The 72089-nt window shown below is 37.4% G+C and overlaps 3 protein-coding genes across 12 annotated transcripts; all 3 read right to left on the reverse strand.

Annotated features, from left to right (window-relative positions):
• Window positions 1-3854: 3854 nt before the first annotated feature.
• Window positions 3855-36776, reverse strand: LOC126716759 (zinc finger CCCH domain-containing protein 15). Of its 6 annotated transcripts, none has more exons than XM_050417758.1 (4): window positions 36613-36776; window positions 35691-36427; window positions 24738-24785; window positions 3869-4370 (listed from the first exon to the last, which is right to left on the reverse strand). In XM_050417758.1, the coding sequence occupies exons 2-4, from the start codon at window positions 36393-36395 to the stop codon at window positions 4098-4100; spliced, it is 1026 nt and encodes a 341-aa protein (XP_050273715.1). In that variant the 5' UTR covers window positions 36396-36427; window positions 36613-36776; the 3' UTR covers window positions 3869-4097. The 6 variants fall into 6 exon arrangements, with proteins under 6 accessions (XP_050273695.1, XP_050273715.1, XP_050273707.1 ...); XM_050417750.1 differs by having other exon boundaries at window positions 3871-4370; window positions 24738-24791; XM_050417773.1 differs by lacking the exon at window positions 3869-4370 and having other exon boundaries at window positions 24230-24785.
• Window positions 36777-52974: 16198 nt separating this feature from the next.
• Window positions 52975-60736, reverse strand: LOC126716794 (putative zinc finger protein At1g68190). Of its 3 annotated transcripts, none has more exons than XM_050417791.1 (6): window positions 60600-60736; window positions 58681-59332; window positions 56935-57270; window positions 55930-56154; window positions 54287-54597; window positions 52975-53338 (listed from the first exon to the last, which is right to left on the reverse strand). In XM_050417791.1, exons 2-6 carry the CDS (start codon window positions 59200-59202, stop codon window positions 53212-53214), a joined length of 1521 nt encoding a protein of 506 aa, XP_050273748.1. In that variant the 5' UTR covers window positions 59203-59332; window positions 60600-60736; the 3' UTR covers window positions 52975-53211. The 3 variants fall into 3 exon arrangements, with proteins under 3 accessions (XP_050273748.1, XP_050273742.1, XP_050273756.1); XM_050417785.1 differs by having other exon boundaries at window positions 58681-59371; window positions 60600-60724; XM_050417799.1 differs by having other exon boundaries at window positions 58681-59213; window positions 60600-60697.
• Window positions 60737-64046: 3310 nt separating this feature from the next.
• On the reverse strand, window positions 64047-67910 carry LOC126716810 (uncharacterized). Of its 3 annotated transcripts, none has more exons than XM_050417812.1 (7): window positions 67735-67910; window positions 67462-67537; window positions 67179-67249; window positions 66910-67058; window positions 66100-66310; window positions 65016-65188; window positions 64047-64324 (listed from the first exon to the last, which is right to left on the reverse strand). In XM_050417812.1, exons 1-6 carry the CDS (start codon window positions 67735-67737, stop codon window positions 65021-65023), a joined length of 678 nt encoding a protein of 225 aa, XP_050273769.1. In that variant the 5' UTR covers window positions 67738-67910; the 3' UTR covers window positions 64047-64324; window positions 65016-65020. The 3 variants fall into 3 exon arrangements, with proteins under 3 accessions (XP_050273769.1, XP_050273776.1, XP_050273763.1); XM_050417819.1 differs by having other exon boundaries at window positions 67179-67246; window positions 67735-67909; XM_050417806.1 differs by having other exon boundaries at window positions 67179-67252; window positions 67735-67909.
• Between the last annotated feature and the right edge of the window lie 4179 nt (window positions 67911-72089).

The following is a 72089-nucleotide window of genomic DNA, read 5'->3' on the forward strand; positions in this document are numbered from 1 at the left end:
GCCCACCTTCCCATTGGTTTTCCTTTTAAGGTGATGCAGAGTTTCAAAGGCCACAAGTACATTATCTGAGATAAGCCTCCCCGATAAAAAAGCACTTTGAGATTCCGGAATAGCACTAGCTAGGAACTTTTTCAACCGGTTCACCAAAACCTTAGAGATCAACTTATAGACCACATTACACAAACTAATGGGGCGAAAATCAGCAACACTTTTAGGGTGTTTAACTTTTGGAATTAGGGCAATAAAAGTGGAATTTAGTGACTCAGGGACCACACTAGTATTAAGAGCATTAAGCACCACAGACGTTACATCTCCACCCACAATATGCCAAAAGGACTTATAAAAAATTGGGGACATACCATCAGGTCCAGGAGCAGTAAGAGAAGCCATCTGATCAAGAGCCAACCTAACTTCATTGGCATGGAAGTCACGACCAATCAACCCTGCATCCTCCTCTGATATAGCCGGGTGAATGCCATTCAAGATCTCGTCAAAACCTGAAGGATTAGAGGTGGTGTAGATGTCTCTAAAATAATTCTCAATGATGCTACCCAATTGGCCTTCGTCTTCCCTCCACACTCCTTCACCATCCTCCAAACTAGCAATGAAATTACGGCGATTCCTTTGGTTTGCCCTACAATGGAAAAACCGAGAGTTGCTATCCCCTTCCTTTAGCCAAGTATTCCGGGACCGTTGCTTCCACATACATTCTTCCTTGTATTTCAACCTTTGGATCTCTTCCCTCAACGTATTGATTCGCCTCGGGTGAGTTCTATAGCTACCACCTTCTTCAGCTTCCTTCAATTCTTTAAGCTTCCTGTTTAAGGAATTACGGACATGCCCAAAACAGTTTTTATTCCACACCTTCAAGTTAAGCTGACAAGCCATAATCTTCTGCTGAAAACCCCACACCGATTCAGACATAGCTTGTTCACCCCAAGAATCTTTAATAATTGCTTCACAAGATTGGTCTTTTAGCCACATTGCTTCAAACCGGAATGGTTTGCCTCTCCTGTAGAACCGCTTGAATTCAGAATCTGAACAGAGCAGTAGCGGTTTATGATCTGAGTGAAAGGCCTCTAAATGATGAATACGGGAGGTAGGGAACCGCAATATCCAATCAACAGTGGCTACACCTCTGTCCAATCGAACCCAAGTATTTTGGTCCCCCGGTCTACGATTACACCAGGTAAAAGGATACCCATTAAACCCAAGATCTTTCAGTCTACAAAAATCCAAAGCATCCCTGAAACTCTGCATTTGTCGCTCTGGTCTATCCAACCATACCAATTTCTCCTCTGCAAACAAAATTTCATTAAAATCTCCCATGCAAATCCAAGGCAAAGTTGAACGTTGACTCGAATCCCTAAGTAAAGACCAGGAGTTTTCCCGGCTGACAGTATCAGGATCTCTATAGAAACCTGTGAACCGCCAGGCGTCATCCACTCCTTGGTTAATAAAAGCATCAATGTGGCGATTGGAAAAAGACTGAACATTAACATCAAAATCCGATTTCCAATACAAAGCAAGACCGCCACCTGTATTGACACAAGGAGCAAAGAATAGGTTAGCAAAGTGTATTCTTCTACCAACTCTTTCTAAAGTAGGTTTGTCAGCTTTTGTTTCCATTAAGAAAACCAGACTGGGATCTTTTGTAGTTACTAGGGCAACTACTTCGTTCTCTGTCTGTGGGTTCCCAAGCCCACGACAGTTCCAACTAAGGCAACTCATTGCGACTGGTGGTGCTGCAACCCAGCCACCACCTTTGAAATTTGGTCATCCCCCTGGCTACCAAAGCCCATGCATTGCTTCTTCCCCTCTATTTGTAAGTCTATCTCCATGCACGTACCCCGCTTATCAAAGTCATTTTTCTCACCCTCAGTATTAAGCCCACTATACCCTTTAGTTCCTTGATCACTCTTCCCCATCTCACGTGCAAATCTCTTCCACCCCCTAGTAGAATCTGGTGCGGGTTTTGAGATGGCTGAATCAACATCCAGCGACCTCAAATGTTCAGCATGCAGTCCATGTGAGCTCGTGGCAGCAAGCTTATTTGGAACTTGGTAACCCGTAGCCTCGTTAATAGATAGTTCAATGATATTCTTCTCCAACCTTGCTGCTTGAGGCTCCAAACACACTCTACAATCACTAGAAGCCATACTTTCACCATCTGAAGAACACCCACGGCCTGCCTCAACATTTGTGGATGCCATCGGTTTGGACTTTGCTACATGTTTCGCTCTAGTGCATTCCTCCGATTTGTCAAACCCCGAGCCTGTCTTGTAGTTTGATTGAGAAGACGTCCCAGCCGTTGTACCATGTTCATGAGATCTACGTTGCTTCTGTTTTAGCCAAGGAGCCTGATTTCGAGCCACACCTAGAATCACAGCCACTGTCTTTCTTGTTGGTCGAAAAGTGTCAGCCCTTAACCACTCACCATATTGTTGCTCCTCCCTTCTCAAACGACCCCTACTGTGCAACCAAACCTCACAATCTCTGTCCCCATGTCCAACTCTCCCACACCAATAACAAAAATTTGGGAGTCTCTCAAATTTCAAGCCCACCCATCCCACAAGTTTACCTGCATTCCAGAGCTTACAACAGCGAGCCAGAGGTCGAGAAATATCAAGCTTAATCCGCACTCTTAAGAATTCACCCCTCGTTCCGTCGTCTTCCGGGTCCGCCACTTGCACCACTGTACCCAACGTGCTTCCTATAGTCTCACCGGTTTCCTGAGTAACAAAGGCAGGTGATATATTGTGTATTTGCATCCAAAAGGTAGTGAAAGAAAAATCCAGCAAAGGCGTCGACTCAGCATCAATGGCCTTTTGGAAGACCACCAAGTGTTTGTCATATGACCAAGGTTCAAATTCAAGGACCCGTTCCAGATCAAGATTATCTTCAAACTCAAACAGCAGAATGTTGTTGCCAACGTCCCGAATCTTAAGCTCTCCAATTGGTTTCCACAGGGGTTTAAAAGTGCGGGCCATGGCATCGACGTTCAACACCCTCTTTGTAAGAAACTTACTTGCCAACCTATGGACATTCAACGCCCTCTGTTGTGATACTTCTGCCCCACGTTCTTCTTCCTCCGACAAAGTGAACCTCGCCCACATCTCGTCTAACCCAGCCATGAGTCCTTGTCCAACCACAAGAAAGAGCACAGCCACACCACGAACCAAACTCACAAAACCCACCGTCCTATCAGACTCTACAGAGGCTGAAGGGTAATAAAAAACCTAGACAAAGCTAGGTACAAAATTCTACAGGAGGCTTGGCAGAGAAAAACCCTAAACCCTAGCCGACCAGAGAAATACATTTAAACAAGGAAAAATAGTACTAACAAACAGCCTCATTCACAGTCATATGCTAAGTTATAGGAGTTCGTGTTTTGAAAACAAAATCACTACTGTACCATAATTTGCTGGCTTTACCGTTCCCCACAAAACTCAAATTTTCATTACTTGAACCCTGACCTCATCCCAAACAGCCCAACTCTCTCTCTCTCTCTCTCATATCTTCATTACTTGAACCCTGACCTCATCCCAAAACAGCCCAACAATGTTTGCAGTGAAGAAATGCATTAAGAAACTCGTTCATATAACTTAATAATGTATGTAACCACATGAGGCTATTTCCGATGAGAACTAGTAATGGACGATAACCTTGTAAAAAAACGCTCACCTCACCAGAATCAAATACCATCGGTACAAAGAGATTCCTTTTCTGCTTACTTTGGTGAAAAAATATATATGTATATATATATTTATATACACCACATATGTATGATGTTTCAGTATGTCATTTTTAATGGCACAGATATTGTAAGGAAAAAAAGCACATGAGAACCATCTTCGAATTAAAAATCCATCCTTTGGGCCAGAGAAGCCTCCAACAAATTGTACTTCACCACGCTAATGACGCTAAGTATTTCTTATCTTATTTATGTCCATATTTTTATTTATTCCGGTTATATCAATGAGTATTATGTACCATTGTCGTGATCCGATCGAGGCTTTACAAAAATCTGAATATACTCAAATATCAAGAATAGTTTCTCTCGTCAATCACCAATTGCTTTTGGGTGATAATACTATTTACCTTTCGAGCTTTATTGCCCTGGGCAAAAGAGGACCCATGGCTCTCTCTTGTTCAGTGAGTGAGTGGCGGAAGTGGCATCGATGACCATAGGGGCAGACAACACCAGTAAGGACCATCCTGCAGACTTCGGTCTTGTAGCGTGGGTGGCGGAGGACTGGGCGGAGCTCCTCTACACCGTGGGCAAACTGGCAGTTGTCTCCGTAAGGGCACTCTCCGGTCTCTTGCCATTTGTTGCATAGCTCCGTCTTGTACATGCCTTGGTTGTACACCTCTAGTTCAAGTGGCTCCTCCTCTTTCTTCACTCCAGGCACATACACCTTTTGCTGTATCATCATATTCATACAGAATAACTTTCTAAACATTATAATCAGCATAAAAGGAAATGATAGCATTAGCATGCTTGTAGTTTTCAGGTAAGAAAAGCACAAAAAAATTGATCTTGGGTCCTTGGAGACTTTCTGCATGGGTATATATGCTATTTAACTAATCTCACTCCTATTTATATCCGGTTTTTTCTCAACATATATTGGTGCTTTGAGTTGGTATCTTCTCACATAGGTTTCGATCATGCATGCCTATGTGAAATGGACGCAGTGTAAAATAGTAGTTACACAAAATAATAAATTCAATGTTTTGTAAGAGCTAGCCATGCATCATGTAAGATGGACATTGATTATTACGCAAAATAATAAATATTCCAGTACTGTACGTGTAGATGATCACATAATCTTGATCCTTTTGGCCTCTTCTAGTTTGTAAAGGCGAGAGTATCTATTACAAAAATATTTCTATACTGCACAAATGATGCCCAAGCGTTTTCAAGAAATGATTTTGGTTTTAAAAATCATCCCAGTTAGTATATATGCATCCCATTCCTATATATACATACAAGTGTCAAAACCTTAATACTACATTTCTAAGTGATCATTTGACTAGAAGATGGCAATTTTCTTATATGTTTCTAAAGTGAGTTTGTTTTATTTGTTGTGTTCATTTACTTACAGTTTCTTAAAATATACTACTTTTATCCAATTTCGCCAAATCTATAAAATGAATGGAAGTGGGGCCCTGCATTTGTTTGTGACTCACATCACATCTTGCCTTTTGTCTATAGACTAGACAATGGAGCTGGTGGCCTTTAAAGCCAAAAGCGTTTTTCCCCATTCGGACTCTCATCATTATAATCCCCTTCCATTTCTTGCATTACACTTTCCATACGAACAACTTCAATTATTCTGTAGATTTAACTATCATTACTACGATTATTATTATAAAGTCTAACTCATAATAAGTTCGCTACATGTCTACGTGGCATGAGCCTTACTTCACCAACAAGAAAGTGTACACACACACAAGTCGAACTGATAAAACCTCTGCTTGTGTACAAGTGTCACGCATTCAAGCCTATAAACCTAATCAATCCATGGTCCTCTCCGTACTCATGATCCTTCACCTATTTCTTTTCTTCTTCTTTTTTTCATTTTTTCCTGTTACATTAATTTCTAGTTTCAGAATTCTTCAGCTTTACTCAAAAACACAAAATAAAAATCAAGCAAGCAATGGCAATTTCGCAATAATAAGTAATTAAAAGGACGTATCAAAAAAAAAAAAAAAAAGTAATTAAAATGGGTACAAAGCAAAAACCGTTAAATTACGTAATTACCGTGGCGATGAGTGGACTCGCGGGTCGAGGCCGAGTCGCGGTCCGAGTCGCGCGAGTGGAACCAGCAGGTTGGTGATGAGCGGGATTGTTCTTCAAGTAACCATTGGACCTGACAGAGATACTCTTCGGTAACGAGAAGCGCTCCACGTCAGCGTTCTGGAGCCTTCCGCTCTCGATCACGCTCGTCGGACTCTCAATCAGATCTGGCACCGCCGCCACGTCATCCCAGGGGATCTGATCGTGATCGTGATCGCTTCCTTCTTTCATTCCTCCTCCTCCGATTCTCAACCTTCGGAATGCGGCGTCGAGAGCAGAAAAAGACGCGGCAGTGGTGAAGTCGTTGGAGGTGGCGGAGGAGCGGAGCAAAGCGTGGATGAGGAGGCTGAGTTGCTTGTTGAGCTCGCGGTTGACGACGTGGAGGTGGCTGTTCTCCTGGCGGAGAGCCTCGACTTCTCCGGTTGCCTCGCGAAGGCGAGTGAGGTACAGAGAATTCCGGTTCACGTTCTCCTGGTACTCCTCTACGGTCCGAGAGTGGTACAGGCGGTTGGAGTTGGAGACCGAGTCCGAATTCAGCGAGTCGGAGGAGTAGGTCGGAGGAGAGCAGAGAGAGCTGTAAACGACATCGTTTGGATGGAACAGTTGCGACTTGAACGGCGAGGTGGACATGGCGTTCGCAGTGACGGTGCTCGACGACGAGTCGGTTTGCATTTTTATCAGTTCTTGAACTGCTACTTTTCCTGCTGATAAGAATCACAGAGAAAATGATTTCCGTTTCATTATTTACAGCTTTTGTTATACAAAATTGAAAAAAATAACAGAATATTATGATTTCTTTGAAATCGAAACTTCAGATATAGATCAAATTAACGAAAACGATGAAGAAAAAGAGATTAAACTTGAATCTTAGAGAAAAAAAGCTTACCTGATAGAAGCAACGAAGAAAAACAGAGAGGTTCTTTCTCTTCTGGTTTTAGAGAGAGAGAGATTTATGAGAGAGAGGGTTTGGAGGGAAAGAGAGGGAACTAAATGGACAACAAAAACCGTTTTGAGACAAATGCTTATCACAGAACCAATAAAAGGTGCAGTTTTTACATTTTTTTTTTCACTTTCTACCCTCGTCTTGTTTATGACTTATATGTTTGGTTTACGTATAGTATCAGGGGCATATCAGTCATTTTACTGAGGTTAGGAGTTTAGCTATCAGCCAATTGATTATGTACACTTTGTATCACACGGTTGAAATTCGGTAACCGGAGAGGGATGTACTTGAGAGACAGAGTCTAATTAAGTTCAAGTTCACGTTGTTAGAGCGCCAGTTCATTTCACTCACATGCATCAGCAACATAAAAACACCGCACGTCCCGGGAGATCCAACTCAGAAAGTTCAAATTACATTGATACCCTCAGTTTTTTGAGTTTTTTTTATAGGAAATTTTTTAAGATACTAATCTATTTTTGATGTATATAGGAATTAAACTCCAGATTTTTTATTAAACCATAAAAAACTCAGTTAAGCTAACTACAACCCATAGCTATAGTCCACTTTGTTTGTGTACATACTTACATGGGTTCCAATTAACTCAATTGGTAAAATATTTTGTGGTCAAATAAAAAACTTGAGATTGGATTATGGCCTAATAAAAAACCAATTAGTATCTTGGTCCGATGATAAAGAGTAATCATTAGGAGTAGATGCTAATGATAGAAACTCTCACTTAAAATTTATACTATTTCTATTCTATTCTATTTATTTATTTTGAACAAACGAGAGTATCTAGACTTTTTCAAATATCTTACTATTAATATATTTCATTTTCAAACATAAGGTGACAAGTCATAAAATTAAATGGAGACACTAAGTCTTGGAAGTATTAAAGACTTGTAGGAATTAGAATATAATGATTAATCTTCAAAAAAAAAAAAAAAATGATCTCCATAGATTCTATGATATCCATGATAGTGAGTTATGAAAATTTTGTGTCCCTAATATTATTCAATTAAATATTTTTAACAACCCACACTTACAAAAAACATGTTACATTGATGGTGTTATTTTACATTTTTTTTTGCAAATGAGTTATAGTAGATGGCCAACTATGGCAGTCCACTGTAGTGCGCAAGTTATAACAAATAATAATTCTTTATTCTATTATCAAATAAGATCATTTCTCTCACTTTTTTCTTTTTTTTACTGGCTCTGTCTCTCTCTCTCTCTCTCTTCACATATTCCTCTCTTCCCTCTTTTCTCTCTTCTTTCTCCCTCTCTCTTATCTCTCCTCTTATCTCTATCTCTCATTCTCTATAATGGTGGTGGTGGTAGCCATGGTTGGTGGTGATGGGTTGTGGCTTTTATTTTCCTTTTTCTATAATGGGTTGTGGTTACTAGTGGTTGTGGCTATGGCTGTTTTTGTGGTGATTATTTTTATTATTTTAAATAAAGTGGTAAAAAATTAGAATATTAGGTATATTATAAAATGAATTGGTAAAATATATAAAATAGCTTGTTGAGGTGCTAAAAACTAAATTTGTAGCATCCTATGAATGCTCTTAGCTAGCTTTACAAACCTTAATTTAAATTGTAGACCCATTAATTAAATGGATGAACCATACACTATGCCATTGTTTTAGTCATGGACAATATTAAAATGAAAATACCAATGAAATTACACTTTTTCTCTTGAATAATTATTTGACACATATAAGGTATTTAAACACATTTTTATTCATTCCCCATCCCATTAACCAACTTGCAAATAATGCAAAGTTTTGAATATTATTGAATATGCCCAAAGTTATGGATCTTGGTTATATAGTTAAGAAAGTTGAGTGTTTCTTTTTTCATATAGAAACATAATGTAACTACAAGTCTACAACTCATTAACCAAAAAAAAAAAAGAAAAAAATTAGATAACAACACTTGCATGTGCCAATTAAATTACTCAATTTGGTTAGTGTTTGGGATCTGTTTATATTGTTGAAACTGAAATTTTTTTACTGAAAGTATGGTAGATAAAGATAAAGGTTAACTAAAATAGTACAGTGAGATTCATGAATAGTACCAAAAAATGCAGTGGAGCCCATGAATATTAACAAAAATAAGTTGAATAGTAAAATAAGCTGACTTTTTAAATTGGAGTCAAACGCATACCTATAATCTCTTAATAATAACACAAGCTGTAGCTTCTGCATTTTAGTTGATCCACGACTTGTAGTCTATACTCTACACTCATGCAAGCTTCGGCTGTATGATGCTAATTATTCTCATCTTATATATATATTGTGAGGACACGATTCGTAACGAACTGTAACAATGTTGGGTTCGCAAGTAAAAAGGCCCAAACAATATCATTTGTAGAGCGTGGGTTTGAAAGGCTAGGCCTCAGTCACCAGACGGTGGGTTTCTCGTGGTGTTCATACATGATCAAGTCATTTTCGCTCTAGGAGTCTTTCTCCTGGAGGCGGGCTAGGAGGCTCTGGTTTTTGGCCATTTCCCCCCCTCCTCTTCTTGGTGCACTAACTTTTACATTATATAGTCCTTCTTGATTGATCTTAGCCCTCCACTTGTTGGTCAGGTAGGTGCTTATTTCTGTACCCGTCCCATCAGCTGTCCCCTCTTACTTTCTGTTAGTTGCGATGATCGAAGTTACACCGTCCAAGCGTCTTTTCTCATTAACATGATCAGGACGCTGGCAGGTGCATTTAATGCGGAGGGGACGTATTTTCCTTGAACCAATTTTGCACCGTACCTCCACGTGGGCCCTACTCCACTCACATCCCCTTCAGGGGGCGGTTTGGGGATAGCCTTCAGTAAGACTTCGCTCTTCTCATCGAAGTCCTGGAGTGCCGAGAATAGAATCGTCCTTGGCTATTCCCCTTAACCCCTCGGCCTTTGATCAATCGTCCTCGGCACACTACCTCCTCGGCGCAGGCCCTGAGCCCGGATAGAGCGTGGGCTGGATCATAAGCTCCCCGGCCCTACAATAGCCCCTCAAAATCCTGCTATCCGACTCCTCGGATGGATAGGAGGGTTTTGATGACATCAGATATCTGCCAATGCCTGTCCATCCTTGTCACCTATCGGTTCCCGAGACTTTTTATCTGCCCGAGACACGTTCCTAGAACCCTTGGAAGGCGAAACGTGGCCTCATTAAATACGAGTGGCTTTGTGTTTCCCACGTTCTACGGCATGATGAAGATCAAACGGTGGTGATCCCTTGGTCTTTATGGGCGGGAAAATTTGTGCAGTTACCCTAGAAAGTATAAGAGATTTTTTGGAACGGATCTGTCTCTTCAGTTTTGCACTTAAGAGTTCTAGCGCGTATATTCTGGGTTCATCTGAACTTTCGTCCAAATTCAAGTCTATCTCCAGCACAAAAAGCCTATCCAAAGCGCCTTTCCTCTTTTATGTAAGTTCCCTACCTCCATTAACTCTTACTTTTTCTTTTTTGGGTTTATTTTTCTTTGGTTCCCTTTCTTCTCCCGTCGCGGGTTGGGTTTGTTTAGTAAATCATAGAGATGGCTAAATTGAGACTGAGGAAATTAGTCGATACTGAAGAGGCGATGAATAAATTCATCGTCGATTATAGGATTCCTCCCAGCGTAAGTTTGAGGCATTGTAAGATGGGGGAATGGCACTATAAGAGGGAAACGGGCGCCATAGTAATTCCCGTCCTCGCCTTTGTAGAGGGAGGTATGAGAATCCCTATGGGGTCGGTAACGAGGGATTACCTCAGGCATTTCCGATTAGCCCCCACCCAGTGCGCCGGCAACGTTTTTAGGATTCTGGGTTGCGTGGACGCGTTAAACGAGAAAATGGGGTTAAGACTGACCCACCATGATGTGAACTGGTGCTATAATCTCCAAAACTTGAAGGGGAAAACCTACTACATGAAGACGAGGGATGAAAGGGTTCGATTAATCCAGTGCCTCCCTGACTCCAACAAGGGATTAAACAATGATTTCCTCATCGTCTCTGGGGAATGGCACGATGGCGATCCGTGCCCCGTAGTAGAAGGAGAACCAGGTGGGGTACTGGGAATGGAAGGGCGATGAACCTTTACGCCATTCTAATCTGATGTTGTTCGGTAACTAACCATGCATACGTGTTTTTCTTTTTGTAGATCGACACGCCTACCAACGACATTTTCACTTAGTCAACCGGGCGGACTTGGAGACCGTCTTACAAGCGGCAATTTTCGTAAATGACGGAGATGGTTAAGTCCAAGCAGCTCACAAAATACTAGGTTACCCTCCTGTTCAGAAGTCATTTGCGGATGCAAGGCACGTGATTAGCGCCAGCCGTCGTTGGCTTCCAAAAATTACCGTGGTCGAGACGGGATTTTTAATCTCCCAGGAACCATCTGTCCCTGAGAACATCCCACCGGTGGGCCCCTCCTCGTCTCATCAAGTAGCAGAGGACGAAGGCGAGCTAGACCGGCCCGAGGAAGGTTTTGGGGTATTTGACCTAGCCCACCATTCCGAGGATCCCTCTGGTGATATAGGTGGCCCGTCCTTGTCCGAGGTGGAATTGTCGTCAGTAGGCACCTCTTCTCAGGCCGAGATGGGACTCAAGAGAAAGCCCCCGACCCCCCTACTCGAACTCCTCGAGGGTCAACCTAGGAAGGATACGCAGGGAACGCCACAACCCAAGGCTCCTTCCCCACCACCTCAGCCCCAGATTGTCCAGACTAGGTCATCTTCCACCAAGTCACAGCCACAATCCCCCCGCCCCAAACTTCCTGCTTCCTCCCAACCATCTCTACCTCCTCGGCCGGAAGGCACTGATTCAAAGAGAAAGAGGAGCCCCAAGGGCAAGGAAACCATGGACGGGGGAAAATCCCAACCTTCTAAGGGGAAGGAGGAGGCTTCGCGTACAAAACAACTGAAGATTGGGCACCAAAGTAAGGATAAAGAGACTGAAGTCCCATCCTCTCAAGGCAAGGGAAAGGGGATCGAGGCCCAGTCATTGCCAAGCACCTGGCTTCCTGCCCCAATGCTTCACGGGGGTCCACTGCTGGAAACTGCATCCATGAGGGACCTTGGAGATGGCGAGGGTGGCTACGTTGCAGACGCACTAGGGAGAACCATGCTACTTCCTACTGACATGGATGGTCTGAGGAAAATGAGGATGCAGGAGATCTTCCTCAGTACTAAGAGGTACTTGGGCATGGTAAGGTTTCTTGAAACCTAAAACTTTATTAATTCTCGCTCCTGGTTTGTCATTAACTATGCGTTTATCTCCCTTGCCAGGCTCTCCAGGCCACCTATAGGATGGAGGAAGAGGTGAATAATAAGAGTAAGGCGACCGAGAATGAACGCACCAAGCGCATAACGGCCTCGAAGACTCTCCAAGCCTCTGAGGATGAACTCGCCAAGGCCAAGGCTGACCTAACAGTTGCTATCCGCGAAAGGGATAGCGCCTTGGCGGGCCTAGCTAGCGCCCAAAAACAGGCCGAGGACCAAACAAAACGTCTACTTGAAACCGAGGATCAGTTGCAAATAGCTAAAGATCTGATCGAGGATTTAAACAGGAAGCTGGCCGCGGCCGAACATGACAAAGGTGTGACGGAGTTTGCTAGAAATGAGGCTGAGGTTGCCAAGGAAACGGCCGAGGATGATGGTTATAATGTGGGGGTAGCTGAAACCCAAGCCATCCTTAAAGCCCAGATTCCCGGAGTATACAGGCTTTATTGCTCCTAGGTTTGGGAAGAGGCATTGAAGCGAGCTGGGGTGAATGCTTCATTCGATTTATGGAAGGCGGAGAACATATTCTACCCTACAGCCATCCGCGAGACCACCTCCTCCAGCTCCGTGGCTATGGGTGACCAACCCAAGGAAGGGGTCACTCAGTCGGAAGACTTACAGGTCGGCGGCTCTCCTGGCAAGACGCTCAAAGAGGAAGAACTTCAGGATGTGACAGAAATATCTCAGCATACGGATCCTGAGGCACCCAAAGAGGTTACTGAGCCCGTGGTTGGCACTCAGATGCCTAATGCTGAGGAGCCAACCATACCTGCCCAGCCCCCATAGGCAATTCCCCTTGCTGTGGTCCCTAAGAGTACCGATACTGACCCTGTTCAGCCTTCCCCAGAAGGGACTGTCCTTCAGGGCATTAAAGCTGATTCCGTTCCGCCTTCCCAGAACGTGGCTGACGCAAAACTAAAGAAATAGAAACCCTGGCTAGACTCCGTATTTGTTTTTAGTTTAACGATTAGCTTGTTTCTTTTTCATTTTGAAAACCTTGTAATCTATTAGTAGTTTGAACCTGTTGAACATGTATATATGAAATTTTTTTCTTCATTTTTCCTTTTGGTTACTTGTTAGTTGCCCTTGTCGATACCTATTATTGTTTATGAATTCCGAACTAATTTATCTTAACACATATGAATATTTGTGCATGTGATACATTTAACATCATGTTTCAAAACCCTAGCTTACCTGCACCCGCAGAGCCTTGGACTCATTTCTAACCCTCATTCAACGAAGATATAGGCATCATTTTAGATGTCACGTGTAGTCGCTAAGTCCTGCTTTGTGCCTAGGTTTCTTTAAAGTAGTTGGTTTCCCCATAGGTTTGAGTCCGAGGACGAAGCAATACCTTGGTTCTGTCCAAAACTCGATTTTGATAAGTAGTTGGTTTTCCCATAGGTTTGAGTCCGAGGACCATGCAATACCTTAATTCTGTCCAAAACTCTGTTTTTCTTCCAAGTAGTTGGTTTCCCCATAGGTTTGAGTCCGAGGACCATGCAATACCTTAGTTCTGTCCAAAACTCAGTTTTTCTTCCAAGTAGTTGGTTTCCCCATTGGTTTGAGTCCGAGGACCATGCACTACCTTGGTTCTGTCCAAAACTCAGTTTTTCTTCCAAGTAGTTGGTTTCCCCATAGGTTTGAGTCTGAGGACCATGCAATACCTTAGTTCTGTCCAAAACTCAGTTTTTCTTCCAAGTAGTTGGTTTCCCCATAGGTTTGAGTCCGAGGACCATGCAATACCTTGGTTTTGTCCAAAACTCAGTTTTTCTTCCAAGTAGTTGGTTTCTCCATAGGTTTGAGTCCGAGGACCATGCAATACCTTGGTTCTGTCCAAAACTCAGTTTTCTCATCTAAGTAGTTGGTTTCCCCATAAGTTTGAGTCCGAGGACCATGCAATACCTTGGTTCTGTCCAAAACTCACTTTTCTCATCTAAGTAGTTGGTTTCCCCATAGGTTTGAGTCCGAGGATCATGCAATACCTTGGTTCTGTCCAAAACTCAGTTTTCTCATCTAAGTAGTTGGTTTCCCCATAGGTTTGAGTCCGAGGACCATGCAATACCTTGGTTCTGTCCAAAACTCAGTTTTTGGTAGGGGGCCTTTGTTTTAGGGGGATTAGCTCCTTGGCCAAGCCCCTAGAACCATCGATGCGATTGACGCTACAAAGCGTAGCCCCTAGTCAAGAATCATAGCCCCTAATGGAACTTTACGCTAGAACTCTATAACCGACTGTTAGAAATGACAAGGGAACTCTCTCGACCTACCACCTATGCCAACACACAAGCCTTTCCCACAGACGGCACCAATTGTGAGGACACGATTCGTAACGAACCGTAACAGTGTTGGGTTCGCACGTAAAAAGGCCCAAACAATATCATTTGTAGAGCGTGGGTTTGAAAAGCTAGGCCTTAGTCACCAGACGGTGGGTTTCTCGTGGTGTTCATACATGATCAAGTCGTTTTCGCCCTAGGAGTCTTTCTCCTGGAGGCGGGTTGGGAGGCTCTGGTTTTTGGCCATTTCCCCCCCCCCCCTCTTCTTGGTGCACTAACTTTTACATTATATAGTCCTTCTTGGTTGATCTTAGCCCTCCACTTGTTGGTCAGGCAGGTGCTTACTTCTGTACCCGTCCCATCAGCTGTCCCCTCTTACTTTCTGTTAGTTTCGATGATCGAAATTACACCGTCCAAGCGTCTTTTCTCATTAACATGATCAGGATGCTGGCAGGTGCATTTAATGCGGAAGGGACGTATTTTCCTTGAACCAATTTTGCACCGTACCTCCACGTGGGCCCTACTCCACTCACATCCCCTTCAGGGGGCGGTTTGGGGATAGCCTTCAGTAAGACTTCGCTTTTCTCATCGAAGTCCTGGAGTGCCGAGAATAGAATCGTCCTCGGCTGTTCCCCTTAACCCCTCGGCCTTTGATCAATCGTCCTCAGCACACTACCTCCTCGGCGCGGGCCCTGAGCCCGGATAGAGCGTGGGCCGGATCATAAGCTCCCTGGCCCTACATATATATATATATATATATATATGTATGTATTTCCATTTTTTTTTAATTCCAATATCAATCAGTATTATGTAGTGATGATGCTGAAAAATTATTAGTGAGTCGCACGGTCTTCATGTACTCGATACCAAATCTGCACAACACAGAAAAAGAAGAAGATCTTATAGAGAGTACCAATGTGGTACCGGTCAAATACCTTTCGAAGGTTAAGTTAGAGAATTTTTCACAACTCTAGAGTGCCAGAGTTAGGGTAAATTATGTGTACTTTGATTTGTGAGGGTCTCGGGGTTTCTATAGTAGTGTAGGGTTGACATTCGTGCCTTGGTTAAGAGGATGTTTCCTTGTAGGAGAGATCCTCTCTAAGTCGCGTATTTTGCGAAGTTCTTTTCTTATAGGACTCTCTTGATTAAGGTTGAGCATGGTGCGAAGTTCTTATTCTGTCGTCACTCGTGCTATGGTCGTGTTGCTGAGACTGACGACTTTGTTAGGGTCATCGCCTTTGCCTAACATGGATGAATTTACCAGCGCTGCAAAACTTCTCTTATCAATGAGCACTTCCAGCCATGTGGGAGCCATGTGAGTACCGTGTGTCCTTCTCTATTGGGTTCATCCGCCTGGGGTCTGTCCCCTTTCTTGGGTCCATCCATATTGAGGTTCGCCTAACTAAGGTTCACTTCCTCTGGATCCATCCGTCCATGAAAATGTATTCGTCAGTCTCGTCATGTCGTCAGCTTTGTAGGTCTAAAAATATCCTTGTCATGTACTATTATCATGATCCGAGTCTTTACAAACATCTCAGCTTACTCAAACAAAAAATACTTTAAAGAAGTCTGGTCAAAATAACACCAAAAAAAGAAAAAAAATTACATAAACAAAAAGAAAGATAAACTACCTAGCTCCAAAAACTTCATCCACCTCTATCTTCCCTTCCCATTTTACCTCTTTTCCTCATTTCATTTTCAAAATGAGAAACACTTTACTTGCTCATGTGTTGTGGTTGCTTGATAAGCAAGGCATGCACAGAAGTCAAACTTTTCTGTATTTCCTGTTGTTGTGGCAATGTACACCTTTGAAGCAGTAAATAAAGTCAGAAGCTTTATATGAGATGTGATTTTGATTTGAGCGTGTCTTTTACACGTTAAGGGGTGTTTGGCAAGGGATTTTAAACAACGTTTTTCAATGTTTAAACAACATTATACGTATTTTCACACACTTTTTCACCCACACATATTTCGAATCATGAGCTATATATAGTCATGCAATTGTGATAAGAAAAAGCTGTAAAATAAGTAAACGTTTTGATCTAGGGTTAAGATTAAAAGTAAATTTTTTAACTCTTAATCTTGGCCATCAATAATCAAACCAGATCTCAATAATCGAATTGAGTTCGAAGAGCAGTGCATGCAATTATCAGTCAAAGTTTCTTGTGAATTGTAAAACGATTATGACAATAAAAAGCTAAAATATTTAAAAAGTAAAGAGTTAATTTTTTTTTTTTTTACCATCTTGATTTTGGGCTTCTAAATCGAGTTTTTGGGACTCGATTTTTATGGATTGATCACATCCGATGTGGATTTTTTTTCCACGTGGCACCTACCTGGAAATCGAGTCTCTAAGACTTGATTTCTAACCCAAAAAAATTTTAAGTCTCATGGACAAGCCGAATTGCCCAAAAACAAATTTAAGAAATCTCAAACACATCAATCCCAATCCCAAACCCAAAGACTCAGATTAGAGGGAGACAAAGAGCTTAGAGGCAGCGAAAGACTCAGATCAGAGGGAGAGAAAGAGCTGGCTCGCGCGCAGACCCAGGCCGCGTGCAACCTAGGCCCGGCGACCCATGCCGCGCGAGCCCAGGCAACACGCGACCCAGGTAGCTCGAGCCCAGGCCGCGCTACCTGGGTCGTGCACGGCCTGGGCTCGTGCTGCCTGGGTCGCGTGCACGGCTTGGGCTCGTGCGGCATGGGTCACCGGGCCTGGGTCTGCCTGGGTCACGCACGGTGGTCTGAAGCTGATCTGAAGCCACCCATTCCGATCTCGATCTCTCTTTCTGTTTTTGGTTTTTTTTTTTCTCTGATGTTCTGGTGTTCCTCTTTGATTTGTTTTTATTTATAAGGGTTAGAAATCGAGTCTTAGAGACTCGATTTCCATGAAGTCGCCACGTGGAAAAAATGCCACATCGGAAGTAATTAGAGCATAGAAATCGAGGGTTTGATGCTTGATTTATAGGCCAAAATCGAGTCTAAAAAACTCGAGATGCTAGTAAATAGTATAGTTTGGTAACTAGAACTACTAACTAAATGGTTGGGAAATTATGGCTAATTACCCATTTCGTCCCAGGCTTCCTGTCTTGTCTTTAGCTTTATTTCTCAAACTTTAAAAAAAATAAAATAAAATAAAATAAAACTTTGAATAGAACTAGTTTTTTTTAAAAAGTAAATTACTAGCTTTTAGGTAATTTTCACACATTTAACATAAAACCTAGTAAAGTAAAAATTAGAAAAATTATAAGGTAATTTCAATAATGCTCATTTCTCTCGTATTTATGATTAGTTTTATTATGAATTTAATTAGTGAGATTCATCGTAATTATGAAAAGAATAAGTATCATGTCACTATATAAAAAACACTATATATTTGTGTCAACCATATTAAAGGGCAACACTTTTTACTCACCACCCAAGTAATGTTAGGACAACATAAAATTGCCTTATCAAAAAAAAAAAAAAAAAAAAATTGCATAATTTTTACCATAACTCGCTACATGTCAAATTGTGAGCGATAAAAGTGACAAATTGGGACAAAAGTGTTGGGTGTTCCTAGCATTTCTTCTCACCACCCCAAACAAGTTTGTAAAAATGTTTCTAAGCATTTTCCTTTTGTGTCATATTTCTTTGGTTCATGCAGTGGGTAATAGTTATTCCTTAGTAGGGATAATAATTTTTAAAATTAATATATTTTCAAATATACAAGCTTTTCATATGCACATAACAGTTATAAAATTATATATATATATATATATATAAAACCCAATATATGTGTATATTTAGGGTACGTTTGGTACACTGAACATGGATTACAACAGGAATAGTAATCTTTATTATCAGGAATAAAATGTATTGTAATAGAATAACTAAACCTATTCATTAGTTTCGTTGTGAGTTATAACATTAGAATAAAACTTATGATCTATTTTAGGAAATATCTCATTCTTATAATTATATTTCCTAGAAAACAATATATTTTAAATTTTAGAGAGATGAGTTATTTTTTGATGATTTTTTATTTCCATAATTGTTAGGTGGATATGGAAAGTTTATTTATTTGGAAATATATTAATGTTAGAAATTATTATATCTACTAAGGAATAGTTATTACAACCCTTTTAGAGAGGAATAATTATTCCTCATTTTAAAGAATTCTTATTCATAAGGAATGACTATTCCCTGTAATAAAAACATAACCAAACTATTGAATAGCTAAACCATAGGAATAATTGTTACATTACAGTGCTTATTACAGTCTACCAACCGTGCCCTTAGTCTTTCAATTACGACATATTTTATTTCTAATAATAAAGATTATTATTCATGTTGCAATTCTCGTTCAATGTACCAAACATATGCTCTCTCATTGGTGAAAGGAGATCCTCAAAACAAGAAAAATGAATTCAAGTATGAACACTTCCCCCATATCTAATGAAAAGGAGAGAGAGAGAGAGAGAGAGAGAAGGCAAATGGAATATCATGTATGAACCCATATCCAATGAAAATGAAGAAATGAAAATGAAGAAAAGTAAAATGAATTTCAAATATGAGCAATGGAAATTCATGAGTGAGGAAATGTAGTCAAATCTTAACCTCAAATATTTATAAGTTTATAACCCTTCTGTTATGCACTAAACTTTTTATTACTGAATAACTTGTTAAAGGAGATTTCCACATTAGTTTCACATTACGTAGTAATTTTTACCCGCTTTCCATGTGTCAATATGGACTAAAACACAGGACACTCTTGGACTAGCTTATTGATTTCCATTATTTCCATCCTATATTACAAGTACTGTTCATAGAAAAAGACAATCTATAGACCATTAATGTCACAATTTTATTTTCTTCATTCGATTGAATGATACAAATCAACTTTTGTTGCAGATTTGACAACCTAGCCTGTGTGGTCAGGCGCGGAAGGTTTTGGCCCGGGTTTCCCACTAATTTTCATTTGGACAATATTTCCTCGCAGGATACTGTTTTTCTCTGCAAACATAACAAAGATATTGCATGAATATAAAACCTAACTGTGCATGAATATAAAACGTTTACAAAGATATTGCATGCAACCATGGGAAAACAAGGGGCTTACTCACTCGTGGGATGACATTGTTGGGTTCGGCAACCACCATCGTGTACGTAGATGAGAGAAACAAAAAGACAATAAGCATACGAATGATGAAAACCCTGATGGAAGTCTTGGCATCCATTTTGGCTATGGAGGGGAACAAATGAAGATTTGTGGGTTTGCAAGGCCTTAAACTTGAGAATAATTTTTGATGTTCAACAGACTGAAACTCGACTAATATATATAGAAAAATCTACACTAATCCTTGTGTGAGCAAATTTTTACAAAGAAATTACCTAGTTAAGTGATTGTGGTATGCAAATTTTTATAAAGAAATTACAATAACTTTTGTTAAGAACTTCCCAAGATTAGAATAACTTTTGTTAAGAATTTGCATACCACAATCACTTACCAAGGAAATTTTTGTTTTTTGGTGGGGCCTTAGGCCTAGGCCTTGAGCCGGCCCTGCTCTCTCAAAGGCTAAAGGGTAAGTTTCAGTCGTGGACCATAGTACTTGCTGAGGAATCAATGCTTGAGGACGAGTTCTCACACAAGGATTAGTGTAGATTTTTCTATATATATTAGTCGAGTTTCAGCCTATTGAACATCAAAAATTATTCTCAAGTTTAAGGCCTTGCAAACCCACAAATCTTCATTTGTTCCTCTCCATAGCCAAAATGGATGCCAAGACTTCCATCAGGGTTTTCATCATTCGGATGCTTATTATCTTTTTGTTTCTCTCATCTACGTACACGATGGTGGTTGCCGAACCCAACAATGTCGTCCCACGAGCAAGTCCCTTGTTTTCCCATGGTTGCATGGAATATCTTTGTAAACGTATTATGGGCCGTAGGTCCAATTCGTGAAGTAGAGAAATTGGTAAAATTAAGCCCTGCCATCAGTGCTATGTGAACTGGAGAAATTTGAACCATAAGGCCCATCCCCTATTTAGAACTAGCCACGCTCAATCGAAAAGAAAAATCAAAACATCTTTCATTCAATACGGCCATGAAATGAGCATTAAGGAACAAATGAGCAACTACCTTATGACTATGAAACTAAAAAAATGACCTCTACACTCTTGAGTGGTACTATTTTTCCTCCATCCTACTTAATGTCATGAATGTTACTTGGTTCTTGAGCATATCATATGACATGACTCTTAGTCTTCCATACAATGTTCCGGTTAGGATTGCAGTACTCTACTCTATTAGAGCAGTGATGCTTTTAATTTGCTAAAAAAAACTATTTTTAACAACCCATACCACAAAAAACATGCTACATTGATGGTGTTATTTTTAATTTTAATTTTTTTTTGGCAAATGAGTTACAGTAAATGGCCAATTATGGCAGTCCACTGTAGTTCACAAATTATAACAAATAATAATTCTTTATTCTATTATCAAATAAGATAATTTCTCTCTCACTTTTTCCTCTCTTTTCTTTTTTCTTTCTCCCTCTCTCTTATCTCTCCTCTTATATCTATCTCTCATTCTCTATGATGGTGGTGGTGGTAGCCGTGGCTGGTGGTGATGGGTTGTGGGTTTTATTTTATTTTTTCTATGGTGGGTTGTGGCTAGTGTAGAGGTGGCTGTGGTTGTGGCTGTTTTTGTGTTGATTGTTTTTTATTATTTTAATGAGTTATTTATATTATTTAAAATAAAGTGGTAAAAAAATAGAATATTAGGTGTATTATAAAATGAGTTGGTAAAATAAATAAAATGTTGAGGTGCTAAAAACTAAATTTGTAGCATCCTATGAATGCTCTTAGCTAGCTTTACAAACCTTCATTTAAATTGGAGACTCATTAATTAAATGGATGAACCATAAAATATGCCATTCTAGTCTTGAACAATATTAAAATGAAAATGCCAATGAAATTACACTTTTTCTCTTGAATAATTGTTTGACACATATGAGGTATTTAAACCTATTTTTATTCATTCCCATCCCATTAACCAACTTGCAAATAATGCGAAGTGTTGAATATTACTGAATATGCCCAAAGTTATGGATCTTGGTTATATAGTTAAGAAAGTTGAGTGTTTCTTTTTTCATATAGAAACATAATGTAACTACAAGTCTACAACTCATTTACCAAAAAAAATAAAAAATCAGATAATAACACTTGCATGTGCCACTTAAATTACACAATCTAGCTTGTATTTGGGATCCGCTTATTTTGTTGAAACTGAAATTTTTTTGCTGAGAATACGGTATGTAAAAGTTAGTTAAAATAGTACAGTGAGACTCATTAATAGTACCAAAAATTACAGTGGTACCTATGAATATTAGCAAAAATAAGTTGAATAGTAAAATAAACCAATTTTAAACTGGAGCCAAATTCATACGTGTAATCTCTTAGTAATAACACAAGCTGTAGCTTCTGCGTTTTGGCTGATCCACGACTTGCAGTCTATACTCTACACTCATGCAAGCTTCGGCTGTATGATGCGCATTATTCTTAGGTTATATGTATTTCCATTTTTTTTTTATTCCAATATCGATCAGTATTATGTAATATTATCATGATCTGAGGCTTTACAAACATCTCGGCTTACTCAAACGAAAAATGCTTTAAAGAATTCTGGTCAGAATAACACACAAAAAAAAAAAAAAAAAAAAATTACATAAACAAAAAGAAAGACAAAAAACAAAAGACAAACTACCCAGCTCCAAAAACTTCATCTACCTCTATCTCCCTTTCCCATTTACCTCCTTTCCTCATTTCATTTACAGAATGAGAAACACTTTACTTGCTCCATGTGTTGTGGTTGCTTGATAAGCAAGGCCAGCGCAGAAGTCAAACTTTTCTGTATTTCCCGTTGTTGTGGCAGTGTACACCTTTGAAGCAATAAATAAAGTCAGAAGCTTTATATGAGATGTGATTTTGATTTGAGCGTGTCCTTTACATGCTAAAGAAGACGAGCACGATGAAGAAATATAGAGATTCGTTGGGTAACTGAGGATTCGGATCACGAGCTATATATAGTCATGCAATTGTGAGAGGAAAAAATTGTAAAATAAGTAAACGTTTTGATCTAGGGTTAAGATTAAAAGTAGACTTTTTAACTCTTAATCTTGGCCATCAATAATCAAACCAGATCTCAATAACCGAATAGAGTTCGAAGAGCAGTGTATGCAATTATCAGTCAAAGTTTCTTGTGAATTGTAAAACGGTAATGATAGTAAAAAGCTAAAATATTAAAAAGGTAAAGAGTTAATTTTTTTTTTTTTACCATGTTGACTTTTACTTCTCACAACAAACGGTAAATGCTTAGTGCAATAGCAATGGCGTGAGTGACAGACAAAAAAAGAGTTTTTTTTTTGGCTCAAGCTACTTAGAAGGGAAATAAATTGGAGGTATTTTATTGTAGAAATTCTTCAATGCTACAGTAACAAACAGTTGACTTATTTAAAGGGAAGATTTTGTTATTGTGTTGGTTTTACTGGTCCCAGTGTTTTGTAGATAGATTGTATTTACTCCCGATTTATTGTTGTATTACCAAACATTAGTATATTGTAATCTCTATTTTATATAGTTTATTTGTTAGAATTGTCCGTGGTGTTTCCTTTTAGACTAAAGGATTGCGTTGTGTTTTCACTATGTTTTGTTTGATTATTTTCATTATATTTTTTTGTTATTACTTGAAATTCATTTAATTTAATTCACACATATACACTGTGGAATTTATTTTCCCAACAGATTCAATTTGACCTTGAAAACTGGCATGCCTCAACGTCATGTTAGTCATATAAACAATTAGGGGAACCAAATTCAAAGAGTCATAACCAAGAAATGGGCAAAAAGAAAAACAAAGAAGTACAGCAACAAGGTGAGCTTTAGAGGATTCCTTACCCTTCGGCTAGAGAGATCTAGGTCCATTAAGGGAGAAGAATCATGATTCAGGCCCACTAAGCAAGCATGTCTTGGGCACCCTAGGCCTCACCCTCTCCCAAGTCCCAGGTCAGCAAGTCTCACCTTGTTAAGATGAGAAATACATAAAATGTTTTACACATATTTACACACAATCCACAAAAAATTGAAAATGTAATTTAAAGTTATGATTTTTAAGTTAAAAATTATGATTTCAAATCATGGTTTTAGTTGTTATTTAGGTTGTGTAAAACTACGTAAACTAGTTTGTGTGTAATAAATATAACTCTATTGGAATAGTGGTAGTATCATAATGCTAAATATTGTTATAAACTTTGTGTGATATAAGGTCTGTTTGATAATATTGTTCTAAAAATATTGTTTAAGTGTTGTTAAAATATGTTTGAGTGAAAAAATGTTATAAAAATACATGTTGTGTTGTTTAAACCATAATAAAATAACACTAACAAACAGCCTCATACACTGTCATATGCTAAGTTATACGAGTTCGTGTTTTGAAAACACTATCACTACTGTACCATAATTTGCCGGCTTTATTGTTCCCCACAAAACTCAAATTTTCATTACTTGAACCCTGACCTCATCCAAAACAGCCCATCTCTCTCTCTCTCTCTCTCTCTCTCTCTCTCTCTCTGAGACTCATATCTTCATTACTTGAACCCTGACCTCATCCCAAAACAGCCTAACTCTCTCTCTCTGCGCGCGCACGCACAATGCATCATGAAGCAGGTTTGTGTCAACAATGTAACCACATGAGGCTATTTCCGATGAGAACTAGTTATGAACGATAATCTTGTAAAAAAAAAGTTCAGCCCACCAGAATCAAATACGATCAGTACAAAGAGATTCCTTTTCTGCTTGCTTTGGTGACAAAAAAAAAAAAAAAACCACATATGTATGATGTTTCAGTATGTCATTTTTAATTGCACAGCGATTGTAAGGAAAAAAAAGCACATTAGAACCATCTTCGAATTAAAATCCATCTTTTGGGCCAGAGAAGCCTCCAACAAATTGTACTTCACCACGCTAACGACGCTAAGTATTTCTTATCTTATGTATGTCCATAGTTTTATTTATTCCGGTTATATCAATGAGTATTATGTACCATTGTCGTGATCCGATCGAGGCTTTACAAAAATCTGAATATACTCAAATATCAAGAATAGTTTCTCTCGTCAACCACCAATTGCTTTTGGGTGATAATACTATTTACCTTTCGAGCTTTATTGCCCTGGGCAAAAGAGGACCCATGGCTCTCTCTTGTTCAGTGAGTGAGTGGCGGAAGTGGCATCGATGACCATAGGGGCAGACAACACCAGTAAGGACCATCCTGCAGACTTCGGTCTTGTATCGTGGGTGGCGGAGGACTGGGCGGAGCTCCTCTACACCGTGGGCAAACTGGCAGTTATCTCCGTAAGGGCACTCTCCGGTCTTTTGCCATCTGTTGCATAGCTCCGTCTTGTACATGCCTTGGTTGTACACTTCTAGTTCAAGTGGCTCCTCCTCTTTCTTCACTCCAGGCACATACACCTTTTGCTGTATCATCATATTCATACAGAATAACTTTCTAAACATTATAATCAGCATGAAAGTAAATGATAGCATTAGCATGCTTGTAGTTTTCAGGTAAGAAAAGCACAAAAAATTGATCTTGGGTCCTTGGAGACTTTCTGCATGGGTATATATGCTATTTAACTAATCTCACTCCTATTTATATCCGGTGTTTTCTCAACATATGGTACTTTGAGTTGGTATCTTCTCACATACGTTTGGATCATGCATGCCTATGTGAAATGGACATTGTGTAAAATAGTAGTTGCACAAAATAATAAATTCAATGTGTTTTGTAAGAGCCATGCTTATGTAAGATGGACATTGATTATTAGGCAAAATAATAAATATTCCAATGTGTAGATGATCACATCATCTTGATCCTTTAAGCCTATTCTAGTTTGTCAAGGAGAGAGTATCTATTACAAAAATATTTCTATACTGCACAAATGATGCCCAAGCGTCTTCAAGAAATTATTTTGGTTTTAAAGATCATCCCAGTACGTATATATGCATCCCATTCCTACATAGACATACAAGTGTCAAACCTTAATACTACATTTCTAAGTGATCGTTTTACTAGAAGATGGCTATTTTCTTATGTTTCTAATGTGAGTTTGGTTTACTGACAGTTTCTTAAAATATACTGCTTTTGTCCAATTTCGCCAAATCAATAAAAGGTTGTCTATCCTAAATTAATGCCAATCCTCCTGTAGTCAACATTTTAGCAACAATTAAGTATAGATGAATGGAAGTGGGGTCCTACATTTGTTTGTGCCTCACATCACATCTTGCCTTTGCCTTCCAGTTGTCTATAGACTCTAGACAATGGAGCTGGTGGCCTTTAAAGCCAAAAGTGTTTTTCCCCATTCGGACTCTCATGATGATCCCCTTCCATTTCTTGCATTACAGTTTCCTTACGAACTTCAATTATTCTGTAGATTTAACTATCATTACTAAGATTATTATAAAGACTAATCAAAATAAAACCTTGTGTACACGTGTCACGCATCCAAGCCTATAAACCTAATATCAATCCACGGTCTTTTTTTTTTTTTTTTTCTAGTAACTGTTACATTAATTTCTAGTTTCAGAGTTCTTCAGCTTTACTCAAAAACACAAAATAAAAATCAAGCAAGCAATGGTTATTTCGCAATAATAAGTAATTAAAAAGCAAAAACCGTTAAATTAGGTAATTACCGGGACGTTGAGTGGACTCGCGGGTCAAGGCCGAGTCACGGTCCGAGTCGTGCGAGTGGAACCAGCAGGTTGATGATGAGCGGGATTGTTCTTCAAGTAACCAGTGGACCTGACGGAGATACTCTTCGGTAACGAGAAGCGCTCCACGTCAGCGTTCTGGAGTCTTCCGCTCTCGATCACGCTCGTCGGACTGTCAATCAGATCTGGCACCTCCGCCACGTCATCCCAGGGGATCTGATCGTGATCGTGATCGCTTCCTTCGTTCATTCCTCCTCCAAATCCTCCGATTCTCAACCTTCGAAACGCGGCGTCAAGAGCAGAAAACGACGCGGCAGTGGTGAAGTCGTTGGAGGTGGCGGAGGAGCGGAGAAAAGCGTGGATGAGGAGGCTGAGTTGCTTGTTGAGCTCGCGGTTGACGACGTGGAGGTGGCTGTTCTCCTGGCGGAGAGCCTCGACTTCTCCGGTTGCCTCGCGGAGGCGAGTGAGGTACAGAGAATTCCGGTTCACGTTCTCCTGGTGCTCCTGTACGGTCCGAGAGTGGTACAGGCGGTTGGAGTAGGAGACCGAGTCCGAACTCAGCGAGTCGGATGAGTAGGTCGGAGGAGAGTAGAGAGAGCTGTAAACGACATCGTTTGGATGGAACAGTTGCGACTTGAATGGCGAGGCGGACATGGTGTTCGCGGAGACGGTGCTCGACGACGAGTCGGTTTGCATTTTTTTTCAGTTCTTGAACTACTATTTTTCCTGCTGATAAGAATCACAGAGAAAATGATTTCCGTTTGAATATTTACAGCTTTCGTTATACAAAATTGAAAAAAAAAAAAAAAAAACAGAATATTATAATTTCTTTGAAATCGAAACTTCAGATATAGATCAAAGTGACGAAAACGATGATGAAAAAGAGATTAAACTTGAATTTTAGAGAAAAAAAGCTTACCTGATAGAAGCAACGAAGAAAAACAGAGAGGTTCTTTCTCTTCTGGTTTTAGAGAGAGAGAGAGATTTATGAGAGAGAGGGTTTGGAGGGAAAGAGAGGGAACATGCTTTGGTGAGAGGGAACTAAATGGACAACAAAAACCGTTTTGAGACAAATGCTTATAACAAAAAATATTATGGTGCAGTTTTTACATTTGTTTTTTCACTTTCTACCCTCGTCTTGTTTATGGCTTATAACTTTGGTTTACGTATAGTATCAGGGGCAGATCAGTCATTTTACTGAGGTTAGGAGTTTAGCTATCAGCCATTGGATTATGTACACTTCGTATCAGACGGTTGGAATTAGGTAACCGGAGAGGGATGTACTTGAGAGACAGAGTCTAAGTTCAAGTTCACGTTGTTAGAACTTCGAGCACCAACGTTGTTTTTGGACAACCCACACCACAAAAAACATGTTACATTGATGGTATTATTTTACATTTTTTTTAGCAAATGAGTTATAGTAGATGACCAACTATGGCCGTCCATTGTAGTGCACAAGTTATAACAAATAATAATTCTTTATTCTGTTATCAAATAAGATAATTTCTCTCACTTTTTTCTTTTTTCACTGGCTCTCTCTCTCTCTCTCTTTTCTCTTTTCTTTCTCCCTCTCTCTTATCTCTCCTCTTATCTATATCTCTCATTCTCTATAATGGTGGTGGTAGTCATGGCTGGTGGTGATGGGTTGTGGCTTTTATTTTCTTTTTTCTATAGTGGGTTGTGGATGCTAGTGGTTGTGGCTAGTGTAGAGGTGGTTGTGGCCGTGGTTGTTTTTGTGGTGATTGTTTTTATTATTTTAATGAGTTGCTTACATTATTTTAAATAAAGTGGTAAAAAAAATAGAATATTAGGTATATTATAAAATGAATTGGTAAAATATATAAAATAGCTTATTGAGGTGCTAAAAACTAAATTTGTAGCATCCTATGAATGCTCTTAGCTAGCCTTACAAACCTTCATTTAAATTGGAGACCCATTAATTAAATGGATGAACCATACACTATGCCATTGTTTTAGTAGGGTGTCAATTTGGGTTAGCGTGTCGGGTTCGTGTCGTGTCGAGGTAGGAGTATTCGACTAAATGGCTCAACCCTAACCCGACCCATTTAATAATCGTGTCATGATCCTTCATCCCTAACCCAACCTGTTAATAAGGCGGGTTAACCTGACCTAACCCATTTGACATGCTTAATAAACGAGTCGTGTTGGATTGACACGAATGTAAGACAACCCATTTCAACCTACATAATATTAAATATAACATCCATCTAAAAATAATTTTTTTTTACATCCCAAAAAGCAGTGCATACACTTTAATGGTCCGTTTGGATTGAGCTTATTTTTGCTGAAACTGAAAACTAAAACTGAAAACACTGTAGCAAAATAATTTTTAAATGTGTGAATAGTGCTGTGGGACCCATTTTTAATGAAAAAGTTGCTGAAAAGTGGAATTTGTGGGTCCGTGAACAGTGCACGAATGCACTGTTCACTGTGCAAAAGTCAACAAATGCGGGCTGAACAAAAAAAAAAAAAAAAAAAAAAAAAGAGAAAACCGCAGAAAAAAACGCAGACGCTAGGAAACGGGCAATCCAAACGGGCACTAAGTCTTCAACCCACATTCAAAATAATATAGTTCAACAAAAATATAACATTCATCTAGAAATAAGTTCTTTACACTCCAAAAGAAGTGCATACACCTCAACCCAAATTCAAAATAACAAAGTTTAACAAAAATAAAATAACATAGTTCAACAAAAATATAATATCCATGAAACTCGCCAAATGTTAAGTATCAATATTAAAAGAATTTGAACAAACAGTAGACTAATCCTGACTATGACCACGATTATCATCCATAGATTCTTTATTGATGTCCAAATTCATAACATCTTCTACAAGCTCATCGAATTTCATTTGTGCAAGTTCTATGCCAAAAAAAAAAAAAAGTATTAGTAGTTCTAGGGTCTGTAAAGTTTCAATTTTCAATTATATCCCTTGTAAATTTTTGTAATTACTCACTTTTCTTTTTAAATTTAAAATATATGTTGGATATAAAAGGTATTTGACAAATCTAAAATAAAATAAATATTTATTTGTTATACGAGTTAAACGGGTTGTGTTAAGTGGGTCATTTCGAGTTGACACAAATAAATTGGCGTGTCAAACGTGTCTATTGTGGGTTACACGGGTTGACCCGCTTATGACACGTTTCTTATCATGTCGTTTTCAAGTTGACTCGTTTATGACCCAAACCCATTAAGGTCCAACCCTAACCCGAAAAAACCCGTGTCGGGTTCGTGTCGTGTTTGCGGGTTGGGTCGAACATTGACACCCCTATGTTTTAGTCATGGACAATATTAAAATGAAAATACCAATGAAATTACACTTTTCTCTTGAATAATTATTTGACGCATATAAGGTATTTAAACACATTTTTATTCATTCCCCATCCCATTAACCAACTTGCAAATAATGCAAAGTGTTGAATATTATTGAATATGCTCAAAGTTATGGATCTTGGTTATATAGTTAAGAAAGTTGAGTGTTTATTTTTTCATATAGAAACATAATGTAACTACAAGTCTACAACTCATTTACCAAAAAAAAATCAGATAACAACACTTGCATGTGCCATTTAAATTACTCAATCTAGTTAGTGTTTGGGATCCACTTATTTTATTGGAATTGAAAATTTTTTGCTAAAAGTATGGTAGATAAAGGTAAAAGTTAGTTAAAATAATATAGTGAGACTCATAAATAGTACTAAAAAGTGCAGTGAAGCCCATAAATATTAACAAAAATAAGTTGAATAGTAAAATAAACTGACTTTTTAAACGGGAGCCAAACGCATACGTGTAATCTCTTAATAATAACACAAGCTGTAGCTTCTGTGTTTTGACTGATCCACGACTTGCAGTCTATACTCTACACTCAAGCAAGCTTCGGCTGTATGATGCTAATTATTCTCAACTTATATATATGTATTTCCATTTTTTTTTTAATTCCAATATCAATCAGTATTATGTACTATTATCATGATCCGAGGCTTTTCAAACATCTCAGCTTACTCAAACGAAAAATACTTTAAAGAAGTCTGGTCAGAATAACACCAAAAAAAAAAAAAAAAAAAAAAAAATTACATAAACAAAAAGAAAGACAAAAAAAGCAAAAGACAAACTAACCAGCTCTAAAAACTTCATCCACCTCTATCTCCCCTTCCCATTTTACCTCTTTTCCTCATTTCATTTTCAGAATGAGAAACACTTTACTTGCTCCATGTGTTGTGGTTGCTTGATAAGCAAGGCATGCGCAGAAGTCAAACTTTTCTGTATTTCCTGTTGTTCTGGCAGTGTACACCTTAGAGCAATCACATCAGTCCGTCTAAAAATTTCTGTCTATTTTACACTAAAAACCTACTTTTTCTATTTTACACTATCACATTTCCAAAATACCCACATCAGTTAATCTATTTTACACCTCTATTCTAATTAAATAATATTATTTATTGTTTTTTATTATTATCTATTAATACCCATTCTCTCTCATAAACACCCACAACATCAGTTCTCTCACACGTTCCTCTCTTTCCCTCACTCTCTTCCTCACAGCTGCCTCACCCAACCTGTCGTCGCCGCTGATCCAGCTCGTCGCCGATCTAGCTCACCGCCTCAGCCCTCCGCTGATCCAGCTGTTCGTCGATCCAGCTCGCTTTTGCCCTCCCTCTTTCCTTTGCCCCACCCTCTCTTCCTCCACCACCGACCCTTCGCCTCCCACCCCCAACTAATGACCCTTCGCCTGCCACCCCCAACCGACGAAAGCAATGGAAGATCCGGCGACAGCAATGGAAGACTATCGAACGGCAGCAGTGGCAACAGATCCGGTTTCATTGGCCATTTCACGTGAGTTTTCCGTTGAGAGTATGGTTTGGGCTGGGTTTTCGGTGGGGTTGGGCTGTTTTTGGGTTGGGTTTACTGGTGAGTTTTGATTGATTTTGAGTTGGGTTTTCAGTGGGTTTGTCTTGATTTTGAGTTGGATTTTCTAATTGCTTTTCTGTTGATTTTGGGTTAATTCTCTGTGCTGGGTTGGGTGGTTATTTTGGTGCGCTGGGTTGTTGTAAATGTTGGGGAGGAGAAGGAGTTTGATAGAGGAGAGAGAAAAAAGAATTAAAAAATCATTTACACAGTGAACAGTAACCGTGCATATATACACAGTTACTGTTCATTTGCAAGATCATCATGTATATTTAGAGATTTTTACAAGAATTGATGTGAAAGGTTTTTGGGATAAAATGTGTAAATTGGAGCACTTTTTGTATTTTAGATGAATATCCACGAGCTGGTGTGGATGCTCTTAGAAGCAGTAAATAAAGTTAGAAGCTTTATATGTGATGTGATTTTGATTTGAGCGTGTCTTTTACACGTTAAGGGGTGTTTGGCAAGGGATTTTAAACAACGTTTTTCAGTGTTTAAACAATATTACACGTATTTTCACATACTTTTTCACCCATATATATTTCTAAAAAATACAAACAATATTACTAGAACAACATTACCAAACGCTCCTAAATAAGACAAGCATGATGAAGAAATATAGAGATTCGTTGGGTCATTGAAGATTTGGATCACGAGCTATACATAGGGTCCGTTTGGATACAACTTATTTTGTTGAAAATTGAAAACATTGTAACAAAATAATTTTTAAATATGTGAAAAATTACTATTCACTCTTTTTTTACCATTCATATACCTTGATGCACTGTTTATGTCCACCATAATCATGCAATTGTGAGAGGAAAAAACTGTAAAATAAGTAAACGTTTTGATCTAGGGTTAAGATTAAAAGTAAAATTTTTAACTCTTAATCTTGGCCATCAATAATCAAACCAGATCTCAATAACCGAATTGAGTTCGAAGAGCAGTGCATGCAATTATCAGTCAAAGTTTCTTGTGAATTGTAAACCGGTTATGGTAGTAAAAAGCTAAAATATTAAAAAGGTAAAGAGTTAATTTTTTTTTTTTACCATCTTGACTTCTCACAACAAACGGTAAATGCATAGTGCAAGCTTGCGCTAAACTTTTGTACTTTATCTAAATATCGGGAGGGAGCAATAGAAGGAGTGAGTGACAGATAAAAAAAGAGTTTTTTTTTTTCCTCAAGCTACTCAGAAGGGAAATAAATTGGAGGTATTTTATTTTAGAAATTATTCAGTGCTACACCAACAAACAGTTGACATATTTAAAGGGAAGATTTTACTTTTGTGTTGGTTTTACTGGTCCCAGTGTTTTGTAGATAGATTGTATTTACTCTAGATTTATTGTTGTATTACCAAATTTTATTGTTAACTGAAATTTTGCACAACCATTAGTATATTGTAATCTCTATTTTATATAGTTGATCTGTCAGAATTGTCCCGTAGTGTTTTCCTTTACACTAGAGGATTGTGTTGTGTTTTCACTATGTTTGCTCGATTATTTTCATTATATTTTTTTTATATTGCTTGAAATTCATTTAATTTGATTCACGCATACACATTGGAATTTATTTTTCCAACAGATTCAATTTGACCTTGAAAACTGGCATGCCTCAACGTCATGTTAGTCATATAAACAATTAGAGGAACCAAATTCAAAAAGTCATAACCAAAAAATGGGTAAAAAGAAAAACAAAGAAGTCCAGCAACAAGGTGAACTTTAGAGGATTTCTTACCCTTCAGCTAGAGTCTAGAGAGATCTAGGCCCACTAAGGGAGAAGAAACATGATTCAGGCCCACTGAGCAAGCATGTCTTGGGCACCCTAGGCCTCACCCTCTCCCAAGTCCCAAGTCGGCAAGTCTCACCTTGATGAGATGAGAAATACTTATAGCACATAAACAGTTTTGTACAGTTTTACACAATTCAAATAAAATTGAAAGTGTAATTTAAAGTTATGATTTTTAAGTTAAAAATTATGACTTCAAATCATGCATGACCATTTCAGTTGTTTTTTAGGTTGTGTAAAACTATGAAAACTGTAATAAACATAACTCTATTGGAATAGGGGTAGTACCATAATGCTAATTATTGATATAGACTTTTGTGATATATACACTGTCATATGCTGAGTTATACGCACTCCAGAGAAAACATGTGTTTTGAAAACACTATCACTACTGTACCATAATTTGCTGGCTTTACCGTTCCCCACAAAACTCATATCTTCATTACTTAACCCTGACCTCATCCCAAACAGCCCAACTCTCTCTCTCTCTCTCTCTCTCTCTCTCTCTCTCTCATATCTTCATTACTTGAACCCTGACCTCATCCCAAAATAGCCCAACTCTCTCTCTCTCTCTCTGCGCGCGCACACAATGCATCATGAAGCAGGTTTGTGTCAACAATGTTTGCAGTGAAGAAATGCATTAAGAAACTCGTTCATATAACTTAATAATGTATGTAACCACATGAGACTATTTCCGATGAGAACTAGTAATGAACGATAACCTTGTAAAAAAAAGTTCAGCTCACCAGAATCAAATACCATCAGTACAAAGAGATTCCTTTTCTGCTTGCTTTGGTGACCAAAAAAAAAAAAAAAACCACATATGTATGATGTTTCAGTTTGTCATTTTTAATTGCACAACGATTGTAAGGAAAAAAAAAAAGCACATGAGAACCATCTTCGAATTAAAATCCATCCTTTGGGCCAGAGAAGCCTTCAACAAATTGTACTTCACCACGCTAACGACGCTAAGTATTTCTTATCTTATGTATGTCCATAGTTTTATTTATTCCGGTTATATCAATGAGTATTATGTACCATTGTCGTGATCCGATCGAGGCTTTACAAAAATCTGAATATACTCAAATATCAAGAATAGTTTCTCTCGTCAACCACCAATTGCTTTTGGGTGATAATACTATTTACCTTTCGAGCTTTATTGCCCTGGGCAAAAGAGGACCCATGGCTCTCTCTTGTTCAGTGAGTGAGTGGCGGAAGTGGCATCGATGACCATAGGGGCAGACAACACCAGTAAGGACCATCCTGCAGACTTCGGTCTTGTAGCGTGGGTGGCGGAGGACTGGGCGGAGCTCCTCTACACCGTGGGCAAACTGGCAGTTGTCTCCGTAAGGGCATTCTCCGGTCTCTTGCCATTTGTTGCATAGCTCCGTCTTGTACATGCCTTGGTTGTACACTTCTAGTTCAAGTGGCTCCTCCTCTTTCTTCACTCCAGGCACATACACCTTTTGCTGTATCATCAATTCATCATCATATTTATACAGAATAACTTTCTAAACATTGTAATCAGCATAAAAGGAAATGATAGAATTAGCATGCTTGTAGTTTTCACGTAAGAAAAGCACAAAAAATTGATCTTGGGTCCTTGGAGACTTTCTGCATGGGTATTTATACTATTTAACTAATCTCACTCCTATTTATATCCGGTGTTTTCTCAATATATGTTGCATCGAGTTGGTATCTGGATAATAATTGTATTCAACGCCATTCTCACATAGGTTTGGATCATGCATGCCTATGTGAAATGGACATTGTGTAAAATATATAGTAGTTACACAAAATAATAAATTCAATGTGTTTTGTAAGAGCTAGCCATGCTCATGTAAGATGGACATTGATTATTAGGCAAAATAATAAATATTCCAATGTGTAGATGATCACATCATCTTGATCCTTTTGGCCTCTTCTAGTTTGTCAAGGCGAGAGTATCTATTAGAAAAATATTTCTATACTGCACATGCAAATGATGCCCAAGCGTCTTCAAGAAATAATTTTGGTTTTAAAAATCATCCCATTACGTATTTATGCATCCCATTCCTATATACACAAGTGTCAAAACCTTAATACTACATTTCTAAGTGATCATTTGACTAGAATATGGCTAATTTTCTTATGTTTCTAATGTGAGTTTGGTTTATTTATTGAGTTTATTTAGCTTATTCATTTACTTGCAGTTTCTTAAAATATACTACTTTTATCCAATTTTGCCAAATCAATAAAAGGTTGTTTATCCCAAATTAATGCCAATTCCCCTTAGTCAACATTTTAGTAACAACTAAATGTGCGTTTGGATTAAGATTAAAAATTAAAATTATTTTACTATTCAGTTTATTTTTGTTATTATTTATAACCTCATTATACTTTTTGATACTATTCATTGGTCTCACTGTATTATTTCAACTAATTTTTATTTTTATATACAATACTTTCAACAATAATTTTTTAATTTTAACAAAATAAATAGTATCCAAACACACCTTAATATAACTCAATAAAAGTGGGGTCCTACATTTGTTTGTGCCTTGCCTTCCATTTGTCTATAGACTAGACAATGGAGCTGGTGGCCTTTAAAGCCAAAAGTGTTTCTCTCCTTTCGGACTCTCATGATGATCCCCTTCCATTTCTTGCATTACACTTTCCTTACGAACTTCAATTATTCTGTAGATTTAACTATCATTACTATGATGATTATAAAGACTAATCAAAATAAAACATTGTGTACACGTGTCACGCATCCAAGCCTATAAACCTAATCAATCCATGGTCTATTTTTTTTTTTCCCCATAATAACTGTTACATTAATTTCTAGTTTCAGAGTCCTTCAGCTTTACTCAAAAACACAAAATAAAAATCAAGCAAGCAATGGCAATTTCGCAATAATAAGTAATTAAAAAGGAATAAAAAGCAAAAACCGTTAAATTACGTAATTACCGTGACGTTGAGTGGACTCGCGGGTCGGGGCCGAGTCGCGGTCCGAGTCGTGCGAGTGGAACCAGCTGGTTGGTGATGAGCGGGATTGTTATTCAAGTAACCATTGGACCTGACGGAGATACTCTTCGGTAACGAGAAACGCTCCACGTCAGCGTTCTGGAGCCTTCCGCTCTCGATCACGCTCGTCGGACTCTCAATCAGATCTGGCACCGCCGCCACGTCATCCCAGGGGATCTGATCGTGATCGTGATCGCTTCCTTCGTTCATTCCTCCTCCGATTCTCAACCTTCGGAACGCGGCGTCGAGAGCAGAAAAAGACGCCGCAGTGGTGAAGTCGTTGGAGGTGGTGGAGGAGCGGAGCAAAGCGTGGATGAGGAGGCTGAGTTGCTTGTTGAGCTCGCGGTTGACGACGTGGAGGTGGCTGTTCTCCTGGCGGAGAGCCTCGACTTCTCCGGTTGCCTCGCGGAGGCGAGTGAGGTACAGAGAATTCCGGTTCACGTTCTCCTGGTGCTCCTGTACGGTCCGAGAGTGGTACAGGCGGTTGGAGTTGGAGACTGAGTCCGAATTCAGCGAGTCGGATGAGTAGGTCGGAGGAGAGTAGAGAGAGCTGTAAACGACATCATTTGGATGGAACAGTTGCGACTTGAATGGCGAGGCGGACATGGTGTTCGCGGTGACGGTGCTCGACGACGAGTCGGTTTGCATTTTTTTTTTCAGTTCTTGAACTACTACTTTTCCTGCTGATAAGAATCACAGAGAAAATGATTTCCGTTTGAATATTTACAGCTTTTGTTATACAAAATTGAAAAAAATAACAGAATATTATGATTTCTTTGAAATCGAAACTTCAGATATAGATCAAAGTGACGAAAACGATGAAGAAAAAGAGATTAAACTTGAATCTTAGAGAAAAAAAGCTTACCTGATAGAAGCAACGAAGAAGAACAGAGGTTCTTTCTCTTCTGGTTTTAAAGAGAGAGAGAGAGAGAGAGATTTATGAGCTAGAGAGAGGGTTTGGAGGGAAAGAGAGGGAACATGCTTTGGTGAGAGGGAACTAAATGGACAACAAAAACCGTTTTGAGACAAATGCTTATAACAGAACCAATATATGGTGCAGTTTTTACATTTTTTTTTTTCACTTTCTACCCTCGTCTTGTTTATGACTTATAAGTTTGGTTTACGTATAGTATCAGGGGCAGATCAGTCATTTTACTTAGGTTAGGAGTTTAGCTATCATCCATTGGATTATGTACACTTTGTATCAGACGGTTGGAATTAGGTAACCGGAGAGGGATGTACTTGAGAGACAGAGTCTAAGTTCAAGTTCACGTTGTTAGAGCGCCAGTTCATTTCACTCACATGCATCAGCAACATAAAAAAACCGCACGTCCCGGGAGATCCAACTCAAAAAGTTCAAATTACATTGATACCCTCAGTTTTTTGAGTTTATTATGACATTATACCCTTTTACAAATTTGCAATGCCAGACTTATTTTCTTTTTAAGAGATATTCAACTTATGACGTCCGGATCTGATGAGCTATTTATCATCAAATCAAAATACTTATCAATTTTTTTATATAAGTAGGGATTAAATGTCAAATTTCTTATTTAACTATCAAAGACTTTACCAGTTAAATTAACTAAAACTCACATCTATAATTCACTTTGTTTGTATATATACTTACGTGGGTTTCAATTAGCTCAATTGATAAAAAATTTTGTGGTCAAATAAAAAACTTGAGATTAGATTCCAGCCTATATTAAAAACTAATTAGTGTCTTGATATAATGATAAAGAGAAATAATTAAGAGCAGATGCTAAAGATAGAAACTCTCTCTAAAAACTTATACTATTTCTATTCTATTCTATTCTATTTATTTATTTATTTTGAACAAACGAGAGTATCTAAACATTTTCGAATATCTGACTATTAATATATTTCGTTTTCAAACATAAGGTGACAAGTCATAAAATTAAACAGAGACACTGAGTCTTGGAAGTATTAAAGACCTGTAGGAATTAGAATATAATGATTAATCTTCAAAAATAAAAAAAATGATCTCTGTAGATTCTATGATATCCATGATAGTGATTTATGAAAATTTTGTGTCCCTAATATTATTCAATTGAATATTTTATAAGCTAAAAAATATAAAATATAGTTCCTTAAATCAAAGCCAAAACCAATAAGTCTACAAAATAAGGGTCATATTTTAGTACCAGAGGACCAGAATTATACACACATTAGGTACCCAATTATATTATTCAAATATATTTTCTTAATATTTATTAAATAAAATAAAAATTAATTAATTTTCAAGCTGTCTATAGGTCCCGTGGCGGTTAGATAGGCATTTGATTATATTGTTGCTTAGTTTAGAAGCTTATTGGTGGTTTTGGGGTTTCAAATTTTAAAGTCATAAGAGGATTAAGACATATGGTATTTAGGAAGAAAGTGCCATCATGTTTTTTTTTGCAGAGAAGAGTTTGCTTCTTTATCACAACTTTAACAACCTCTTTGGCCAATAGCTCCCCTATCAAATCCATAATCAATTGTTTGGTGAATAATAACCTCATGATGCTCACATTCCATGTCCCTAGCAAACACTTTTTTTTTTTCTTTCTTTAATTCCTCACTAATGTAACGGTTGTTAAGTCATGCACATAATTTGGTCTCCTTGTGTACTGAATAATAAAGAACCATGTTTAGTTTCTATTTCATTTTCATTGAAATTGGTCATGTTACATACAACTTTTTATTTTACGTAGCTGTAGCATCTAATTTCCAGCTAGTGTCCATGCAAAATGTATGATTTCCAGCGTATATGAGAATTTAGAAAGGAAGAGGATTTGGTTAATCATCCTTGCATTAGAATGTAATTTGTAATTACCAACATATCATTTTTCTACTTTAAACTAAACTCGATGGGTAGGTGAGTAGGTCCCTATGTCTGAGGTATAAACTCATCTATATCTATATATATCTAAAAGTTGAAGTATAACATTTATTATTACTATACTCTAATTAAGCCAAATCAGTGTCTACGTCATTATCTTTTTTCTTTTCAATTTTCCTATAATTTTTTTTAACATTTATTTTTTTAATATTTACACTTCTCCAATCTTTCTCACTCCCTTATCTTTTCATCTCCCCACTACTTCTCTAACATTTCTCCCTTCCTTACATTTTCATCTCCCTACTATCCTTTACATTAATATCATTCTTCCTCTTTCCCTTTATCTTCCTTTATTTTTGTCTCTTCTTATTCACACCCTTTTACTATAAATTCATCATTATCTCTTCCATTTTATGCATAGTTTTTCCTCACCAAAAAAAAATGTTCTCTCTCTCAATTTTTTTGTGGATTTTTTATTTTTTATTTTTCTTGTTTCTCTATTTTAGGTCGATAAGTTTTATATTCTTTAAAACTCTACTTTAGGTTAATGCAATTTAGTTTTGTTTTTAAAATTTTTTTGTTCTATTTGATTGTTAAATTTTATCCTAGGTTAATGCGATTTAGTTTTTTTTTAGTTTTTTTTATTTGATTGTTAAATTTTATCCTATTGCATTATAAAGAATTAAATATAGCACATAAAAATATAATATTATTCTATTACATAACATGATTTGGATAATTTGGTATTGTAGGGGCTAGGGCCCAAAATTATGTATTGGGCCTTGGGCCTTGTCCGAGGACATTAACAAGTCCAAGGAGGAGAGTACAACTTAGATGATCCACATTACAAGTCTCATCAGTGAGACAGAGGGAGGAAGGTCCGAGGAGGAACTCCTCCTCGGACACGGCAAACGCAGACCAGGTGTATACTCTAGTAATTGAGATGCGCCCCTTGAACACGTGAGAGGGAAGAAAACTCAAAATATCTAAGGAAAGGATACTATCACCACATTAAATGTACTGCAGCTATTTTTCTGGCCACATTAATGTGGAGAAGACCCTGAACAGTGCTGCCTTGGCTACCACAACTCACAGAGGGCTGAAAGGGGTGTCTGATGGGATGGGTACTCAAGTGGGGATCCAGATGGTCAACAGGTGTAAGGTCCAGATGATTAGAAAAGAGCTATATAATGTGGAAGAGCTCCCATGAAGAAGGGAGGCAGAAAAAGAGTGAGAGAGAATACTGTAGCATGCAAAACAATCTTAATATTGTGATCTGTATACGCCAAATTCTGGTCTCCTCTGACCAAATGTCCTTTGGCAATAATGGCTTTTATTTGTGTTTGATTGATTTTTAATTCCATGCTAGTCGTTGCCCGACTCATCTAGACCTAGTTCTTCGACCCATACTCTACGAAATTCATTGTATTGGATTTGTTGGACCAGACGTTTGGGCTTAGGCTCCAAATCTTGCCCCTACAGGTATTTATTTATTTTTTTTTTTTGTTAATTTTTTTTCTTTGATTATTAAATTTTATCATATTGTGTTATAAAGAATTAAATATAGCATATAAAAATATAATATTATTCTATTACATAGCATAATTGGTATTTATTCTATTACACATCATGACTTTTTATGGTGCTCAATTTAGATGTTAAATTATGAGATTTTACTAATTTTTGTTTATTTTTTAATCCTTTGTGGTGGACAAAGTGCTCTTAATAGTTGTAATAAAAGTACTCTATAATGCCATATATTTAGAGAAAAGCAAAGGTTAGCCGAATGAAAATAATCAAATGGGTGACAAATTTTATCTTTTGCAATTTTACTTTTGTAGGGACACGTTCCGCAACGAACCGTAGTAGTATTGGGTTCGCCCATGAATGAGCCCAGACAATATCATTTGTAGAGAGTGGGTTCGAAAGGCTAGGCCTCGGTTACCCAGCAGTGGGTTTTTGTGGTGCTCATATGTGATTGAGGTGTCTTCACCCTTGGAGTCTTTCTCCTGGAGGTGGACTAGGAGGCCCTTCCTTTTTGGCCAGTCTTCCCAGCCCCCCCTCCAGATTACTTATTTTTTCTTTTATACTAGCCTGCGTTCACTTTCCTTCGTCCACGTGTAGGGTCGACCTTTCCAAGACTGATACTTGTCTCGTCAGTCCAAGACCAAAGTTGTTGGGAGTGGTTGATAAAGCTAAAGAATACGGCTCTGTTAGGTGCAGAGCTATGTATGGGGAAGGTCGTAAGGGCAACCTTTCCTAAATATTTTAGATTTTCTTTCAAGTTTGTCCCTATACCGTTTTTGCCCCTCTTCTTGGTGGAGCTTTGGGTCAGCCGAGGACTGCACTGTCCTCGGCTGCTTCTCCGGGCCAATTTGTGCTTTACGTTATTGAGTTTGGACTATAACCTTCTTCGGCTTGGGCCTTGGGGTTCCCCATGAATAAGTGGGCCTGACCCATAAATTGTTGGGCCCCACAATAGCCCCTCAAAACCATGCTGTCCGACCTCTTGGTTGGAGAGGGGGGTTTTGGTGATTCCGAGCCTTTATTACGGCTCATTTGATTCAACCTTTCACTGGCGTTGGCAATTCTCCACCTGCCCAGGAAATGATCCGGTCTACGAGATGTTCTTCTTGATTTATTCTCGACACATTCCTGCCGTTTGGTTACCCGAAGCATGTCTTTAATGGTTTCCCTTCACGAGACCTTTCAGATTCAATGGCTACTGATGATGTGGGGGAGCGGAACGGGCGCATTCTTGTTTGCAGATTTCCTTGGAGATCTGAACACATTAAGTACCCTCTTCTTCGTCCCTTATATAAAGAGAAGAAACAAGAGTTGTTTCTCCCACAGATGAATCCCTTTAATCCCCCCAAAATTTGAAACCCTCAGATTCCTTCTGGAGTTTACTTTTACTCTCTGGTTATTCCTTAACCTGAAATATATTCACCATAGTAATAAGCAATTAAAAAACCATTCCCCTCCCAGAAACACCATGTTCTAACGAAACTCGAAATGGCTCGGTCAGGGCAAGGATGGCAGAGACTCAAGATTTGTCTCGCCTTTCTTTCAGCCAAAATCCGAAGCAGGGACTCATCACGTCACACTTTCGGCGTGACTGAGCCGAGGACACACATCATCAGTACTACCCGCTCTCTCATGAGCATATCTAATATGGCACCAGTGTGTTAGGAGTCAGGACTGGGGCAGGGACTAAGTGCTCCTGCTTCTTCCTCTCTTCGTTCACTGGCGCCTCCTTTTGCCTCTCTTTCTTCCTTCTCATCTTTTCCCTCTTCTTCTCCTCCTTCTTTTACTCATGTCCTCCATCTTCCTCATTCATCTCCTCCATCTTCCTCATTCATCTCCTCCATCCTCTTCTTCCTTCTCCTTCATCTTCTTCTTCCTTCTCCTTCATCTTTTTCTAAAGAAGGTTCTTCTCTCAATATGAGCAATATTGAGGCAGAGATTGGAGAGACTTTGAAGACGAGTTTAAAAGACACCTGACTGTTTACTTATTTGTATTGCGGATGCTATTGTTGCTTCGGCAGTTCACTTTTTGTATAGGCTTGTTTAAGCCCCTCTTTGTACGTTGTAATAATTTTTCATATTAATAAAAATTGTTGTTATTTTACTTCGCATGTTCTGTTTCTATGTTTTTACAAGTTTACAAGCGCTGCTCGGTACAATAATATAGCATTTGAATCAATGACAACTAAGGCCAAAGTACTTGCTAATAAAAAGATGTCACCATGACTTTAATAGAATTATTTGACATAGCAATGCCTATCTGTGAATAACAATACTTACCCAAAACAATGCCGAGATTAGAACTGGATGCTCTATGCGGTGTAGGAAGTAATCATCTGAAGACATATCTCCCGCAAGAATGAACAGCCCCCGTAGGCTACCGAATAGTGGGGCGTCTCGCCATCATCCTAACACTTTTATCGGCCTTAACATTTTACAGTATTTGAGCCGAGGGCTTTCCCCATCCGAGTAGTGGGCGTCCCAATAGGCTTGAGTCCGAGGACTTCGCAACGCCTTGGTTCTGTCCAAAACCTAGTTTTGTCATCCAAGTAGTTGGTTTCCCCATAGGCTTGAGTCCGAAGGCTGTAGTTCAGTTTCTCCCTTTCCTCAGGTATTTCGCGAGGTGCCGAGCAGGAGGTTGTCCTCGGCAACGGCTATTCCTCGGCGTGGGCCGTTGTCCCTGGGCCCCCATGCAGAACGGGTCTGGGCCGCGAATTCACTAGGCCCCAAGTTAAGAGGTATTTCTGTAGTCTTTGGTCACGCGGTACTTTTTGGCGTCCCAGTGTTCGAGGTGCACCTTCCCGAGACTCCTTGAATCCCATGGTTGCAGGTGGCGTTGGAGATTGAGCCGGAGCCATTTTGTCTGTAGCGTTCCTTGGGACGCTGTGTGAATTAAATGCCACCACCTTATCTTTTTAAATAAATAGGAGAGAAAGTTGCTTCACCTACGCACCAATCCTTCAGTTTCCTCCCAAATCACAACTCCCATATCCAGTGCTATCCCCCCTTAGCATAACATGTTTGAGGCGAGGGTTGGGGAGAAGGAACTCTCTCCGCCACAGAGGCGCCGTGTCCTCCTGAGACTCAGAATAGTGAGGTACGGGCAAAGGAAGCATAAATTCAAGAGAATATTCCGCTTCGACAGAGGGGAAAGGGTGTTTCTCCCTCTTTTAATCAAAATCCGAAGCAGGTTCTGTTCATGCCAGAATTTTGGTGTGTCAGAAGAAAGATTCTCCGCCATCATCGCCTCTGTCCTGTCGCAGGCAAATTTTTGGTGAACGCTCCTCAACTTCCGGGTCCCTGCACCTTTCCTTCAGCGGTCTGAGGCTCAAGTTGGGTTTCTTTTGCTGCCTGAGTTATGGGCATGTAAAAGCATTGAGGAAGAACAAGGTCTTGGAGCAGTAGCCAACATCTCCTCTGTGCCACCTCCTCGGCTTTATCTTATTCTCTTGTATCTTCCTTTTCAATTATGTAGTGAGCCTTGACATAAGCTGATTCCAGCTTTTCATTGTACGCTATACTATTTCTTTGTTTTAGTAAAAATGGAAATTTATTTACTTGTCTTGAATACTGTTCTTTTGGCAACACCACTTTGTGAATGGGTGTGCCCCATGTGTGTGTTTCTCCTCAGCGATATTTAGAGCAAGAACCCGAGATAACGATTGAACGTTCTGTAATAAGTGCGAGAATACTGTCCGAGAACGATAAATTCTAAATGATTCATCCGAGGGGGTGAACGAGCATTGAATGACTTTGATTATGCTTTTGGAAACATGTTGCTCCATTCCGTACTGGTCCCTTTGGTGTTGAGGATCCGAGGGCAAACTTGAGAATCCATGTAGATCAGGAATTAACCCAATTGTTAATGGAGAGTTTTCCTCGGGGAGATTCTAAGGTCTACGTAACGTAGTTTTTCCTTTTAAGTAGTTGGTTTCCCCAGAGGCTTGGGTCCGAGGACCATACAAGGCCTTGATTCTGTCCAAAACTTGTGTTGTCTTTGTAAGTGGTTGGTTTCCCCAGAGGCTTGGGTCCGAGGACCATACAAGGCCTTGATTCTGTCCAAAACTTGTGTTGTCTTTGTAAGTAGTTGGTTTCCCCAGAGGCTTGGGTCCGAGGACCATACAAGGCCTTGGTTCTGTCCAAAACTTGTGTTGTCTTTGTAAGTAGTTGGTTTCCCCAGAGGCTTGGGTCCGAGGACCATACAAGGCCTTGGTTCTGTCCAAAACTTGTATTCGCTCGTTTATTTATCTACTTCCTAAAGGTTAGCTCCTCGAATAAGGTGGGGGAAGCTAGCTTGATGTTTGAAGCCCCTAGACTTGCCATGCCACTGGCATTACGAGGCGTAGCCCCTAGTGGGAACTTGTGTCGGAACAACAACAATGTGTCGCCGGTCGTAAAGGTATCCTTGTAAACCCTCGTTCGACAGAAGCTCAACTCCACCGCCGTTCGAGCTAACGCGCAAGCCTTCCCCACAGACGGCGCCAATTGTAGGGACACGTTCCGCAACGAACCGCAGTAGTATTGGGTTCGCGCATGAATGGGCCCAGACAATATCATTTGTAGAGAGTGGGTTCAAAAGGCTAGGCCTCGGTTACCCAGCGGTGGGTTTTTGTGGTGCTCATATGTGATTGAGGTGTCCTCACCCTTGGAGTCTTTCTCCTGGAGGTGGACTGGGAGGCCCTTCCTTTTTGGCCAGTCTTCCCAGCCCCCCCTCCAGATTACTTATTTTTTTTTTATACTAGCATGCGTTCACTTTCCTTCGTCCACGTGTAGGGTCGACCTTTCCAAGACTGATACTTGTCCCGTCAGTCCAAGACCAAAGTTGTTGGGAGTGGTTGATAAAGCTAAAGAATACGGCTCTGTTAGGTGCAGAGCTATGTATGGGAAAGGTCGTAAGGGCAGCCTTTCCTAGATATTTTAGATTTTCTTTCAAGTTTGTCCCTATACCGTTTTTGCCCCTCTTCTTGGTGGAGCTTTGGGTCAGCCGAGGACTACACTGTCCTCGGCTGCTTCTCCGGGCCAATTTGTGCTTTACGTTATTGAGTTTGGACTATAACCTTCTTCGGCTTGGGCCTTGGGGTTCCCCATGAATAAGTGGGTCTGGCCCATAAATTGTTGGGCCCCACAACTTTAATTGTTATTATTATTTTATAACAATGCATATATAGAAATTTGATTATTAGATTTTGCTAATAATTGTTTATTTGATAATATGTTTTAGTTGAATGAAATTACAATTTCTGCAAAGAAAATAACCTTAATAGATTATCAACAACAAATTGTTTTTCCTAATTGGTCCAATTAATCATTGTTAAGTTTATTAATTTTCTTAGTTATGTTTTTTGGTGTTTTAAATTGTAGGCAGAAAAAATAAGGTTTGAGAAAGTTTGTTTAAAACTAAAAGAATAATTTCCAAATTTTATATTCTTTTTAATGATTCACAAAATGTTATAAATAACTTTTATTTAAAAAATGAATATTTTTGTTAACCTGCCTTTTGAATTTCTGAAAAAAAAATTGTATTGTTTTCATTTTGGTACGACAAAATTTATATTTATGATTTATGATTGTTCTTATATTACATTTATGATTGTTCCTGTAATAAATAAGGATAATTATAGTAAACCCATCTATGGTATGGTCCATTTTCACTTTGCCTACCTGTGTTTCAATTATTTACACTTTGCTCACCTAAACTTCAATCCATTACCCATCCGTTACCCACCTCACCATCAGACATTAGAAAAACACTTTTTTATTCAAAATCAGAACATAATACAAATAAAAAACACAAACCCACTCTTCTTTTCCTCACGAGCCCTAGAAACACAAAAATCCCTTGTATTGAGTTGGGGTTTTGATTTTTCTAATCGTGCTTTCATGTGAGGGTGAGGTTCTAACTTTGGGTTGTCTTGAGGTATTGAATATTCGAAGATAGATCATCACCAGGTACGACATTTCTGCTTTATGTGGGTTTTGGGGTTTAAAGTTTTGATGGTAGTTTTGATTCACAGGAAGTTGATAATCGATGTCTTCTTCGAGTGGAAATTACTCAGGTTCAAGTGGGCATATATGTACATATGAGACTTGTGTGCTGAGAACAAGTCTGACAGTGTATAATTTTGGGAGAAGGTTTTTAGGTTGTAGCCGATATAAGATAAGCATACTTTTTACTTAATCTAGTTGATTCATGTGAGATTGGAATGTAATGTGTTCAATTCAATTTATGAACAGGTTTGTCCCAAGTGCCCTTTCTTTAAATGGCTTGATAATCCCACTTGTATGCGTGGGAATGAAGCTGCCCATTTGGTGCAACAAAAACTGGATTTACAACGGAGTGAGCTACAACTTGCACATGAAAGGGAGGGAAAGAGCAGCTACCCAGACAGCAGCAGAAGCTACCCAAATGGCAGAAATTGCTCAAGACAAGGCAGCAAAAGCCATTGAGAGAGAGAGAAAGTTTCGAGCTTCCTCTGTTCAAGCCAAAGAGATAGCAGTGAGAGCTTTAGAGCAAGAGAGAAAGTGCAAATTTGCACTAATTCTGTCATGGTTTTTTTTTTTTTTTTTTTGGTTATGTTGTTTTCATGTTTTGGCTCAAGTGAGAATGTTGGAATGATGACATTGAGTTTGCCTGGTGGGTTGTAATATAAGTTGGTTCTCAATTGTATTGTAATAGAACTATGTAAGGTTTTTTTGAGAATGAGAACTATGTAAGATGGTAGATGCTGTTGGCTTGAAGCCATTTAATAATATAAGCATTTTTAAGAGAAAGTGTTATTTATGTTAGATGCTGTTGGTATTTTTGTTTTGTTTAAAGTGAATTGGCTACTTGTGAGTTGTGAGCTGTTGGTGTTGGTATTTTTTTAGATGTTGTGAGTTGTGTTGGGTTGTGCATAAAATGCATTGTGTGAAGATAAATGTATTGAAAGTGAATTGATTAAAGTTTAAAGTGCATGACAACTATCTGTCAACTTGCAAGAAAAGATAACAAATGCACACACAAACTTGTTATTCAACACATACACCTGCACACATAAACAAACTCATATATGGGCAACTGCAATAATTAGAATAATAATTCTGAACACCCGTCATTAAGTTGGGAAATTGTATACATATGTAAGGTGGCATTGAATAGTCTTTCATCAACCACCAGTAAATATAAGGCATTTGGTATAACAACCAAAACAGTTGCACCTGCCCATTGTTTACAAAACTTACAAAAATACAAAAAAGTGTTTGAACTACTATACAAAAAAGTGTCTTGCCATTGTCTGCCATGCCATTGTCTACAAATAACATATAACCCTAACACAACATAACCCTAATACATAGTAACAAAAGTGTCTTGACTTAGTCTTCATTTATTGCCCCTGCCTCTCCTACAACAGCTGACATTTCTACCTCTTGTTCTACATTTTTGAGTCCTAGCTACATCACCCCTTCCTCTCAACATAGCTCCTCTAGTAGTAGGTGGTCTTGTAGGTTACAAAGTACAAGAATTCACATGTTAGCTACCAATATCACAATTTTATTAACAAAACATCAAACCTAACACGTCAATACCTGTGATGATGGTGCTTTATTGTCCCATGTTTCTGCAGGGGTGTGTGGTGCTAGCTGGCTTGAAGAGAACCACAGAGCTCCTCTAACTGTGTACCTGAAGTCTGAAGAGTACCACTGACTTGGGTTTTGTGACCATGGAGCTGGTGGCTATGGAGCTGGAGCTTGTGGCTGTGGAGCTGGTGGCTGTGACCCTACTGCCTAGTTGGATGAGGATGAGGCCATAGTGTAAGGCTAATGTGTTGGTGGGGGCTGAGATGATGCTAGGGCCTGGGATCCTTGTCTGCGTGCAAAAAGCCTTCCACTTTCCTGCAGCCATATATGAGCATGTTTTTACAATGTCAATTATTGGCATTTTCCTTTTGAATAAAAAAAATTTGTAAAAAATTATAGATTTTCCTTTATGCAATCTCTGCCTCCTTTCCCATGGTGTCTCACCAGTGACATTGGCCTTGCATCCCCTTGCATTGTGCCCTTCCTTTTGACACATTCCACACCTCACTGGCTTGTTTGCTCTAGACACCTTATAGGGGTTCCTTGGCTCATCAGCATCTCTCTTCCTCTTCATGGGTGGCTTGCCTGGTGGCTTATAGATAATAGGTGCAACAGGCTTGGGTTAGCGACTTGACATCCATTCAGATTGGCCAGACATAGGAGGTATGGGTGTCTTGTATATCCCCACATAAGCATTCTTGTAGTAGCATGGATGAGAATAGTCTTTTGGTTTCTTACGATTCACAAAAATGATTGCAACTCCATGCTTACAGGGGATTCTTGTCAAGTCCCATGCTCTACAACTGCATGTCCTCCCTACCAAGTCCACCACATGCCTTTCCCTCTCATTGTCAACCTCATACACAAACCTCCCAAATGGCATTGCATAGAAGGCTTAGACTTTAATTTTAACTTCTCCAACTTGTCCTGTATGCTTGAACATAACTTGCCACGATACTTTTCTATGCCAATCTTCTTTGTATATAGCCTAGTCATAAGCCTAACTCTGATCCACTCCAGCATTGATAAGATGGGCTTGTCTCTAGCCTTCACAATCATAGAGTTAAAACTCTCACTCAGATTGTTACCAAACAATCTGTCAAAGCTCTTGGAGAGAAGTGGGATCTGGTCCATTGTGCAGGCTCTATATCAACCAGGTACTTCTAAACTTTTTCATCCAAACTCTTAAGATGGTCCATCCCCCTTTCAAATTCCCTGACTGATGTTGTGCCAACACACATCCACAATACACTCTTCAACTCCATGCCCTTGTGGTTAACCTTGAAGTTATTGTATATGTGCTTTACACAATACTTGTGCTCCACAGTTAGGAATAGAGTCTTTATTGCAGGTAGAAGGCTCTGCAATCAAGTAAGCAAGCATTCAATGTCAGCAAACAAGCATGTAAGCATTCAAGTAAGGTATGCAAACAAGCATGATAATACCTTCTGCCTGTCATTGATGAATACCAGATTGAGCTCTTCTGGCCTGCCATTGTCATCTGCAAACAAATCCAAGAACCAGATCCAACTGTCCTTGTTCTCTTGCTCAACCATAGTCATTGCCACTGGGAATATATTGTCATTTCCATCCTTAGCAGTAGCAGACAATAATTGTCCACCAAACCTACCCTTCAAGTGGCATCCATCCAGCCCAACAAAGGGTCTACAACCACCTAGAAAGTCAACTTTCTAAGCATTATACCTAATGTAAATCCTTTTAAACTTGGGTTCTGCATCCTCATTTTCTATCTCTGTTTGCAAAATCACCTTGCTTCCTACATCTGTCCTTCTTATCATTTCTGCATAATCTCTAAGTAGGCTATGCTGAGCCTCTTCATTCCTAGTAATCAGTCCCCTAGCTGCCTTCCTTGATCTATACACCTGACTAATATTTAAATCAACTGAAATCTACTGCATCACATGGTGCTTAACACCTGAGAACTCCTAATTAGGATTATTACCAAAATCCTCCAAATACTTGTTTGCCACATAGGCTGATGTAACTTGTCCATTTTGAAATGTTAGGGGGTAGGTACACCTAGGATAAAGTGTCTTGATCTCAAATGTGCACTCTCTAGTCACCATTGAGGCATAACATCTCTATCCACAATTGTTCTTACAATGTACAGAAATCTTCTTCTTTTCATTCAACTTCCACTTGATATCAATGTGATGCTGAATCGCATACTCCCTCAAAGCCTTCCTAAATACCTTGGAGTTTGGGAACTTCATCCCTTTTATCAACCTAACATTTGCCATATCAGTCCTCTCATTGAACTCGACATTGCCAGGCCTCTACTCATCATCAGAACCATCCATACTTGTAATATGATCCTCTAAAGCTGGTTCAGCACACTCTTCATCTAAATCTATGTTTGGAGGAGGAACATTGCTTGGGCCAGGTGTATCTGTGTTTGGTTGAGGTGTATCAGTGGTTGGATAAGGTGTATTAGTGGTTGGAACAGTATTAGGCTCTGATGGCACTGTGTGAGGTGGAAAAAACTCACCAAAAATGTCATCAGCAAAGTATTCTCCTTCCAGACCTTCATTCAACCAATCAAACTCCTCCTCCAGACTATCACCCCATGTAGCAGCTCCTGCACCACCCCCTACACCAGCCTTTACACCCTCTATAGCAACCCCTGCACCAATTCCTGCACCAACCGTTGCACCATCAGGAACTTCAACTGCAAGTGGAGCATTACCACTCTCCACATACAGTATGATGGTGTCTCTTGGCCCTCCCTCATTAGACTTGCACATGGGCACCACATCTTGATCATCTTGTATGAGCCTCAAGTCTTGTTCCAAGTTGCCCCCAGGACCTAAATAATGAACCTCACACGGTTCATCAATCCCCAATTCTTCACATATACCTTATATTTCAAAATAACTAAGCCTATTAGGATCCCTATACACTATTTCAACTTTCCAACCAAAGTATTCTAAACTAGGGTTCCACAGAAAAGCACCCCCATAATGTACCTCCAATTTCACTTTCTCATCATCTATCTGCAATAACAAATTACCATTTGACACGTATACAATTAACAATTAAAGAATTGTAAACAACAAAAGAGTAAACACTTGTATGTTTCTATTTTGCTTTTGGGATGCAACACACACAGAGAGACCACATTTTCTGCTTTGCTTTTGATTCTGTTTTACTAAATAGCACATGCAAACACTAAAATTTAATCCCAATAGAAACTTGGGTCCATTGTGAGACATAATGACCACGATAGACAAAATGCTCATAAACAAACACAAATCCAAAGAACAGGTAGTCACATTTTTCATAAACATCAACAAATACAACCAATATTCTCATTCCATTACATGTAACATTGACGATTGATTGATTACTCAAAAAACAATAAAACAATCATAAGCCCAAAGTAAAAACCCAAACAGTAACTGATTTCTTACTAGGATTTTAGTCCCTCGAACAACCCATTGCTCGTCTAGGTTCACACTTGCAACACTATTACAATATCAGATGTAGAATGTGGTGTCTACAAGGATTTTCGTGTTTCTAGGGCTCGTGAGGAAAAGAAGAGTGGGTTCGTGTTTTTGATCTGTGTTATGTTCTGATTTTGAATAAAAAAGTGTTTTTCTAACGTCTGATGGTGAGGTGGGTAACGGATGGGTAACAGATTGAAATTTAGGTGGGCAAAGTGTAAATGATTGAAACACAGATAGACAAAGTGAAAACGGGTCATACCACAAGTGGATTTACTATAATTATTCCTAATAAATAAAAATATGATTATGAAATACATTAATTCTTTATTAAATTAGTTTAAATTGTAAAAAAATTTAATAAAACTACCATAAAAATGATTATCACGCGCAATGCGCAGGTTCACGGCTAGTTATTATTATTATTGGTACAACACTCATATTTCTTGTAGATCACTCATAAATGTACCCGCTATTTGTATAGTTATACACCAAAATATAAAATCATTCTCTCTCTCTCTCTCTCTCTCTCTCTCTCTCTCTCTCAATATAGTATCAAGGTCACTCTTCTATGATCTTCAATGGGTTCAAAACATCTAAAATTGACAATTGCTTCACTCAATGTATGTCGACCATCGTTTTGCCCAACATTGTTGACCATTTATCAAAAACAGTCATGGTTGTCCATCATTCCAACATTGTTCTTAGTTCTTTCTCTCGAATATCTACCTGTTGAAAGTGTCTTTTTTATTACACTAATCGATACTCTAGGGGTGTTCATGAGTTGATTGGGCTCATGCCAAGGTTAAATTTGCCACTCGACCCAATTCCTTCAAATGGTGATCCATCCTTCATTGCTTTCTAATAGATCGCACAATTTTGTCTAGAACACACCCGTAAGTGGCTAGTTGGACTCGAACATGTCATCGGGTATGAAGAATCTCCATAACCAATAACAAAAAATAATTCTAATTGCAAACCATTATTAAATCATCTTTTTGCTTGCTAACACCTCTATTATTTCCTATAGTGTGATTTTTGGCGGCTTTAACACCTCTAAAGGAGGTCTAAGACTTTATTGTTCTTGCTAAACGCAACAACCTAGTGGATCTTGCTCAACAATATTATCTCCAGACTATGTTGAGTCACATGTCAAGAAAAAGTTTAGAAATTGCCTCAATAAAGAGGAATTTAAGACATAAGAATACAATATAGTAAGGAAATCCAAGTACAAAGGAATGAAGAGGATTTTAAGACATAAGAATTCACAACACAATGAGTGGAGCCCAGGCCTCTTGATTTCCTAAAAAACAGAATGGTCCATTTGGTTTCCATAAAAAGCTTGTAGTTGAACTTAGTGTCAACTGTCAAGAAAAACATACGGGCTAACAAACATACAGTACATGATAGATCACAAGCTCACACAAGCTTGCATCCAATGCTGCAGAATTATTCACATGAACATGCAGAAACAATGGATAGCTATCTAATGCCATGTAAATCGTCATGGAATGATTCAATTACCAAGGAAAATCCAAAGCTCTATTGAATTATTTTTATGTTAACTTGCAGGAAATAAATCTGTTTATTAGAACTGCCATCTTCCCACCTAAACTATTGACGTATTAGCCCGTGGCAGTTAACAATTTTCATAACAGGAAATGATACAAATGGAAAACACATAGTAAAACCAGTAGAAACTTATATAGGGACTCAACTAAAGTTCGGGGAAATGATTTCTGAGAATCTCTTCTGCAAGCCACATAAAAAACTATAATCACTAGAAACTTATGCTTTACCTTGCTGTTAGAACATGAACAGACTTTACCAACAGTCATACTTAAAATTGCAAGAATTGGTTAAATCAAAGCCATAAACATGAGTGCCATGAATTGGTTGTATTGAAGCTATAAACATGAGAGTGCCATGGCACTAAGTTGCTCCACAATTGAATATGTACAACATCAAGGTGAAAAGCTAATAGCCGCTATTTTTTTTTTTTTTTTTTTTTTTGGGGGGGGGGGGGGGGGTTGGGGCGGGGAGTGGGGGGTGGGTGGTGGTGATGAAAGCAAAGCTAATAGCTTTGTGTCACATCAATAAAATCAGAGCCATAGTTCTCTTTCTTTACAAATCTGCCTTTTACCCGCTTCCGAACATCAGCTCTAGCTTTCCGAGTTGGGTATCTAATTTGCTTTTCATGCCTGAAAAACAATATATATACATTTACCATAAGAGGGCATAACCAAAAGAACATACCTCACAATTTTTTATTACAACCTTGAGCTGCATTTCCAGAACCACAAGAAGTTAAAAAGCCAAAAGACAAAGTTTAAAAAAGAATAGATGATGCTTTTAAGTCCAGTCAAGATTTAGAGCTTTCATTGCAAAAGTACTCTGCAAAATTCATTTTTTTAAATGTATATTCTTCTATTGAAGACCAAAGCATAATAATGGTTAAATAATAATATTCATCATTTCCTAACAGTTTTAATTGTTTGGGACTAGTGATAGTGTATCATGTTGTGTCATTTGTTGCCAATTCTCTGAAAATTCAAACACTCCGGTGAGAATATTTCAACCACTTAATGCAGCTGAGGCCAGAAACAAAACCAACTTAATGCAACAATTACCTTCTCACATTTGCTTGGAGATTGTTCTGGGCCTAGCTTTAATTTTAATTTTGCAATCAGCATGTTGTGATCCAAACTGTAAGCCAAGCTTTTTATGGGCAGTGGTTTTAGTCTGAACTCTGAAGTTCTATTTTAGTAGTAACCTTCTTTATTTCAGAGTTTCAGTAAGATCTTGTTCTTTTTTTCCCCCTCTAGGAATTCAGTTAAATATTCCAAGACTAGAACAGAAAAGTATTCTATTACCAAGTGTGTGATTGTGCATTCAGGTTTCCAAGTTATGAATGGGTAAGACTTAGCTGCAGTTTCTTATATGCAGTAACTTAGGTTCTTACACATGGTTGCATTGAATTTAATTATCCATAGGAAAGATAACATTGTTTGTGCTGTATTGGTCAATGCAGCAGTGTGTTTGAATTTAATTTGGGAATCTAAGGTACAACACCTAAGGAACTACACCACAGTTTTGCCCTTTATGAATTCATTTGGAAACCTGGCAGAAGAGAGAAACATAATACTTACAGTCGAGATTTCTTCTTCTCTTTGTACCTCATCTTGGCAATTTCTCTGGCCTCCAAATGTGCACCATCAAGCTCAGGAGAATTGTTTGAAGGTTCGCCTCCTATAGTGTAAGGAGAAAGTCCACTATCAAGGCAATCAGTTCCATTGCTCTCAGCACTAAACCTTGAAACAGAGAATGACAAAGTTGAATAAGATGGTTGTATTGGACGAGGGAAATCCATGCTTCTTGAAAGGTTATGAACTTGACTAGAAGGACCCATGTCTTTTTCCATGTGAGCCGAATGAGTGATGTAAATAGAAGAAGCCACATCCTGTCATGAAGAAAAGAAGTAACAGAACAAAGAAAAATTATGTATCAAAACCAGACAAGTATCTCATGTTGCCATAAAATGTTCCAAATGTCTTTGAAAAATATTAAAATCTCCGTCTACTTCTACGAAAGGTTCACTATTAAATGTAGTGTTAAACAATCAATGACAAAAGACTACAGGAACTCATATGCTTGTCGTCTAAGTTATTATGATGTGAGCAAACTCAGGTGATTGGCCCAGATAACTGGCTAATTGCACCATGCTACCCAAAGTCAAAATGAGGCCCAACAAAACTTTGAAAGATTTTTCAAACATCAATTAATTTTCACCTTAAATCATCCATAGTGTTATGTCATAAGAATTTCCTAGGTGGGACCTTTTGTTATTAGGCCCATAGAGTTGAGTTTGCATCATAAAAAATTTAAAACTGACACACACATAAAAACTTAATTTTTTTATTATCAATTATTGTCATATATTTGATCTACATGGCGTCACCCATATCAACACTCAGTATTTTACAGCCTCACAGTTTAGAGAGTCCCTAGTTGAAAAGCCTTTAAGCTGAAAAAGGAGAAGAGATCAGTTTTATGTTCTCTTGGGAAGCTAGTGTAGTATATAAGGTGCATTAGAACAGTATATCTATATATGTCAGAGAATTTGAAAAAGTCATAGAAGCAAATTTACAGGATATTTGTGGCATGCACTTAGCTATTCATCAAAGCAGTGACTGTGATATGCACTACTTTGTGATTATCTATGATTAGATATTGACTAGCCAAGATATTGAATATATTTAGTCACTAAATACCATGCTTAGCAACGACCTAGTACTGAAGAGGATAAATGAAAATACAAGGAAATAGAGGATATGAAATGAAGAAATTTACTTAAAGATAGTAGTGGCTCCTGTTGATGAAAAGATGAGGGAGAGTGGCTTGAGAAATTTGTCATGTGCAAAGGAGATAGATTAATGCACCAATGAGAATGACTGATTATCCAATTTAAGGGAATGAAAGGAGATAGAGGAAGACCTAGAATAACATTAGTATAATTAGTAAAAAATGACTTGTTAATGAAAGAGATGTCAGAGAATACGATTTCGGGAGACAAACATATGTGATCCGTCACGATTAGTCTATTAAGGATCCATGGCTGACCCGAAATTTTTGTGAGTAAGGCTTTATTGTTGTTGTTTTATGAGGTGAGGGAGTCTGCAATGCATATCAAGACATTGAAAATTTATACACAATGATAATGATTCAAACTACAATGGCCTTTTTGAAAAACACAAGGTTCAGCTTTAGAAAAGAAAAGAGTCATGATTCAAACCTCCATAGCTCTTAGATGGACATAATCTGATATATCATGGGACAAATCCCTCTCTACGGAAGAGCATGAGAAGTCTTTATCATCAAGTAGAGACCTGATTGGATCCTGATCACCTCCAAATAGTTCTTCAAAGTTTCGGAATGTTAAATCAACATCTGGTATGTTGAAATCTTCATTGTAAAGTTCCTCACAAACCCCGAGGTCTTGCATATTTTGAGACCATAACTACAAAAATCAATCAACAAATATTATTTTTGTATCATAATACAGTGTTATAGAAAATTTTAATTTGAACACATAACAAAAACCAAAAACCTCAGACCAGGTTTATCCAAAAATAAAACAACTGCAGACCAGCCTACAAACGAACTATAACTCTCTTGTTGTTAAGAAGATTACACAAAGGTTGAGATCAGGATCTCATTCAATTCATACAAGTGGTCACTCAGAGAATTGGAATATTTAGAGTTGACTCCAGAGACCATAATCTACCATTCTGCATTTTACCATGCAATAAGTTGCACATGAAAGGACTTATTAACTGTGAATCTTGGTTTGGTATTTAGAAATACGAGGCATTTAAATGGAAACATATTTCTTTTTTGATTTCTTTCTACGTCCAATAGATCCTAAAGATCTTGAAGCTTGTATGCCAAGTTCCAAGCAGTCACACTGAGATGACATGTTCAATGTTAATTGAGGGCATATGCTTGTCCTGGCCTGGTATATATTCTTGATCATTGATAATTCCATTGCACGGAACTTAACATCAAAACTTAGATATAGTGTAAAAAATGAAATGGTGATGACAAATGGACCAACACAATTCAGTGCCCTTCCATTGAGAATCAGTCCCACTTATTGTATATGCTGATTTAAAGAGAGACCTATTATACTTTTGGCACCCTTAAGCAGGAATGAATTGACAGCATAGCCAATTAACAAGTGATTCATCAGACAATGATTCAATTCAAGTACTGATGATGATGAGGATGATGATGAGACCTGGCTACTTTGAACTGGACTTTTACATTGCCAGAAGGACTCTCCAGGCACAGGAAGTCCAACATTTGAAGATGAAGGTAAATTCTCCATTTGTGAAAATGTAAATGGCAAAGTCTCCACTTTTAGCTCCTGAAGTGAACTGTCTTGGGAAAGTTGTGAATGCTGATCAAGGTTTTCATCAAACTCAGGACTGTAATGTATTGAGGAAGATATGTCAGTTTGTTCTTGGCCACGTATCATAGGCAAAAGGTTAGACCCATCAGTGAGCTGAAGCCTTTTCAAGTCAAGAATCTGTTGCATAATATGGCTAGAGTGCTGCTGTTGACCTTTATATATCTGCAAGTGAAGCACAATACTAAGAAGAATTATAGTGGTCTTCTGTAGTCCTAAAGAAATAAACATAAACACGTGGTTAGACACTCTGTGAAATCTATCAGAGCCCCAAAATAGCTTCAGAGACTAGAACTTATGATGGTGGACTATTTAGTTTATTATCAATATCAACGAAACAAAAATTTCTGACTGGCCTAACTGTTAGCACGGTTTAGATATACTGCATTCCATGAGTACCAGTGTTAATTATAATGCACATTAAAGTTGTTGGCAACAAGAATCTATCCCATATTCAAAATCATAAAATAAAATTTAAAAAAAATAAGAAGAAAATCATAGTTGATGTAACTGATGCAACAAACGATAGCAAACCACACACCAAAAGAAGTGATGCAAGAAATGATAACAAATGCAAAAAATGTTAAATGAGGTCGCAAATCAGTTGCAAAAGACTTCTAATAGTATTGTTTGTTAAGAAGTTAGACCAATTTGGTGTATCTGAAGAAGACCCTCATCATCTTCATCAGTGGCAGTCCAACCTATATCTGGCAGGTAAGTAGAATCCTCCAACAACCAGTAAACAAGGAGCTCTAAGTTAAACTAATAATCAGTTTTATCCATTCCCAGGACAAAACATTTAGCATATCAAGAATGATATGATCCATTCTAGAACTGTTTGCTGTCTTTCAATGCAAAACATGATAACAAATGAAATTTTATGTGACATGCCATCTGCAAAGTGTACCACTATATTAGAACTAATCTTGTCTGTTTTTCTTTTTCATGAACATTTTAAGAAGTATTTTATCACTTTAAAATAAGAATCTGAGGGAATTCAGTTTCTTGTTTTAAAAACCCGAGTTTAACCACCAGGGTATCTTTTGTCAAATTTATTCAGATTACGCAGAGATTATAAAATTCTAATGCACCTGAGACATAATTTAGCATCAGTCTAGCAATAAATCTTTGAGAAGTTCAAATTGAAGGGAAGTTACTACAAGCAGCATATCATCATCAAATCTATACAAATTATTTTGTCCTCCTGTTTATATTACAACTCATGTGTCAGATCAATAGTCGGATGATGGAGAAATTCATCAATGTAGAATTACAAAAACTTAGCTATGACTTTGAGTTTTTGATGATGACTAAACTAAGACAGGACAATGTAAAATGGTTATGAATCTCCTGAAATCTAAAAACCTGTCCCACATTAACGATTTGCTAAATCATAATTTGCATAAACTTTACCTGGGCCTGAACTTCTTATATTGTGACCTAAAAGAAAAATTTATCACGAAAGAGAGAAAAAGATTGGAAGAAAAGAAAAGGGAAATTTATACATGACAAAGGCTTATTATCATTAAAGCCAAGTTACATACTTGATACTTGCAAGCATAAACCCTGCCTTACCTTACTTTGTTGACTGCTTGATTCCACTTCAGATTCTGTACTGGAGCCTAGAGTTGCAGGATTCACTGTACATAACACTGAAGGGCCTCCAATTTGTGAGCAAGATTGTCTTGGAATAGCCAAATTTACCACGCTGGAATCCTCAGAACCATGTGAAGTGGACACAAAGTGACCTTGTCGAGTACTGTTGCCTTGTTCATTAAGTTCAAAACCCCACAATGCTGCAAAATCCTTAGCAGAAGGGCATCCCATGTAACTGCTGATTACCTGTTTCCGATGCTGGGAAGAGCCATCATGCAGGCTTCTATCACAGCTGCGACACATGAACATTTGATGATCTGTGCATCGAACATATGCTGGGCGGTATCTGCACAAGTCACAAAGGAGGCTTCGCAGATGACGACTAGAAAGTGCATTGGCTGAATGGACCTTTGCATCGCAGGAAAGACAAAGATGTGCTGCATCGGATTTACAGTAAACAACTGGCCTCAAAGCCGTGCAGAATTCACAAATTTTCTCCATTCTCTAACTCTCTGCATTCATAAAGAACTCCCAAACTCCAACACCTCATAAGATAATGTTTCACTTTTGAGTTTCAATGAATAAGGATATCAACTCGGCTAATCTTTTTGCAAGCCCAGCGACTTTTATGCTGTCAATACATGAATGTTCGTCCTAAATTGTCCAATATCTAAAAACAAAGCCAACATGACAAATGGAATATTAATGCAATTTAAAACAAAATGATAAGTCAACAACATTGTACACCTTTCAGAAAACAAAATCAACAATTTACACTTCGAAAAGCTCAACAGTTAAAAAATTAAGGGTGTTTTTGAAAAAAAAATCCTTTATTACTTTAAATTATAAACAACTTCTCCAAGCAATAGAATCCTTTGTCAGTCTTTCAAAATAAAGATAAACTACAATTGATAGTCGAATGACTCAAATCGTTCTGCAGCTTGTAATGAATTACCTCCATCAAGGTTCAAAATACCTTGTTCAATTTCACGCAATTATCACACCATTACCAAATTACTTTTACACAAATTGTAAACATTACCCATGAACCTCTTAATTCTCCGTTACAAGCCGCCATACCTTGATCAATAAACAATCAGTGAGCAAGACTAAACGGTTAAGTAAGCAGCCTAATTGCTATTTCACCTTTCAGTAACTTTACCTAGAGGTCAGACCTTAGTGCGATAGCAAGTTCCCTGTGCTCAAGTGATGGGATTGAGTCCAAGAATCAACCTCTTCAAAAACTAGGAATTATGCTACCTACCAATCACCTCTCCCATACCCAGTAGAATTAGGATCCTTTTGCAGCGAGGACATTTTTCAATAACATAACCTTAAAATGTGTTTGTTTGGCAAAATATTTTTTTTTTCTTTTTTATTTGTTTTTCTTTTAGCTTATTTGCTCATGTACAACTTTTCACATCCGCTTCTGCTTCTTCTTCTTCTTTTGGTCTAGATGCGACTATATTATAACCAACTTATATATATAATAAAAAATAAATAAAAAATAAAAAACCACATCCAAAAGCACAAAGAAGTAACTTTACAAAGGTCAACTTCCCCTCAGTACACTATTTAACACAATTTTGCATCCAAAACACAATCTTGAATACGAAAATTTCATTTATTTAGCTACACATTCCAGCCACAGTCACAAAATTCAAAACCCCAACCATCCAATTCTAATTCTTCTAATCTGAACAAAAATAAAAAACGATCTCAGCTAAACAAACAGTAAAAAAAAAAAAAAAAAAAACTAAAAACCCCACAAAAAATCTAGTCCATACCCTGTCTCACTTGACCAATCAACCCAACAAATTCTTCCATGTACAAGAAAATAAGATCAAAAAAGTTGTCACATTCAAATTTCAAAGAAAGAAAGAGCAAACAAACAGTACCTGAAGTTTGCTACAGTTCTAGGACTTTAAGACCCTCTCTTCTTCCATCTTCTTTGCTCTTTGTTGTAGTTGTTGTGTTGTTGTTTATTGATGATGATGATGTTGTTGTTGGTGTTCTTTTATCTATCTTCTTTAGGTGCCTTTTGTGTCTGACGTGTGAGTTTTTGGGTGTGAACTTTCCAGCGTGGATATGAGCACGTGGCGTGGGCCTAAAGAGTCTTGGTGGGACCCACATACATTTTCCGTGAGTTTTTTCTCTTTTGCTTATTGCATGTGATCCAAAAAGTGTTTATCGGTATATGTGTTACTTGTTACTTTGCCTTGGGACCAATGGGAACACGCCACGGCATTGCGGCTAAGGAGTTGTTGTGCTTTTTCACGATTTTCAGTGGGCTCCATTCTCCATCATGCGGTTGTGTAACGCATGCTCTGCTCGTCCCAGCGTTTACTTTAAGGTAAGAAGTGCAAGAACCTTCTTTTTTGGTCGAAAATCTTCCGGGTTTCATGTTCTACTGTGACGTAAATAAATAAAAGTCTAGTGAAGTAGGAGTAACAATCAAACATAAATTTTCACACAGATCTTTCATCATGACTTGATGAGAAAAATTTATGACACAATTTTTTTCTTTTTTTCGTTTCTTAACTTTTTCGCACCATTATGACTCCGCCATCAAGTGTCAATGTTGAATAAAAAATTATGGATTCATATGGAATTGTGGAAATAATTGTCCAACATTTATAGTCGACCAGTTTATGAAATTGTGACAAAAGTTACCGTCGTAAAAGAATTGCTATTGAATTAATGTATTGTAATTGGTATACAATCACAACTTCCATCATATCAGTTGTGAAAAAATTGTCTTTAGTCTCTCTCTCTATTATATATATATATATATATATATATATATAAATGTAACTTTTAAATAATCTATTTCACAACTTGTCATCTTATACTTAGGCCCATTATTGAAATTATTTTTATTGTGTATTAAGATCCTTACTACTTTGTATTTGTCAAGGCTCTTGTTACTAAGTGATATTACCTAGTTTCTTTTATAAAAAGAACCAAAATTCAAATCTTCCCTCCTTAATTATTGTAACAATTGAATTATTAAAAAAATATCATTTTTATTTGGAATTGATTTTCAATTTTAATACATACCTTTAGATAAAAAATAAAATGTGAATGGTTTTTTTAATTTAGTATTTATTTAATTTATTTTACACTATGGACTAACATATCATTTCTTTTTTAGCTATAAATAACTTTGCCTAATGTGAATTTTTACGTTAATTTTAATTTCTATTATATAGTTAATCCCAAGAAAGAAATGAATGAGTCTTATAAGTGTGAATTCCAAGCCACTCAAAAAGATAGATAAATAAAAACTCTATCTTTACTCTATCACATAATAATAGTATCTACTTATTATGTGATGACAGTAAGAATTTATGGAAATTTGATGACATCTTGGTGAAAAGAATTACCTTATCTCCTTGCCGACAAAACTTTTTAACTTTGCTTACTGTACTATGTCCGTGTCTTGAAGCAAATTACAATATATATCTTTTTGGCACATTGTCATTTCTTTTAACTAGCTTTACCGACTTACGTACACAGTGAAAGAGACTCCTTTGGAGCAATCCAATATCGAAGTGGATCTTTGAGGGGAGCCTTCTGCATACAAGAAGCTTCCCTTTGTTCCCTGGTTAATGGATCTGTCCCATACTCTGTTCTGTGTATGCATTAATTGTAATACAAAAAGTACAAAAAGCAAAAAGAACAGTTAAGGTCCCATGTCCAACTACTAGCAGAACAGTCCGGAAGAATTGTATGTGTCTAGTTAATACACTGACATTGTAAATATATATAAAGGCTTGGTCTATGGTTTCAAACCTCATGCACCAAGGTAATATGCTACATACTAGTATTCTATTGTGGATGGTTATAATTTGGATGCTAATACTAGCATCGCAACTAGTATCTATTAATGCCAGCAGAGGATGCTTCAGTTGGTAAGGCTTGAATACTTCGTTTAACTCACCTAAATTCAAGTCTCGCTGCCAACAGTTCTTCGTTGGTGAGCATCCATAAGGGTTTGGCTTGCGGATCTTAACCTAAGCACCTTGTCCGGGGGCTAATGTAGCTTAGCTAACCCCAATTTTTTGTTAACCAAAAAAGAAAAAAATATTGTCTATTAATAGTACTACTTACAATTTTTCTACTTTGTAAGCAACAAACTACTTCTTTTTTTTTTTAGAGGAAAGCAAGAAACTAATTAGTAATTAATAATTTCCCACCAAATTTAGAAGCTTTAGAGTTTAGTTATAATGCAAAAAAAAAAAAAAAAATGTATAAATCATATAATTAATTTTAAAAATTAAAATTAGGCTAAAAAATATTTATAGTTGCATACCCATTAAATTTTTTTATTAGTTTCTACAATCCGACAGAATTGAGTCAATCGGTGGGTTTATATCAAACACAAGGCAATCTTCATATGCCAGGGATTTTATAATCCTTAAAATCCAGTGTATGTTTGTACTTGACAACACAATTTTTTTTTTTTTCTTTTATAAAAATATCAGTTGTATTTTTCCTAATTCTTTAGGCCCACCGTAGAATAAAAAAAATGTTTATCTCCAAATTAGTTTAAAGAGAAACCCTTCAAACCCCTTTTATATCTATTTTTTAAATGTAAATTTTAAAAACCTAACCATTGGATTTAATATTCTTATTATATTCTTCGTACTTACGAAATTTCAAAAAGATCTAACATCAATAAATATATTATCAATTAAATATTTAAATTTCAAATTTTTATAGTCTAAAATTAATAAATTATACATAAAAAATAAGACACAGGAGTTTGAAAGATTTTTTCTCCAAAGAGAAACTTTATTAATAAAATAATTACACCAAACCTGACTGATGCAAAGAATACCACTTTCCCTTCAGTCTGTCATTTACATTTCAGAGAGAACGCCTGAAGCAAAATTAGGCTACCACGGCAGATGAGACCAATTACCAAACATCCTTAAAAATTGACTACCTAATAAAAGTTCTGTACGGGACATTTAATAAAGTAACACAGATCATGAATGTTTACTCGAATTAGTGGAACAAAATGTAAAACTAAAGAAACCTTTAAATGCGACAGTAAACGGTGTATGAGATCTTGAGGATTGTCCTTGATATCCTACTAAGCTTATTTGGAAGGATACACTCAAATTTCACACTTCTGACTTGGAAAACCATTAAAAGGACCAAGCATCTTTTCATAGACACAATTGTTGAGTGCAGATTGGAGACACTCAGATCATTCTACAAAGGCAAGATACGATATGGAGACGTGCAATATACCAAACATCTTTATAGAGACAATCGTTGCATGATTCCACGACTGATCAATAAGGCATAAGCTATTAATCCAAGAAAAAAGAAGGTTCCAAGAAAGCAAATTGAGTATATACATATGATAATTGGCACTCTTTTCTTTTCTCAATTAGTCATTCATGGTCAAGCAACTTCTAAGCAGTGCAGCCAAAACTGTAATTCTTTAAAAAAACATCCATGACACTATACAATTGAGGGCCCAATATTGCACAACCAATAAACAAAAAATAACTATAGTTTTTATACCAAAAGATCTCATCCAGGCACAATCTATATCTCCTGGAAGTGGCACAAATGTTGATTTAAGCGCCATGGTTAAACCATAATCCTGAATCAAAGCAGACAAGAGTAAGAAATTTGGAAGGATAATAAGTTCACAATAAAACTACAATATTAAGTGCCATCCTTGAAGTACCTCCCAAGTTAAAACAGAATCAATAAGATATTGCAAAGAAATGCATACATACAAATTTGCTGACTGCAGGAATATCAAAGCAAGTGAATTAGGGATAGACATAAAGGGTTGTTGGAGGGCCATACCCCTTCTCCCCCTCCCAACCCAAAAAAAAGCATCCCTCTTCCAAGCCAAAATGGACCTCATGCTCTTAGACCAGTCCTCTTAGTCACTGGTTCTAGGAAAACAACACAACGAACTTTCTACCAATATTATACGAACCCATACAATTGTAACAGCCTAGTACCCTATTATTCTTCCTTACGAATGGAATGCAATCAGAATCATATCTTGCATTATGAGAAAAAACTCATTCCTATGCAAAATTAATGACTTCAACATTGATACATTTAACATTTTAGACTCATCCTGCAACTCTGAAGACTCCATCATTTCAAAATTTTAAAAGCACAGCATTTTGTAATTATCTTAATAAAATGATGTGCACATAATCTTTACCTTTAGAATGGCAACCAAAATAGGACCAAAAGAATATGGCCATAATTCAAAATTTCATAAAGAAAGAACACAAAGGCTGAGCACAAGATATACAGTGACATCTTACCTCAGTCAGCTTGACTTAACATGAACCTCAATAATGTCATTTTCCTCCATACCCAGACCATCAGGGGTTGCAGCTGGATTGATTTTATCCCCATCAAAAGAAAATACTAAGTTCTGTAGGTCAAGCTTAACTTTATCCGCATACATTTTGAAGAGCCTCTCAAACTTGTCATCCTATGAGATTAGAAGAGCTCGACTTACATAATCGTAATTGAATTCATTAACACTAATACATGAAACAAATATCCAAAAAAGGTATGGAAAAATATCATATAAAAAATAAAAGAAACACACATGTTCTTTTACAAATATTGAGAATGAATGTAGGAAAATTTCAGCAACATTAGCATTTGCTTCTTAAAAAGAAAAATATTAATAAATACAATGACAACAAGCAAGCCTTCGTCCCAAGGGGCTAGCTATGGATCCTCAAAAGATCAGTCAAGGTTGGCTACGTGTATTTTTTTCCACTATTCTATTATATTTGAAGTCATATACTTTGTTACTTTCTTCATTGAGATGTCCATTTTACTATTTTTATTAGTGTTATTTTTGCATTCCTCTACCTTTTTTTCTTCCCTTGACTTGAATCTATTCACTCATTCTCACTAGAAAAGGGTCATAGGAAATGCCATAGGAAGAGGGTAATAGCTTAAATTAAACCAACATATAAAAGATCGGATAAGCTTCACATCATAAATGATCATAAACCTAGTTAATGATATTCTCTTCAATCTTACCTCAGCATATTATTGAGGTTCACAAAGAAGCTCATGCCCTAAACTGATTCCAACCCTACTATTCAACACTCCATACCCAGCAGTTAATATTGCAAAGCCATGAACAGCACAGTACATTCACCTTAATTAAATTGAAAAATACATAGTTTTTCCAATCAGAAACTAATTGTAAGAATTCTGCAACAATTCATGAAAATAGCAGATAACATAAGTGGATAGAAGACAGCTGAACCTTCATTTCAATACTCCTTCTCAATAATTACTAGGCAATAGTGTTTAAGAAGAAAAAGGGAGCATAAAATTCAACCAGGTAAAAAAGTTTGAAATCCCTGAAATAAGATATACCGTGTATATGCGAAACTGCTTAGTCCCATCCTTGTCCTGAATAGAAATAACTATCTTAACTCGCTCACAAGTAGGCTTTAATGGTTGGTCAGCAAAAGCCTCCAGAGAAGACTGCATTGAACTACCAAGTTGTAATTTTACAGACTCCTCAACAGCTCGCAAAACATCTTCAGCAGATTGTGCAAATGATTCAAGCTCCTTCTTTTTCAATCTATATACGCGGATAAAAATTTGATTGTTAAAAATGGGAAGGCTAAAGTGTAAATAAAACCAGAAAAGAAGAAGAAGAAGTGTTCATGATTAAATGGTCTATAAATTAGTAAAATTGTGAACAGATAGATAATAAATACAAGGTTGCCTGACTAACAGTCACAATTTAAATGCCTACAATGAGCTGCATAAGCATAGCTATTAACTATATGAAGCATGACACCATCTCAACAGGAATTGCAAATTACATGTAGTAGTAACAACTCTCAACATGTAAGCCTAAACGCCAAAAAAAAAAAAAAAAAAGTGCAAGGAATTAAATTGATGAAAACTAAATTTGGGTATTACTAATTTGGACATTTCCTATATATTAAGGGTTACACCATTGAATCAAAACGTGTACAAAATAATAGAAATCACAACTTAGAATTAATTTGGGAAAATTCATAAACACATGACACAAGTCCTGCAATTTATAACTGCACTTGTCATCCATTCAATAAGAATGCAACTAGAAGTCAATGAAATTTATCAACAACTGCCTATTCGCAAAACAAAATTTTGTTAAGCAAAAACATATATCTACTTATGCGCGCATACCTCAACTCCTTTAATGTAGAATCCTCCACCACCGTCCTCTGAGCATTCCTGGAAACCTTGGGTGGAGGAGAAAGCCAATCCAACTCCTCATTTTTTCCAGAATCCGCAATTTGTATCACATTGGTGTTTTCCTCCAAATCCTCAATAACCTAACCCCCAAAACAACAACAACACCATTCATAACATAAGCTACACCATAACACACTCTCACTAATCAAATTCAAATTTCACACAAACCACACACACATTCGCGTACAGAAAAATCTTACAATAGGTTTAGCAATCCTCCTCCGTTTAGGAGACAAAGCTGGGGATGCAGTATCATCATCATCATCATCATCATCTACAGGAGCAACAAACAACACACAACAAAAAGCTAGAAAACTCGTTTGAAAATAGAGAATTTAAACTTCAAATATCACGGTTCGATTTGCTTCAATTTAATCCTCCTGAACAGTATAGAAAAATATAAAGAATTTCAATGTCCTGGCAAAAATCCTAAAATTTTCACAGCAACCAAACAGAGGGTAAGAGTTGAGAGTGATAAAAAACCGTCGAGGGACACGAAATTGAGAGGCTGAACTCGAGAGTAATCGAACAATGGCTCGAAATCTTCAGTGGAATCCGCCTGAAACCAAAAATAAATATAAATCAAATCAGAGACAGAGACAGAGAGGGAGAGAGAGAAACCCTAGAAATGCGAGAGATTAGAATTCAAAGCGACTCGAAGAAGAGAAAAGCGAAGCTCAAAATTCAGAGATAAAAGTGTGAGAGAGAAACCCTAAAAAAAGCGAGAGATCATAATTGAAAGAGAGAGACGCCTACCATTTTTTTTGTTTGTTTCGTCAGAAAATTTAGGAGAAGCTGTGAGAGTGTGCCCGCGAAACACGAAGATTTTGGAAAAACGAAAAGATTTTGAAAGTGCGATTTTTGAATGGGGAGAGAGAGAGAGAGAGAGAGAGAGAGCTGGTTTTATTAATGTTATAAAAGAAAGAATAATGATAACAAGGAACAATGAAGAGTCGTGGGTTTGGTTTCGCGGGTCTGTCTCTATCTCTGTCTCTTCGGTTTCTTTGTATTTTGCAATTTGGGCGGGCCTGGCCCAGATCAAATGCAATATGAGTGAGTTTGGGCTTACTTGAGGTCAAATGGATTTATAGGATTTTGAATTTAGGGTGTGTTTGGATATTATTTATTTGCTAAAAATTAAAAATATATTACTAAAAATATTATAGTAAAATAAATTTTAAAGGTTTAAATAGTACTGTGGGGCCTATAAAATATTGTTGCTGCATTTATTGAGGATTGGTTGGTCCATAAACAGTGCCATGGGACCAACCAAAAAAACGCAAAACGTGCGTTCATCCCTAGGAGTGTGCATTTGGGTTATGATTAAAAATTAAAATTATTTCACTATTCAGCTTATTTTTGCTATTATTCATGAATCCACTTCACTTTTTGGCACTGTTCATGGGCCTCACTATACTATTTCAACTAACTTTTATCTTTATCTATAGTACTTTCAGTAATAATTTTTCAGTTTCAGCAAAATAAGCGGTATCCAAACACACCCTTAATACAATCTAAACTTATTTTATTTTATTTTTAAAGAGAGTAAAATATAAGGTGTATTCTCTCAATTTGGGTTAATTTTGATTTTCTTTCACCACCATCGAAAATTGGATGTTGAGAAAAACAAAATATTGATACTTAAAAACTTTAAGTGTTTTAAGTGTCAAGAGTGTGTGTGTGTGTTTTTTTTATTTTTTTTTATTTTTTTGATCTTTTTTTTTTAATTGATTAGTTAATTGGGTAGTAGTGGTGGTGCCAACAAATTAATATTAAATGTTAAATTTTGGGTGGATAAAATTTGGTTACAAACTTAGTTAACAATAGAAAGATAACATGTGTTCACTTACTAAACTAAACTTAAGTGATTATATACAATTATTTTAAGCGAGTCTATGATATAGACATATGTCATTACAACCAAGTTTGTAATCAAATTCTTCTCATTGTAAGTGTAGCTTTGTGAAAAAAAAGTTGAATAAGTTTTGTCTCTACCTCTCTTTAACGGTTGTTGAATCTACTTGTTTTGGATTTTTTGAACATCACATGCCAATTACAACTATGTATATACATTTCTTTTATTATTATTTTTAGCTTGTACTTTCCTTACATCTAGAAATTTATTTTTGTTAACATTGTGTCTTAAGAAACAGTTATTTTTGTTTCATCTATCTATGCTTATATTAAATAGATACTAATTCTTTCTCAAAAAAAAAAAAAAAGATACTAATTCAGATTTTCAAAACCTTTTTTCTTTTTGGTTTATGCTTTTGCCCTTTCCAGTTCAAATTTCGGTTCTGTTGTTGCTTGGGCCTTCCTTTTTCCAGCCCTTTAACAGTTCAGTTTTTGAAATCATAAAAATGAGTTTCACATAAGATATTGTGAAATTTAAACAACTTTTGGCGATTATTGATCATGATTGTGTCTCTTATCTAAATTCTTCCCTTTGCAACCAATTTCCAAATAAATAAAATAAAATAAAATCCCAATTATTTCGATTCTACCCCATCAGAGATGGGCATGAGTTACTGTATAACAAAATTGTTACTAGAAAACATGTATTATGTAAGAATGTAATGATGATTTAACAATGAGCCCTTCTTAGATCAAAACAAAAATCAAAACACCCCCTACTTTATATATCACCTTACACACGGGGTCATTTTTTTTTTTTCAAATGTTTAAAACTATATACTAGTCCTCTTATCCTACACACACCAGGTAATTATTGAGAATAATCCTTTGGGGGTAGCCCCAAAATACTATCTAAAAAAATGAAAAGATTTACGACCACAGGAAAAATAAGAGAGAGAGAGAGAGAGAGAGAGAGAGAGAGAGAGAGAGAGAGAGAGCAATCAGTTCTCCATTATCATTAAAGCCGTAAGAAGGCAATTGTTTTCAAACTATAGTTTTTTGTAGTATTAAAGGGAGTGGAGCATTGCTTGTGAAAAACAATGCTAATCTTCCTCTAGATGTTTGCATGAGGAACCAATACTTTCAACTTCAAACCTGACTGACAGTTTAGACATCTGGAACTATCAAGTTAAACCATCAGCTTTCCAGAGAGTATTGACTTTAGGGACAAACCTCATTGTATAGTAAAGTTTGCAAAAGAAGGGATTCAATGGAGAGACCAAATAAGATTACATGGTACTAATGTATAGCTGGAAGTAACACCAGGGAAGGCTGGGAGATATGGTAGTTTAGAAGAATTAACCATTATGATTCAGCAAAAAAAAAAAAAAAATCATGAATGATTACAAAAATAATAAGAAAGGCACAACAAGAAACAAAGGAAGTTTGAAAAGAAAATTGAAAATATTGGTCAACACTATGAGAGTAGATACAGTAGTCTAAGATTATAACTACATACAGTCTTACCTCCAATTTTTTAGAGAAGTTGCTTCCTGGACTTGAACCCAATCTATCACTATGAATATGATGGAAGACACTTGCCAAAAAAGGAGAGATATCAAATCTACAATGCATGCATTTGAATCACTCCTAAAGATTTACAAGGTAGGGTTCAAAAATCTATTAAATCAAGATTAGGCGATGAATATTACCCAGATCATGGCCCCGAAAGTCAGAAGGGAAAAAAGAAGGAAGAAGATTTTGTACTTAAGCAGTAGTAGTTGAACGATATTTTGTCTTTCACATTTAGCTTTCTGGTCAATCATCAAAAAGCCCAAAATCTGAACCATAAATACTATTTGAAATTTGAAGGGTATGTGTGAGTGCACACACTTATCACTTTAATGAGAGGAAGTGCTAGAATAGATGCACACAAAAAAGGAATTTAAACATTAGCACTAGATCATTCGAAAGAAAAACTGCCAGATTCTAGTAAACTATGGGCAAAAATTACAAAATTTTTTCCCTGATATGTAAACAAAATTCAAAACAACTAGGAAAAATATGATACACCAATGCCTAATAAACAAATTGAGTTATATGCAAAAATTACGTACCCTTGATAGAGCCAAGACACTCCGCCATCCAATTTAATCAAAATATCTTTAACATAACAACCAGTCCATAAGGGAAAGCTTCAGAGTCCCTTTTTGGTTGCCCAGGCCTAAAGTAAGCCCTACTTTCAAGCCTTCAACCTTACCCAGGAGCAGCACCCATCAAATTCCCTTTGTCCATGGGCACATGAGAAATGAGCAAATAAATACAAAAGACAAACCAGACAGGCTAAGAGTCCTATGAAGCACCTTTTTAAAAAATAAAAAAAAATAAATTCACAAACCAGTCCTACTGTCCTAGATAAATGAGGATTGTGGTAGGTTGACTCTCAAACATGAACCCAAAGATAAAATCCCTAAGATAATCGAATTCAGGGAAAAAGAAAGCAAGTACATCAATATTGTCAATATCTTTCAAATTCATAAGACAACTTTTTTATAGGTAGATAGTGGGAAAGAGGGGACGTAAGGTTAGAACTACAAATATGGGATGCCACAAAAGACATCATTACTGTAGGACAAATTCATAGACAACTTTTATAACCCAAAGTTCTAGTGGAAAACTTTCGAATTCATAGCCATAAAACGCATTTCCTATGTTGAAACTCAAAGAGAACCATCCAATTACTCTAGGAACAACAATTATTCATCCTCAGATTCCAGGTAATTGCCACTCAATATAAAGGGTAACTAGCTAATGCTGGTAAGTGGCATTATCATCGCGATGATAACCAATTTGAAAGTTCCCAATAATTCCAACTACATAACACACAATAAAGCAACTACGTTCCCTTCCAAGTACATTTAACGAATTAAACCATATGTGATGTTGTAAAAGATTTGCATGAAATTAACCTATAAGGAAAAAAGATCTGATAAACCCAAGCCAACTAATAAATTACAAGAAAAAACCAGCCAAACAATTACCAAATACCAAAACAGAAGCACAACCTACTGATACCAAATCATGCAAAATAGTCTTCCAATCAATTTTGAATTTTCTAAGTTTAATAGATCACATATCACCCATTAAACATATACAGAGATTCTAAAATTGAAAAAAAAAAAAAAAAAAATATATATATATATATATATATATGAATAGCACCAAGCTCCAACAATGATAGAATAAAGATGAGAAAA

Source organism: Quercus robur, chromosome 1, assembly GCF_932294415.1.
Source record: "Quercus robur chromosome 1, dhQueRobu3.1, whole genome shotgun sequence".
Taxonomy (NCBI): Eukaryota; Viridiplantae; Streptophyta; class Magnoliopsida; order Fagales; family Fagaceae; genus Quercus; species Quercus robur.

Bases quoted from the DNA above. Each gene is read 5' to 3' on its own strand.
- LOC126716759 (XM_050417738.1), bottom strand. From the start codon at position 6,472: ATGCAAACCGACTCGTCGTCGAGCACCGTCACTGCGAACGCCATGTCC. The intron at 4,425-5,764 runs GTAATTACGTAA...ATGATGATACAG, and splicing joins CGAGTCCACTCATCGCCACG to CAAAAGGTGTATGTGCCTGG.
- LOC126716794 (XM_050417791.1), bottom strand. From the start codon at position 59,202: ATGGAGAAAATTTGTGAATTCTGCACGGCTTTGAGGCCAGTTGTTTAC. The intron at 54,598-55,929 runs GTTTGAATCATG...TCTTCATGACAG, and splicing joins TCCATCTAAGAGCTATGGAG to GATGTGGCTTCTTCTATTTA. The intron at 53,339-54,286 runs GTAAGTATTATG...ATTGTTTTTCAG, and splicing joins GAGAAGAAGAAATCTCGACT to GCATGAAAAGCAAATTAGAT.
- LOC126716810 (XM_050417806.1), bottom strand. The intron at 67,253-67,461 runs GTTTTTTATCAC...TTGCTCCTGTAG, and splicing joins CAATTTCGTGTCCCTCGACG to ATGATGATGATGATGATGAT. The intron at 65,189-66,099 runs GTATATCTTATT...CTAATCTCATAG, and splicing joins AGCAGTTTCGCATATACACG to GATGACAAGTTTGAGAGGCT.